This window comes from Mizuhopecten yessoensis, unplaced genomic scaffold (assembly GCF_002113885.1).
Source record: "Mizuhopecten yessoensis strain PY_sf001 unplaced genomic scaffold, ASM211388v2 scaffold83, whole genome shotgun sequence".
Classification (NCBI taxonomy): domain Eukaryota; kingdom Metazoa; phylum Mollusca; class Bivalvia; order Pectinida; family Pectinidae; genus Mizuhopecten; species Mizuhopecten yessoensis.
The window spans coordinates 590,724-662,812 of record NW_018403369.1 but is presented as its reverse complement, the minus strand read 5'-3'; the positions used below and the strand labels follow the sequence as shown (position 1 = coordinate 662,812).

The window sequence follows — 72,089 nt, the reverse complement described above, 5'->3', positions numbered from 1 at the left end:
TACTTTTTTCACAGGAATACAAAAAAAAGTTTGTATGATTATCCAGGGAATTTTGTAAGAGTTGAATACCATTGATATTTAGTCCTGTTGCAATGTCTTTAAAAAGAGTTATTATTGCAAACGACACGAGTTTGTAAAATGTATTGCACCTATCAAGTGCCCCTAATCCTTTTACAAGACTGAGTGGCCCCATCCTTCACTACATTCTTACATGGTTAAATGTTATTGTGGCTATTTCTTGAGAATTTTAGAATATTCTGTAATTATTCTATATTTTCCCAAAAAATGCTAAGCCCCATGGTTTTTATTTAGTTAAATACCATCATTATGAGTATTTTTTATGAAATATCAGAAATATGAATTGTGTTAAGTATACATCTACACGGGAGTTGGCTTACGCCACCTGAAGTGTTCTTATGAAGTTAGTGCTTTTCTATTACGCAAAGACCACTAGGACCTTAAACAGCTTTGTTCCTCGATATGAGAGGAAGAGCAATACGAGTTAATCTATCGAGGTACCCCTAACTGACTATACACTCCACTGTAACCTATTGGGAAACCCCTAACTGACTATCCACTCCACTGTAACCTATTGGGAAACCCCTAACTGCCTATGCACTCCACTGTAACCTATTGGGGTACCCCTAACTGACTTCACACCCCACTGTAACCTATTGGGGTACCCCTAACTGACTTTACACTCCACTGTAACCTATTGGGGTACGCCTAACTGACTATACACTCCACTGTAACCTATTGGGGTACCTCTAACTGACTATACACTCCACTGTAACCTATTGGGGTACCTCTAACTGACTATACACTCCCCTGTAACCTATTGGGGTACCCCTAACTGACTATACACTCAACTGTACCCTATTGGGAAACCCCTAACTGACTATCCACTCCACTGTAACCTATTGAGGTACCCCTAACTGACTTCACACTCCACTGTAACCTATTGGGGTCCCCCTAACTGACTATACACTCCACTGTAACCTATTGGGGAACCCCTAACTGACTATACACTCCACTGTAACCTATTTGGGTACCCCTAACTGACTATACACTCCACTGTACCCTATTGGGGTACCCCTAACTGACTATACACTCAACTGTACCCTATTGGGAAACCCCTAACTGACTATCCACTCCACTGTAACCTATTGGGAAACCCCTAACTGACTATCCACTCCACTGTAACCTATTGAGGTACCCCTAACTGACTATACACTCCACTGTAAACTATTGGGGTACCTCTAACTGACTATACACTCCACTGTAACCTATTGGGGTACCTCTAACTGACTATACACTCCACTGTAACCTATTGGGAACCCCCTAACTGACTATACACTCCACTGTAACCTATTGGGGTACCTCTAACTGACTATACACTCCACTGTAACCTATTGGGCTACCCCTAACTGACTATACACTCCACTGTAACCTATTGGGGTACCTCTAACTGACTATACACTCCACTGTAACCTATTGAGGTACCCCTAACTGACTATACACTCCACTGTAAACTATTGGGGTACCTCTAACTGACTATACACTCCACTGTAACCTATTGGGGGACCTCTAACTGACTTTACACTCCACTGTAACCTATTGGGGGACCCCTAACTGACTATACACTCCACTGTAACCTATTTGGGTACCCCTAACTGACTATACACTCCACTGTAAACTATTGGGGTACCTCTAACTGACTATACACTCCACTGTAACCTATTGGGAACCCCCTAACTGACTATACACTCCACTGTAACCTATTGGGGTACCTCTAACTGACTTCACACTCCACTGTAACCTATTGGGGTCCCCCTAACTGACTATACACTCCACTGTAACCTATTGGGGCACCCCTAACTGACTATACACTCCACTGTAACCTATCGGGGTACCCCTAACTGACTATACACTCCACTGTAACCTATTGGGGTATCTCTAACTGACTTCACACTCCGCTGTAACCTATTGGGGTACCTCTAACTGACTTAACACTCCACTGTAACATAATTGGGGTACCGCTAACTGATTTCACACTCCACTGTAACTTATTGGGGTACCCCTAACTGACTTCACACTCCACTGTGATACAGGGGTGTTAGTTTGTTGTTATACTTAATTGTGCTTTGCTTGAAATCCAGCGATATAATATCGTATGATATACTACGTATAAACTAATCTTTATAGTGCTACATATATATGTAATGACCGCCCTGAGGTATTGTGGTGAATTATATCTTATCTCAGGTAAACAAACTTGTAACTACACTGATCACTTGTCCTGAAAATAGTGTGATGAGGTAAAATGTTTTGGTAATAATGCGATTACACTGTACAGCATAAACATCAGGCATTACTGCTGTAAGTGAATAGCTATCGGGTTATGCTGTGACTTTACACCACTATCAAAGCCTTTTACTTGATTTAATTTTAAATTGTAATGTCAGAATGAAGACCATGACATTGGGTTGTGGAATAAGACAATGGACTAAGGGTTTCCTCTACTTTGAGGTTAAGGCAAAGAAATCTCAATTTCAGGGGTGATATTTGGTTGTCTAACCTGAGGTTTGGTTCAAACCGAAGGTTAGACATTCAAAAATCTCACTCTGAAGTTTGAATTTCTGTCCAGAATACCCTCAACATATGAGGGATAATTATTTTTCTCCCATCCTAACGATACAATTTTTAAAAAGCAATGTAGGTTAATTATCAGAATTTGTAATCTGCGTTTTATCCTGAAATTGCAGTTGACCTCTACTGTTGAAAACTGACCATGACATCATAATGTATTGTTTCCCTGATGTCATTGTATTGTTTCTTTACATGTGTCATCTGTCATACCATTTAGTGAACCGGTAAAAAGGGAGACAATTCAATGAAAAGTAAGGAGAAATGGAAGTCTGATGTGGAAGTGTTGACTAGGGAAGGTTGTATTCTCACAGCTTCATTCCTAGTGATGAGATATAAAGGATATGTAATTTGTCTAAGTTTGTTTAAGTTTTATTTATCTCATTTAAAATGAAAGCTCATTTAGTGGCCTACCACTTATACATTACAAACAATCTCTTTTAGTCATAAACTGGTGACATATTACTGCAAATACTCGCCTGTGATTCATTTGTCTAGCAATTTGGTATAGAATTACACTAATCAAGTTTAGCCTTATAGTTCCTTGTGGCCTTTAATTGGTAGCAACGCCCACCCCTGCTATAGTGTACATGCAATGTAAATGGTAAAGACAGTAATAATATAATTCTAATAAACATATTCTTGTGAACAAATGTTATTTAGATGGAAAACGTATTATTTATCTGATGTGTGATTTTTTATTATTATTTTTTTATTGATATTTTTGTTTGGGGGGGGTGGGTATCCAATGACTGATACATTTATACAATTATGAAACAAAGATGCTTTTTTTACCTCCTTACTAAGTAGTACTAAGGCCGATTAAAGACCAGAGTTATACTAAATGTCATCATGGGTATAGGTCATCTAGAGATTTTAAGATCGTAATCTATCGGATCATTAATACGAGTACATAATTATATATTTTATCCCTCATTTGTATATACAGCAAAAGTAGTGATCACATTCCTTTTTATAAGTTATTTATTACCACGTGAAATCAAAATTAGATGTCATATTCATAATCTGAACCTCAGAATCATGTCAAAGTACACCCTCCTTTGTACTGTACACGATACAAAGTAAATATACAGGAATTCATTTGAAGATTGAAAATATTTTCGTTTAACCTTTTCAACATCTCCATATATGTTAATCATTTAAGTATTTACCTAGAATTCTGTTCGTTTGGTACAGATCACAGATTCTAACTAGTGGTATTGTGTGCAATCTTTAATAGTATAATTGGTTTGTTTTATTAAACAATATTTGGTCCTAATTTTAAAGTCTAGACAAAAAGTACATGTCATTTTATTTTTGATCAATTTTGTTTTCGGAAAAATGCCAGAAAATGGATAATCACTATATAAAAACTACATAATTATGGAGGAAAATGGTTCTTGTTCTGCACGCATTCGGTTTCATTTGTGTTCTCCTTAGATACATAATGTGTCCCTTGTACTGTCCATTCCTCATTAACATATTGTCAGAAGATGTTACCAAAGGGATTCCATGGTACAAATACCCTGGTAATTGTTGAAGTCTTGCCATTCAGAAGTATTCCCAGGTGGAACTGTTCCACATTAGCCCTCGGAGATCTTCTCATCACAGCACTAACCTAATGGTTGGTTGAGAGGTATTGTTCTCTGCTGGATAACTGTAATACTTGGTAATGAAGTGGAAATAAAGCCAAACAAACCTGTTAAGTCATGTTTATTGGCTGTCCTGGAATCAGGTAAAAGTCTGATGATGATAAAAATTTCCCTATTTAAATTGGGAACAATTTACCCACAAATTGCAATAAAACATCTGCAAGCTGGTTGTTACTGCTACTGTGATATGTAAATTAATTGTTAACAGTGAGCAGAGCAGATATCTTTGCTATTTTTTATGATGTGTGGAGAGATTCAATAATCATAGATATAAAAAAAAAATCAAACCATGTCTTATTTCTCCTAAATAATTACCATTTGTCTGTTTTTGCTTTAAAATGTCAAATGTATGCAAATTTTGAAGTTTTTTTATGTCCCTTTCTTATTTTTTTTTATTCCATTCCAGAAAATATCAATATCATATAAAAAAAATCATGTTTGGTGATGGCCAACAAGTAACAATAATAGCTACATGGGTCATTGTGGACATATTTATTGTATATTTAATAGGAATAAGCTATACATAGTGCTATTGGATGCACAGTTTTTATTGGTTTACTTGACATCCATTGTTATGTTTTACATAGTATACACAGTACTATACACAATACTTTCTGGTATACACAATACAAACACAATATTTTCTGGTATACACAATACTTTCTGGTATACACAATACTTTCTGGTATACACAATATTTACTGGTATACACAATACTTTTTGGTATACACAATATTTACTGGTATACACACTACTTTCTGGTATACACAATATTTACTGGTATACACAGTATTTACTGGTATACACACTACTTTCTGATATACACACTACTTTCTGGTATACACACTACTTTCTGGTATACATAATACATTGGTAAACATGATATGTATAGGTATACATGGTAGGTAAAAGTGTGTACTGTATTGATATACTTCACTGTTGATACACAGTTATATGGAATTTTATCATCAAGCAGTAGGACACTTGCATTATCAGCACAGATATTTTTTGAAAACTTAGCTGAAATGTTTGGTTAAAAAAACAAGTGGCATGTCTACACTTGAAATGTTCATGAGTTGATAGTGAAGGAAAGTGCAGCTACAGTAGACAGTTCAAAAAATGTATGTTTTCTATACCATCTTTGATTAAATAACACTTTTCATTGGTAAATGTGGTAGAATAGATATAATCAACATATGTGTGCATATTATGGTAGAATACATCTGACAGAATTCGTAAAATGTTGGAAAAATAATTTGAATGAGTGTGCAAACATAGAAGAGAGATTTCAAGTTGCTTGACAAATATATGTTAACATTTTATTTAATAAATCTAAAATCATGTAACAGGATTTGTTCGGTAAATCATAACAAAATCATAACACCCATCATTTTATCAGATCTTAGCCCTTTCATTACACTATCCTTTATTTTGGTACATGTAACTTCAGTCATTTCTTTTTCTTGACTGGTGTTTTACAGTCATTTCTTTTTCTTGACTAGTGTTTTACAGTCCTTTAATGTATTCTGTAATGTATTTTGTTTTGTATAGAATTATAATAAATCTAAAGGCTGTCATTTTCCTGTAATTGACACATAAAATATTGTTATCTTTTATTGCCCCATAGTTTAAGTGAAATGTTTTTTGTTATTGCTAATATGTCTGCAGTGTTAATACTAGCTTGCAAGTTTGAATGAATATTGGATGTAAGTTGTTGCTGAAGAATCAACTTTCATGAGAACCTGGTAGCTAGCAAGGATAATACATTGTTTAAAACCTCTCAAGTTGATATTTAATATTTAGTCTGGTTTTGGATCCAAAGTATGTATGGTAATTTTACCAAAAAAAAACATTTTATTTGATTGATACTAAATGAATATTTACATTGTAAGTACTTGTAGTTGTTAAATGGTAAATAAACTTGGTTTATGCTCTTTACCATGTTTAATTGTTCTTGATTGGTTTTCTGTAATTCAGGATATTGATGATGGTGGGCTATTCAAGTCACCCTGCGTTCGTGGTCTGTCCGTCATTCCGTCACATGGTCCTTAAACAATTCTTGTAAGCGCCATTTCTCATAAGTACTGGAGAGATCTTTCCTAAATTTCACATGAAGGTTCCCCATGGTCCAATGTTATGCCTATCAATTTTCAGGACTGATCACAAAACCAAGATGTCCGACTGGCAGTCGTGTTGAATTTTGAGAGTTTGTTAGCACTATTTCTCAGATCTTACTTGAAGGATCTTTCTGGAATTTAACATGAAGGTTCTCCATGGTCCCTAGTTATGCATATCAAATTTTTGGGATGATTGGAAAATCAAGATGGCCGACATCATTGGAGTGTCAAGTACACGATCGTGGTTAAGTTTTGTTATTTTGTGCGGGTGCAAATTTGACATGTATTGAGATCTTCAGCAAGTTCTAATGACTCAATTTAACTAAAACATGACAGGGATAATCAACTGATGCTCCTGTTAATGTGTTGTTATATTTTCGGGTTATTCTGAACTGAACTATTGGGACCAGACAGCTATCTTTGACTTTCTTTTTGGAAACGCGAGGTCCTTTCAACTTTTACTTGACTGATTTTGCAAGCTCTTTCAGGTTAATTGTAAATGGTGTATAAGAAGTAACAACTTCATTATTGTTTTGTATCTTTTATTTCAAAAATGAAACACAACTTGGCAATACATTAAATTCGATACAACTTACAAAACACTTGAACTGAATAATGATAAAATGATGCATCGAACATCACATAACCAGCATCTACTTTTAATATGAACTCAGAGAACGAACAATAATGCCGCTACGACTGTTAATGTCAGTACGTGTAGCTGATTGATACATTTACCAGATAACGAACAATAATGCCCGCTACGACTGTTTATGTCAGTACGTGTAGCTGATTGACACATTTACCAGATAACGAACAATAATGTCCGCTATGACTGTTTATGTCAGTACGTGTAGCTGATTGACACATTTACCAGATAACGAACAATAATGCCCGCTACGACTGTCTATGTCAGTACGTGTAGCTGATTGACACATTTACCAGATAACGAACAATAATGCTCCCTACGACTGTTTATGTCAGTACGTGTAGCTGATTGACACATTTACATAAAATGATCTGTTTGATTCAGATTTCCTGCTTACTTGTACATCAAACCATTATAATGACGGCACTGCTGACCAGACTCGGACCTCTGTACTGTGACATATGTAGGCTGTTGCACCATTACAATGACGGCACTGCTGACGAGACTCGGACCTCTATACTGTGAAATATGTAGGCTATTGCACCATTATGATGACGGCACTGCTGACTAGACTCGGACCTCTATACGGTGACATATGTAGTCTATTGCACCAGTATAATGACGGCACTGCTGACTGGACTCGGACCTCTATACTGTGTCATATGTAGGCTATTGCACCATTATGATGACGGCACTGCTGACTAGACTCTGACCTCTATACTGTGACATATGAAGGCTGTTGCACCATTACAATGAAGGCACTGCTGACCAGACTCGGCCCTCTAAACTGTGACATATGTAGGCTGTCGCACCATTACAATGACGGCACTGTTGACCAGACTCGGACCTCTATACGGTGACATATGTAGGCTATTGTACCGTTATAATGACGGCAGTGCTGACTAGACTCGGACCTCTATACCGTGACATATGTAGGCTGTTGCAACATTATAATGACGGCACTGCTGACTGGACTCGGACCTCTATACTGTGGTATATGTAGGCTGTTGCACCATTATACTGACGGCACTGCTGCCTAGTCTCGGACCTCTATACTGTGACATATGTAGGCTACTGCACCATTATAATGACGACACTGCTGACTAGACTCGGACCTCTATACGGTGACATATGTAGGCTATTGTACCGTTATAATGACGGCAGTGCTGACTAGACTCGGACCTCTATACGGTGACATATGTAGGCTATTGTACCGTTATAATGACGGCAGTGCTGACTAGACTCGGACCTCTATACTGTGAAATATGTAGGCTATTGCACCATTATGATGACGGCACTGCTGACTAGACTCGGACCTTTATACTGTGACATATGTAGGCTCTTGCACCATTATAATGACGGCACTGCTGAACAGACTCGGACCTCTATACTGTCACATATGTAGGCTATTGCACCATTATTATGACGGCACTGCTGACCAGACTCGGACCTTTATACTGTGACATATGTAGGCTGTCGCACCATTACAATGACGGCACTGCTGACGAGACTCGGACCTCTATACTGTGGTATATGTAGGCTGTTGCACCATTATAATGATGGCACTGCTGACTATACTCGGACCTCTATACTGTGAAATATGTAGGCTATTGCACCATTATTATGACGGCACTGCTGACCAGACGCGGACCTCTATACTGTGACATATGAAGGCTGTTGCACCATTACAATGACGGCACTGCTGACCAGACTCGGCCCTCTATTCAGTACGTGTAGCTGATTGATACATTTACATAAAATGATCTGTTTGATTCAGATTTCCTGCTTACTTGTACATCAAACCAATATAATGACGGCACTGCTGACTGGACTCGGACCTCTATACTGTGGCATATGTAGGCTGTTGCACCATTACTGCAATATAGATATGTATTATAATGACGGCACTGCTGAACAGACTCGGACCTCTATACTGTCACATATGTAGGCTATTGCACCATTATTATGACGGCACTGCTGACCAGACGCGGACCTCTATACTGTGACATATTTAGGCTATTGCACCATTATAATGACGGCACTGCTGACCAGACTCGGCCCTCTATACTGTGACATATGTAGGCTGTTGCACCATTACTGCAATATAGATATGTAGGTTTGTTCATGGCTTTGCGTCCACACAATGGCTAAGGTTGATGTGGACTTCATATAGTAAGAAGACCATGTCTGCAGATAGACTAGGCCACGTATCGAAACAAAAAGGATATTTCTTTGGGTACATCTAATGAGAATTTGGTAAAACAACTTACTTTTATTAAATTTGAGGATGCTGAATCTGTTGAATGGGGTAAATGATGAAATTTGAGAGAGAAAACAATTTATACTTTTCCTAAATATGGGTACACTTTTTTCCCTGAAAACAACAGCTTTATCATATGGTTGTATGATTGGACATAATGAGTCATCAAAAGCTACAAAAGTAATTTTCTGAGGAATACATGTATTTGGAAATTTGAATTATTTAAAATAGTCTGATGCAAAACCTTGTATTCTTATATAACTTGAAATCCTAACAATTAAACTGATTTCAGACTACAAATTTAGCTGTTAAGTTAAAAATAGTGTTAAGTATGTAGATGTATCAAAACATTTTATTCCTGGAATAATTTGACTATTTTCAACTTTTGAATTTGGAGAAAATACTGGAATTTCAGGCAAATCAATACAAAATTGTCATACAAAATCATAGAAGATAACCAAACTAACTTTTTGAGAAGACACTTTTTTTGTTAACTGGTGTGCGTGTGGTTTTTTTCTTTTTAATAGCTGGTATATTGTCACTTGCCATCCTTGATAAAATTACTACATTTCAACTAGTTTCAGACTAAATATTTGGTCATTATATAAGGAAAGTTAAAATTTGAAGATTTATCTGAATATTTAGTTTCTGAAGGAATTTGACAATTTTTACCTTAGGAAATTGGGAAAAATGTGTATTTTTTTAAGGAAAATCATTATTTTTCCAAAATACTTTTTCTTCCTCTAAAAATACTTAATATTTACAGTATTCGCTGTCCTATAGTGGTACATGACTAAAATAACTTTGAATGAAACATTTTAATTTCATTAATATTTATATAGTGTAGTATATTATCACGGATTGAAGTCCTGATATTATGTATATTTATATATATGTCACTTATGCAAAGATCAGTAAGGTTCATGTACACAAGATTATTTTTTTTAAATAACCACCTGCCATACACAAGACTTGTGAGCGTATACACTTAAAAACACACACAAAAAACATGCTCATCCTTTACCTTCACGAAGCTGTAATTTTCAACATTTTGCTGTAACATTGCTTCTTATAAAAGCAAACAGATGCACAACGATATCTCGGCCATGACGACAACATTCAGTTGCGTCAACTAGAGACGTATATATATTACATACTTCTCTGCGTCAACCTAGTTTTCCATGTGATGTTTACTTTACGATACTGCGAATTTCAAAAACCAATACTGAAATATATCACTTATACAAATGATTTTTCAGCTTAAATTGAAAGGATATTATGACAACCCGGTAATACTACAGAAATGCCGTTTTCAAACATTACGGTATCCTAACAACCATGCATCCTCTTACTCGGCAATTTGGAACCCCTAGCAACAACGAATTATAATTTGTAATAATAAGTAACAAAACACGTTTTCTGAAGTGTATATACTGATATACATTGATAAATTAAGTCAATAATCCATTCAATTAGTTTTATTGTTGACCAAAACGTACATAATCGTTTTTAGTCCTATCCGGATTCGCACAATCGCCTATACACAATTACTATCGCCACATGAAAACTTTCCGGAATCTGCCACCCGGCATACCGATTTTTGCCTAAATAGCGTCAATAGTCAATCCTTAAAAATAAAAACATAGCTTCCTTTCCATTTTTCCTTTAACTTGTGTTTCTTCATGACCAAAGGCCATTGGGTCTTGATATTTTGGAAGTAGGTTGTTCATGTGAATGGATTTAAGTTTTGGTCAAGGTCACACAAATCAAATTTGCTCAAATGAAATGTTTGTATGGGGAGTCGGACAAGGATATCTTTCCTTGCTTTATTTGTTTAGAGTTTACGATATAAAATAATGTAATATTCCTTCATATTTTGTTTAATGAATGGACAATAGGCAAACTAAAATAATAACTAGAACTGTAAGCCAAAGGTAACTTATGCCGCCCTCCATGTCCTATATAACCCAGAACTGTAAACTAAAGGTTTACTAAGGCAAAGCATTGCAAAGCAATCCATAGTCTCCCACCAGTAATTATTTAAGTATATAGGTCACTGACATACTTCCTGTACTTCATCCCCATGCCAAAACATACTTGCATACCAAATATTGTAAGCCAAGATGCACCAGATTTTGCTGAAATTGTCCTAGTAGTGAAGGAAAAGTTAGTAAGATGAAGATTTGTAACAAAGGGTCATAACTCCTTAGAAAGGTTCGAAATAAAAAAAAAAAAAACTTCCCTGATGCACGACATCAGGGGGTTATTACCATATCTGTAAACTATCATTGAAATCGGCCCAGTTGTTTATGAGGCAAACAAAGTTTTTTTCAGTAAAGGGCCATTACTCCGTAAAAAGGGTAGGATTAAAAAATAATACATTGATGCACAACAGCAGGTGGTAGTTATCATATTTGAAAAGTGTCGTTGAAATTGCCCCCTTAGTTTTGGAAGACATGTCCGGACAATGATTTTTCAACAAAGGGCCATCGATTTGTAAAATAAGGGTCAGAATGAAAAAGTAATACCTTGATGCACAATTTCAGGTGGTATTTATCATATTTGGGAACTTTTGTTGAAATTGGTCTATTACTTTGGAAGGAGTTGTTCGGACAAACTTTTTCTACGTACGGACGGACGGACGGACAAGCTGATTCCAGTATACCCCTCTAAATTTGCTGCAGGGTATAATGAAATGTATGATAGTTTTACTTTTACGATTATTTAATTATTTTTATGTAATTGCATATCTTTGTCTATAACACAATCTCAACCTTAAGTAGTTCTCCAGAGGAAAGATTACTCTGTCAGAATACAAATCCATGAGTTATTATTGCTGCTCATAGCATTAAAACATGCGTTATATAATAGAGTGTTTTGGTATGATACAAAAACAGAAAATGTATCAGTATTAACCATAATAAACATAGATAATCAAATCTTCATGATTATGTGAAATTAGCCTTTGATCATGGTTGGCATGCTAAAATAGTTTTGATATTACATAAAAATGATTCTGTGGACAGAGTATGTATATGGAAAGTTTTTTTAAAGAAGTTTAAAATGTAGACTACTATTGTAACTATATATAGGCAAATTGACAATGTTAGTTTTATTTTTGTAAAAATTTTGTATGCTTTTCTAATTAAAAGTATAACTACGCTTAATTCATGTATACCAATATGATACATTTAGTACCAAAATAACAGTTATTTGAAACACTGTACACTATCATAATTCATTTTCAAAAAACATTCGCCTGTGCCATTTATCTGTCACTTTGTTAGGATACCCCCGTCACTCAACCTGGTGTTATGCAATGAGGTCCACTACGGTTATCAGTAGTAATTATGAATAATCATGTATACAGTTATTGATCATTTTTACGTATCTACATATGGCAAAAGAATAAAAGAAATCAAAGTGAGGGCCAAATTTTGACCCCACCTTTCGACGTGTTCATATGTTTAGGACAACTGTCTTCGACATCTACAATAATTCACATTATGCGATAGTTTTGTTCTTGTGTGCCGATTTTGAATTTCGATTTGCTTCGAATGAATTTGTGTTATTACCAATTCACTGTACTGACATCAGCAATTCAACTTAAATATATAACCGATTCTGATAAAACCACAAAATCATTAATCATAGTGATATTTGCTCACAGATATAAAAAAAAAAAAAGTATAACGGTGTCATGGGTGGTGTTGCAAAGTTTTACTTTTTATTTCATTAAATTGGAGACGTCATTATAAAGCGTCGCCCTTTGTTAGTGGCATCACTATAGCGATTTACAACTGTAGTAAATTTCAGCGGTATTAGTATTTCCATTGACGATATCACCAATTCATTATAGTGATACACTAAAATAGAATAAAAACTTAGAGTAGATGTAATGCCAGGAAACCCTGGAGATAGAATAGACAGCGTTAAAATGTCCAATAATGTTTGTTCAACCGGATACAATTCTAAAATTACTATCTATTATAATACAACAAACACAAGTAATATACAATGCCGTATTTTTCAAGGTAAGCTAACTGATATGACAATCTTGGTTCGGACATAACATGAATTACGACAGAAATCATGAAACAAAGACAGGTATTTTACAGGAGTACTGTACATGTTTCTTATTTTTGTCTAATCTGTCATTATTACAATGTTATCATGGACGGGCAGACTACAGAGGGGAAGACATACAGACCAAGGACAAAGGAACGAGGTTCTGAACCACAGAGGGACAGATCTACAGACCGAGGACAAAGGAACGAGGTTCTGAACCACAGAGGAACAGATTTCCAGAATGAGGACAAAGGAATGAGGTTCTGAATCACAGAGGGACAGATCTACAGACCAAGGACAAAGGAACGAGGTTCTGAACCACAGAGGGACAGATCTACAGACCGAGGACAAAGGAACGAGGTTCTGAACCACAGAGGGACAGATTTCCAGAATGAGGACCAAGGAACGAGGTTCTGAATCACAGAGGGACAGATCTACAGACCGCGGACAACGGAACGAGGTTCCGAACCACAGAGGGACAGATTTCCAGAATGAGGACAAAGGAACGAGGTTCTGAATCACAGAGGGACATATCTACAGACCGAGGACGAAGGAACGAGGTTCTGAACCACAGAGGGACAGATCTACAGACTAAGGACAAAGAAACGAGGTTCTGAACCACAAAGGGACAGATCTACAGACTAAGGACAAAGGAACGAGGTTCCGAACCACAGAGGGACAGATCTACAGAATGAGGACAAATGACGAGGTTCTGAACCACAGAGGGACAGATCTACAGAATGAGGACAAATGACGAGGTTCTGAACCACAGAGGGACAGATCTACAGATTAAGGACAAAGGAACGAGGTTCCGAACCACAGAGGGACAGATCTACAGACTAAGGACAAAGAAACGAGGTTCTGAACCACAAAGGGACAGATCTACAGACAAAGGACAAAGGAACGAGGTTCCGGACCACAGAGGGACAGATCTACGGCATGAGGCCAAATGACGAGGTTCTGAACCACAGGGGGACAGATCTACAGACTAAGGACAAAGGACCGAGGTTCCGAACCACAGAGGGACAGATTTACAGACCAAGGACAAAGTAACGAGGTTCTGAACCACAGAGGAACAGATTTACAGAATGAGGACAAATGACGAGGTTCTGAACCACAGAGCGACAGATCTACAGACTAAGGACAAAGGATCGAGGTTCCGAACCACAGAGGGACAGATCTGTAGACTAAGGACAAAGGAACGAGGTTCTGAAACAAAGAGGGACAGAACCTCGTTCCTTTGTCCTTGGTCTATAGATATGTCCCTCTGTGGTTCAAAACCTCGTTCATTTGTCCTTAGTCTACAGATTTGTCCATCTGTGGTTCAGAACCTCGTTCCTTGGTCCTCATTCTGTAGATCTGTCACTCTGTGGTTCAAAACCTCGTTCCTTTGTCCTTAGTCTGCAGATCTGTCCCTCTGTGGTTCAGAACCACAGAGGGACAGATCTGTAGACTAAGGACAAAGGAACGAGGTTTTGAACCACAGAGGGACATATCTATAGACCGAGGACAAAGGAACGAGGTTCTGAAACAAAGAGGGACAGAGGGACATAACTACAGACTTAGGACAAAGGAACGTTATTCTGAACCACAGAAGGACATATGTACAGACTTAGGACAAAGTAACGAGATTCTGAACCACAGAGGGACAGATCTACAGATTAAGGACAAAGGAACGAGATTCTGAACCACAGAGGGACAGATCTACAGACCAAGGACAAAGGAACGAGGTTCCGAACCACAGAGGGACAGTTCTACAGACCAAGGACAAAGGAACGAGGTTCTGAACCACAGAGAGACAGATCTACAGACCAAGGACAAAGGAACGAGGTTCTGAACCACAGAGGGACAGATCTGTAGACTAAGGACAAAGGAACGAGGTTCCGAACCACAGAGGGACAGTTCTACAGACCAAGGACAAAGGAACGAGGTTCTGAACCACAGAGGGACAGATCTACAGACCAAGGACAAAGGAACGAGGGTCTGAACCACAGAGGGACAGATCTAAAGAATGAGGACAAAGGAACGAGGTTCTGAACCACACAGAGACAGATCTACCGACCAAGGACAAAGGAACGAGGTTGTGAACCACAGAGGGACAGATCTACAGAATGAGGACAAATGACGAGGTTCTGAACCACAGAGGGACAGATCTACAGACCGAGGACAAAGTAACGAGGTTCTGAACCACAGAGGGACAGATCTACAGAGAAAAGACAATCCTAGCTGTAGAACTACTGAGGGGAACGATATTCTGTTATAATCGTTTAGACCTTGCTGTAAAACTACTGAGGGGAACGATATTATGTTATAATCGTTTAGACCTAGCTGTAAAACTACTGACGGGAACGCGATTATGTTATAATCGTTTAGACCTTGCTGTAAAACTACTGTGGGGAACGATATTCTGTTATAATCGTTGAGACCATGCTGTAAAACTACTGAGGGGAACGATATTCTGTTATAATCGTTTAGACCTAGCTGTAAAACTACTGACGGGAACGAGATTATGTTATAATCGTTTAGACCTTGCTGTAAAACTACTGAGGGGAACGATATTATGTTATAATCGTTTAGACCTAGCTGTAAAACTACTGACGGGAACGAAATTCTGTTATAATCTATTAGACCTAGCTGTAAAACTACTGGGGGGAACGATATTCTGTTATAATCGTTTAGACCTTGCTGTAAAACTACTGACGGGAACGAAATTCTGTTATAATCTTTTAGACCTAGCTGTAAAACTACTGAGGGGAACGATATTCTGTTATAATCATTGAGACCTTGCTGTAAAACTACTGAGGGGAACGATATTCTGTTATAATCGTTGAGACCTTGCTGTAAAATTACTGAGGGGACCGATATTCTGTTATAATCGTTTAGACCTTGCTGTAAAACTACTGAAGGGAACGATATTCTGTTATAATAGTTTAGACCTAGCTGTAAAACTACTGAGGGGAACGATATTCTGTTATAATCGTTGAGACCTTGCTGTAAAACTACTGACGGGAACGAGATTCTGTTATAATCGTTGAGACCTTGCTGTAAAACTACTGAGGGGAACGATATTCTGTTATAATCGTTTAGACCTTGCTGTAAAACTACTGAGGGACAGATCTACAGAGAAAGTACAGAGGGACAGATTTTACAAGACAGGACAAAGGAACAAGTACATTTGACATACAGGTATGTACGTATCATTGTCAATGTTGAAATGTTTTAAATGAATCTTTATTCTCATCTAAAGTAATACATTCTTGGTTGGATCCGAGGACGAGTGATCAAAGATTCTATGATAATGATGGGGGCAATGTGATCAGGAAAACACACAGATCACAGACGCTTGGTCTCTTGTACCATAATTCTATGTTAATTCGGGATCGGCATCCACGATTGTCTTTTCGAAACCACTTCCTTGCAGACAAACGTTCATTTGGCAGTACCTTCTTTACATCACGCATAACAGTACGTCTACCTGACAATTATGTGTACGCGGAAGCACTGTCTACAAGGCAACGATGTCTTTTATGTGCTGACTTTGTAACTGAACTTTCATCTCGATTACACAATACATAATCAATGCTAGCACGAGCACCACGCCCAGCACATACACCTTGGTCTGAACGCACAGGAAGTGACTGTAACCAAAGGAAATGGCACATCCGGTAGCATAGAACATCCGGTACGAGGAAAAGGCTGCCTCTTGTCTGTCGAGGAAAAGTACGCCGTATAGAGCTGAAATGATGAAATAAAAACACTATGAATGCTGCAATTATTATTTAGCTACCGGTTGTTGCGTTTTAGAGTACAGAGTATATAGAAATACCAGCAGAATTGATTATATGACGTCATCAATGACGCAAACGGTTAATGTGTAACATATAGTCTCTTATTTGAAATCGATCGGACAATGAAAGAGTACAAAATACCAAACTTATCCGACATCTGCAGGAGATGTGGATGAATTCTGGGGAGCTTAATGTAGTTTCAATAGGGTTTCCGATGGCGTGCAGTCATCTAGCCCAATGTGTTTGTATTGTTTTTACATCAAGTAATGGATGTTAATTTGGTGCCATCACTTTATTTTGTTATGTTTATAACCAAATAACAGCGCAATTTAGTCAATTTTTCTTAAACAATGCAAGAGTTGCGTCTCTTTCATGAAACATCAATGTCAACCTGGTAGCCTTTTCCGTGAAAAAACCCATGCAAGAGTTATGTCCCTTCCCCTTTACCAGCAATAACATGATACGCACTCATGGCTTCTGCATGAACAAGCAATTGGTGTGGCCATCCTACATTATACAATTATGGACTTCAGGTGAGGTCTATCCCTGATTTACGAACCTGGTCTGAACAATATTCACAGAGGCCGAAGGCCGAGGTGAATATTGTTCAGACCAGGTCCGTAAATCAGGGATAGACCGAAATATTATGGCATGGTAATACTATACACATAAGGCAGGCGTTAGACATCTAGTGTGACATGTATCTAGCATGGCAGCCAATCGCTGGATAATGTTAAATGTGTAAATATCACAATGATTAAAAGTGAAATAACACTCCCTTGAGGTTCTCTCCAACAGCTAGGTAGCAATTGTGTGAGATTAATGTCAGAAAATGATCAACGACACCCGAGTGTATTCGCTCCTCATATTTTATTAACGTGAAATATAAATTGAATAACCCTTTGTAATGGTCTCTGTAGAAAATTTCAGCTGGTTTTTCAGAAATTAATTGATTCTTCGCGAGTGTTCTATTTCGAATAAATCATTTTATAATATAACTGAAATGGAAATGCTATCCGCAACAGTGCCGACATTTTACCCTAAATCCTGAACGTGAACGACTGTCAGGTGTAATGCATTATACAATAACACACTGGCCGACGTGCTATATGGATGTTAGTGCTATGCGGATGTTGGTGATATGGTCAATAACATTACTTATTTTTTGTCGTCCTTCTGATTTACATAGACTTAAAACATATTGCCTAAAAAATTTCCACGAAACAGTTATGACTTTGCTAACAAGATATTGCTTTGGTATGTTAAGATTAGAAAATAGGCAATATTTGTGTACATATCAGTAAAATGATAGTTATCAAACGTTTCAACATATTTGCCCAAATTGATATTGGAAGTCAAGATAATTCATGAAGCAATTAATCTGTTAGCCCTTAAGTTCATCCCGGCATGCTGCTGGCCAAATATCATGATAGATCTTCTGATTTTTGAGAAAAAGTTGTTAAACGATTAAATATATCTGATCCCATTAGAAAAAATCTGAAAGTCTTTCATCCCAGAATTCTACTGGCCACATCTATCGTCATCTTGTGTCTCGTTGCTTTAAAGCAAAAAGTTGACGCCGGACGGACGGACGTACGACGGACGCAGCACCACGGCATACGTAATTAATCTTGCCCGAACTGATCAGCTAAATACTATTATTATAGACGCTATAGAATATAAAAAGACGCCAAGGTGGACTGGGAGAAGATTAAATTAGACAAATGAGAAAAGAAAACCATCACATATAATAGTAATGTACGTACTGTAGGTCTGAGTCTGCCATATGGCGTCGCACAGACCCAAACATCCGGCCACCACAAAGAAGTTTGGGATGTCGTTCGGGCTTGGTTTCCACAGCCACAATACTATCAGCAGCCCTACATTAAATGTGGCCCCGGCAGAGATGAATGCGAACCGCTTGATATGCTTGCTGGCGAAGTAACCAATCATAACACAGCTTACAGCGCTCACGGCTCCGAAACATATCATCACCGGCCCGATACTAGTGACACCTAGCGTACAGGAAATGTAGGCCTGCAAAATAAAATAAGAAGGTTTCAAAGTCAAGTTATTACTAGTTCATGAACAAAATACATTTCCAACAAAACCTGTATGCACAGTAAGAGTCCGACATCATTGGAAAAATACTTCTAAATCTACATTGTCCATATTTGCAGGTACTGGTCGGGAATGACCACATTTCGCTAATTTGCGGGATCGAAAAAATTTATGATATAGAATCATTGGGAATGGTATTTTCACCATTGGTTGGGTGCATTTTTACCGTTTTATAGCATCAACGGAGATGACATGTTTACCGAGATTTGAACTAAACCCCTAAAAGATTGAACTTACTCTGAACACCTCAGTTTAGATCCAAACTTAGATATATTTGTATACTGTTATTATTCCCATGTCCTTATTGTAATGCTAACTGTGTTATGCGGCCCAATCACGAAAAAAAATCGATAAAAGGTACCGCCTTGGGCCCCACATTAGTCGCCTCTTACGATCATGCAGTGGGATACAGCAAGCTTATTCTTTCCCCGAACCTGGAGGAGTTTGGGGGTTCAAGGTCAGATGTCTTATTACACATGTAATAATAAGCCTTGGCGCATATACATTTTTCATCCCAAATTTGATCAGTTGAAGAATATAGAAACATCACGATACCAAGAAAAATATGTAGACCGCTCCTACCCTCTTTTAAATTTCTAAATCTCTCCCGATGGTAACTGCAATTGCGGGATGATATTCAAATCAAATCTGTGGCAAAATATAAACCTTCTTTATTATCCTCGTTTATCGGCGTTTTATAAACACAGCATGATTTGTGCATCATACACACACGAAAAAATCCTTTGAAGAAAACAACAAATTGAGAGAGAGTCGCGGTGGGGTAGGATTTATGGATTGACTACTGATGTACCAGCAGTGCGCTCACCTTTGATCTACAATTACATACAACAGACATCGTAAATACACCAAACAAACCTTGTAAATGTAAATAGAACGCGCTTGGTATGTGACGTCTATCATACTAATCTAATATATATATATATGTATGGATGTGACTGGATCTGATTCCTCGCTTTAAAGCGGTGGTGGTGTTACCGACGTGGAGGAGGAATCGTGCCCTGTTGTATGATGGGTTTTCATTGTTGGTCATGTTTCCAATACTTATTGATTTTTTTTTGTTTCAAATATTAAGATGTTGTGTCAACACATAATTGACAAAATAACGAAATTATCGCTTAAAGTTGTGTGAAAATAGCATTGCAACCGTCTTTATATTCAATCGACTAATAACATTGCTTTGTTTGGGAAAAATACATGAAGAAATGAAAGTAAATGATAATAAATAGTTGTAACGCATACGATTTAGTCACCACGTCCGGAACGCTACCGGTACAAAAGGCAAGACATATCCGTAGAAAAAACTGTTTATGAAATAACCATTGTGTCCAACAATATACGCGTATCAATTACCGATATAAATTGTAATCAAGTGGCAATTTCAGTGTCCGCTGGTGGTTTAACTAAGGAATCGGGGTCTGAGATAGCAGCTCTAGACTTATACATAATGTGCTGGCGCAGTCAAGCTTGATGGAGAAGTGTTTCGTTTGGTGCAGGCTAGCCTGATTGACAATGGTATATTTTGGCGCGGGCTAGCTTAATGGAAAAGGGTTTAACTTGGCATGGGCTAGCCAGGTGGACAGGGGTTTCGTTTGGCGCGTGCTAACCTGGTTGACATGGGTTGTGTTCGGCACGGGCTAGCCTGATGACCAACTTCTCATGGGTTTTGTTTAGTGTTGCCTAGCCAAATGAACAAGACTTTCGCTCGGTGCGAGCTAGTCTGATGGACAAAGCTTCGGTTGGGTCTTTTGTGTTTGATTACATTAAGCTACATTAAGTACGACAGGTTCCAAATTGTTTATCGACTGTAAACGCAAAGTTGATTAATTGGTCTCGGCCGGAAGCCAATGGACGTTTCCGGAAGTTAATTGACGCAGCCGGAAGTCAATGTAGCAGCCAATGTTGTTTTCCCGCCGAAATCGGAGACGATCTTGTCGGCAACATATAATTGGACACAATATTAGTCTGTCACGCTCTGCCTTCAGTTGGAGCCTACACTCATCTTCATACAATTACAACGTACAATTGGCATACCTTTGAAGATTAATTTGATTTTGGACAAAACGGTAACACGGTGCGCTGCCCTCTATCTAGAAGCAGGGATTTACCTCCAGCCGGACTGAGTATACAAACGTCCATATCCACTCAGAGGGACAACAAGTGTTGCTCTTAACTCATGGTGGGAAAAGGAGTGTATGCAACCCTCAGCTACGAGGGTCAATATGTCAATCGCCACCCGGAAGGTCTATAAGTTGTATATCTTCCATCCGGACAGACCGTAGATATTCCTCGGATCCATGGGGTGAAAGGGCGGTATCCGGTCCTCTCCATCAAGAAAGATTATCCAAAAACACGGTGACACAGAATACGAAATTAACACGAACCACATTTTGTTCATTTCAGAAAAAACGCTGTAGACAAGCATGTTACACGAATAGTTCGTCTCCAAGAGTACAAAGTTACCTATGTAATTGAATACTACTGTAACTATATGGGATAATTCTATTATATTCAAAGATATAATTAATTCAAACATGAATATATATCTATTTCACATAAAGATTTTGATATTTTTTGCGAACCATTTATGGCGTTTGAATGTTACCCAGCTGGCTTGCCATATTATTATGCCTGCAGACAATATAGATGTACAAATGAAGAAAAGCAACGAAACATACTTTCTCGATGCAATCGATAGTGTTTACGATTGCGTGAGAAGAAATACAATTGGATGAATGTAATGTATTGCCCAGTAGACCGATGGCTGAAGGAAAAAGGTCAACAATCGACTGAGTTGTAGCAACGTCGAAAATCTTGTAACCATTAGCAGCGAATTGGTTAGTATAGAATGATATATTATTTCCATCTTAAATCAAGCTCTTTTTATGGAATTGTGATAGAACTTAATGAAACCGTAATTTGAAACAAATGTAGACAAGGAATTGGCCATGAGATTATTGGTTTTGTGTTCAACACAGCTCACAAATCTTCAGTCTGTACCGGCACACATATCGATGGGAGTTTAGTGTATGTACAGGTCTTGTTTTCCTACTCTGAATTTGTCGTTTATTTCTATCGGTTCTAGAAGTGCCCAGCGTTCTCTTGACCTCTGTTTGACTACCGTCCGCACTGGGGAGTGTTCAATGGCCAGCGTCCGTCTCTCAAACTGCATTGTAAGCTGTAGCACTGTATTGTAGCTATAGGCTGTGCTATGTATCACTGTATTGTAGGCTGTGCTATGTATCACTGTATTGTAGCTAGAGACTGTGCTATGTATCAGTGTATTGTAGCTATAGGCTGTGTTCTGTATCACTGAATTGTAGCTATAGGCTGTGCTCTGTATCATTGTATTGTAGCTATAGGCTGTGTTCTGTATCACTGAATTGTAGCTATAGGCTGTGCTCTGTATCATTGTATTGTAGCTAGAGACTGTGCTATGTATCACTGAATTGTAGCTATAGGCTGTGCTATGTATCATTGTATTGTAGCTATAGGCTGTGCTCTGTATCACTGTATTGTAGCTATAGGCTGTGCTCTGTATTACTGTATTGTAGCTATAGGCTGTGCTCTGTATCACTAAATTGTAGCTATAGGCTGTGCTCTGTATTACTGTATCGTAGCTATAGGCTGTGCTCTGTATCACTGTACTGCAGCTATACGCTGTGCTCTGTATCACTGTATTGTAGCTATACGCTGTGCTCTGTATCACTGTATTGTAGCTATAGTCTGTGCTCTGTATCACTGTATCGTAGCTATAGGCTGTGCTCTGTATCACTGTATTGAGCTATAGGCTGTGCTCTGTATCACTGTATTGTAGCTATATACTGTGCTCTGTATCACTGTATTGTAGCTATAGGCTGTGCTCTGTATCACTGTATTGTAGCTATACGCTGTGCTCTGTATCACTGTATTGTAGCTGTAGTCTGTGCTCTGTATCACTGTATTGTAGCTATAGGCTGTGCTCTGTATCACTGTATTGTAGCTATATGCTGTGCTCTGTATCACTGTATTGTAGCTATAGACTGTGCTCTGTATCACTGTATTGTAAGCTGTGCTCTGTATCACTGTATTGTAGCTGTAGTCTGTGCTCTGTATCACTGTATTGTAGCTATATGCTGTGCTCTGTATCACTGTATTGTAGCTATAGACTGTGCTCTGTATCACTGTATTGTAGCTATAGGCTGTGCTCTGTATCACTGTACTGCAGCTATACGCTGTGCTCTGTATCACTGTATTGTAGCTTTAGACAGTGATCTGTATCACTGTATTGTAGCTATAGACTTTGCTCTGTATCACTGTATTGTAAGCTGTGATCTGTATCACTGTATTGTAGCTATAGACTGTGCTCTGTTTCACTGTATTGTAGCTATAGACAGTGCTCTGTATCACTGTATTGTAGGCTGTGCTCTGTATTACTGTATTGTAGCTGTAGGCTGTGCTCTTTGTCATTGTAATGTGAGGTGTGCAAAGTATCACTGTTTTGGTTAGTATCGATATCACTGTATTATAAGCTTTGCTCAGTATCACAATGTAAGCTTTGCTAAGTATTATTATATTGTCAGCTTAAGTATCATTGTATTGTCAGCTGTGCTCTGTATATATAGTAACCTGTACTAAGCATTACTGTATTGTAACCTGTTCTAATCATCACTGTATTTTAACCTGTCCTAAGCATTACTGTATTGTAACCTGTACTAAGCATTACTGTATTGTAACCTGTCCTACGCATTACTGGATTGTAACCTGTCCTACGTATTACTGTATTGTAACCCGTGCTACGTACTACTGTTTTTTAACTTGTACCAAGCATTACTGTATTGTAACCTGTACTAAGTATTACTGTATTGTAACCCGTGCTACGTACTACTGTATTGTAACCTGTACTAAGCATTACTGTATTGTAACCTGTGCTAAGCATTACTGTATTTTAACCTGTACTAAGCATTACTGTATTGTAACCTGTCCTACGCATTACTGCATTGTGACATGTCCTAAGCTTATGTATTGTAAGCTATGCTAAGTATCGCTGTATTAACAATATACAATAATAATATGCATTTGATTTGGCACCCTATCTAGCTAGCATAAGCCACTCTAAAGCGCTTTACAGTACAGAGATATACAATTAATTCAATTAGCATATACATTAATCAATACATTTTTTGAGGAATTCGCAGGAGCTGCCTTATCAGGCGCTAACTACTAGTCCTATGCCACCTGGCTAATATCTCCCTATGTATTGAGTTCTGTTTTGTAGTGGGACCATGCTTCCAAAGGCATCATTTATAGTGCCCCCTCACTTGAATGCTACAGCACAGATACCGCAACATCCACCGCAGACCATTTTATACTCCACCTGGTTTGTTGGAGTTGTGTGGGCAGGAGAAAAACACCTTCTCTGATATTCCATGCGTGCTTCGACTTCGAGGATCGAACCCCGGCCGCCTGCGTGGAAGGCCGAAGTGTTAAACACTCGACCAATCCGCCCATAATTGTAGGCTGTGCTAAGCATCACTGTACAGTAAGGTCTGCTCTGTATTACTGTATTGTTATCTAAGCTTCGTATCACTGCGTTATAATCTTTGATCGGTATCACATTGTAAGTTGTTCTCTGTATTGCTGTAGCTGTACAAAGTATGATACATGTATAGTTAGCTGTGCGTTGTATACTGTATTATAAACTGTGCGTTGTATGACATTGTAAACTACGCTTAATATCACAGTAGTGTACCTGTGCTCAGGATTTCCTTTCATGTGTGCATGTTTGTGCTTAGGCTGTTTCTATAAATATACATTTCCACATAAACATTTACCTTACTCAGTTAGCAAGGACAACAAATTACACAATATGGGGCAAACGTAACTTGTAGGATATGATAATAGATCGTTGAAGTCTCTGGTGTGATACGGGACGTTATGCTGCAAAACGCATTATATCTTATCGCGTTCAATACATTATCAATTCGTGGTGTTGAGCAGACTTTTCGTCTTTAAACATTTACATCTCACCAACGTAAATAGCGATAAAAAGACGGAAATAATGGAAGCGTTATATAACCGGACGAAAGTGTCATTCACAAAGATTTTATCATGTCTGTCAAATCATAATACTGATATCGTTCTTCACAGCAAACATAAAATGAACAAATGTATATAGGCAACAATAAATAATGAATATTTATCGATAAGAATGTCGGCATACCCATAGAGATGTCTGTATAAGGTAACGCACTGTCTCTCCCACAAAGGTAGATAAGGAAATGGATATAGCTTGTGAAATATAATCGTATAACTTCAATGGAATTTTATGTACAGTGTGACGCCTTGCCATACTTTTGAGTTTGTATCGAAGAAAATAATCGGTGAGTTACAACTTTAAAATATGATTTAATGTATGTCCTTAAACCCTTCCCCTCCGCGAGGCGTCATCAATGAAACCTGGCTATCGGAGAGTATAGCTATTACAGTTATGAAGGTGTAAAACCGCTACCAAGTTTTTACGTTGCATTATGGGAGTCGGAACACGGAACATACAGTTTTTCGTACAAGAATGACATTGAAACGCCCTTTGTCTGTTGTTTGTACGTAGCACTTCCTCTGCTAGCGAGCATCTAGGTAACATTATATTTACACAGATCTATCATGTTTTGACTTAGGAATGAGTAATGAATTATTGATCTTACATGTATGTACTATACCTGTAAGGGTTTGTTATTCAAATTTTTGTTGTCACATTCAAAACATACAAAAATATGTTATATCAGTAAGAATAATAAAAGGCCACTGTACGTATGTTATCTATATCTTTGAACAGAACTTGCATCTATAAAAATTAACTACAACAAATACAAAATTAATATAAAAATTCATACTGCTACATACTGTACCTATACGTTAGTAGTGACTGGTGTTCGTTTATCTTCAGTTATATTAAGACGTTTCTACGTACGGAGACCCCAATGTAACACGAGTAGGAGGGGTATATATGGATATCACAACTGTAGCAATTGGGTAGCTTCAATTTTTGTCCCAGGTCCATTGCACTTTCCCCTATGGAATCGGCCTTCATACAGATTAGACATTAATTAAGAATGAAAAAATATAATGCTTAGAGGGTGATTGCTCATCTGCACCTTCTGTACTCGAATCTAATTTACGGTGTTTAGTATTTTTACATATAAAGATAACAGTCAGGGCACACAACAGTTTTTAGAAGGCTAGAACCGATTTAGCGGGAAGGGGTGCTTAATCTGACATCAGTAACAGAAGTAATGAAATAGTCATAAGCTTTCAAATACACACATCCGACGGGACACATCAATCATTTCATCTTCGGGAGTAATCAACTTATTAACACAATCACTGTACACGTGAAAAGCTTTGGTACAATATCTTTACCTTTTTCTATACGCAAGCGTTGGTAAATTTTGAAAAAAAGATATTCGTAGGATATTTTTTTAAGGTTACGATTCTGTTTGGTATGTTTTTGATTGAAAGCAAATGTCCAAATTCACGCTTAGAAATTGTACAATGCTTCCCCAAATACACATTTACCTTAGACAACATGATATCCTACAGGATGGAATCCTTTACACCTGACAATTGTGATACACATAGCTATATTTACAGCTTGCTTTTTTGTGTGTCTTTCACACTCGACAATTGTGATACACATAGCTATATTTACAGCTTGCTTTTTTGTGTGTCTTTCACACTCGACAGTTGTGATACACATAGCTATATTTACAGCTTGCTTTTTTTTGTGTCATTCACACTCGACAATTGTGATACACATAGCTATATTTACAGCTTGTTTTTTTTTTTGTCTTTTACACTCGACAATTGTAATACACATAGCTATATTTACAGCTTGCTTTTTTTTTGTCTTTCACACTCGACAAGTGTGATACACATAACTTTATTTACAGCTTGTTTTTTTGTCTTTCACACTCGACAGTTGTAATACACATAGCTTTATTTACAGCTTGCTTTTTTTGTCTTTTACACTTGACAGTTGTGATACACATAACGTTATTTACAGCCTGTTTTTTATGTCTTTTACACTCGACAATTGTGTGCACTGGAACATTTGCGCAGCTTGTTTTTTGGTATTTTTTCTAGACAATACACTGTCTTAATGATAAACCATCAATATGTATTAACTGTATTTAGCCGTTAAAGACGGGTATCAAGTATTATATTTACTACTTTTAGTGCCAAAGACAATTTTTGATTTTTAATAATAAAAAAAACCCCACTACCGATAGGAAGTTCCAAGGTTTGTACCGAAATATAGAAAAAATGTTCAGACATAGTTTCAGCCCCTCATGAGTAGCTCAGTCGAATAGCTACCAGCTCTCCAGTCGTCTCTGCGGCTGAATAGTCAAAGAAAAGACATACGGTGTGATCATTGATGCAATATTGACTGTTAACTTCTAGGCAAGGTAAGGACCTCGGAGTTCTTTATTTGGGAATAGAGCCGACCTGTACATGTATACCTGAACCACAGATAAAACCCAAGCGTTGCTGCCGTCAGCTTACAGTCTGTCGTTTGAGTAAGTTTTGGAAATGTATTAAAATGGAATTATGTTGATTCATGATATCATACTGGCCGTGTGTTTTGTATCAGTTTTAATACCTTACAACAAGAAACGAAATGTCAATAATGCTTAAACATACATATACCGAAAGTCGCAGGGAGCCAATCCCTAACAGCATTCGCCAATATTTATTGTACGGCTGTCTCTGCCTCTGTATATATCTAGCTCTATGCACGTCATGTTGAATATGAATCGTTTTATTAACCACAATTTGGGAGGCATTGTGATCGTCTGAGATCACGCAGATTAGTTCTGATTTTACCAGAAGCTGGTTCATATCGAATCTACGTGGACTGCCACAGACCTGTCAGCCATGATATGCCTCAAACATACGTTTGTCCCCGCTGATTACATTAATTTTACATCCTTAAGCGAACGCTGTTAAACTGTATTGCCATTTCACGTATTGAGCGGGTCACCCAGTGTTCTGAATCGTCAGTCATAGTGGATGAGTAGTTTGTCTGTAGATGATGGCACGTGACCTGTCATAAAAGCTGTCATTTGCATGCACAGAATGTCTTCGACAGGGTTAGGAAACGGAAATGAATTGATGAACACAATTAGATAAACCGAGAAGTAATTTACCAATCTACTTGTACAATGCACAAATTCACTGTAACTGAGCACGTACGTGTAGACGTTCAGCTGTTTTATGTACTTAAAGTAATAAGCTCTCAGTACTTGCGTGTCTGTGATGTTTGAAAATGAAAGGTTTAAGTTTTGGAACTATTTGTCGTCCGTGGTTTATTTTATAATATTTCAATTCCTCCTCAAGTTGGACTCGACACAACTACCAAATGTAACCCGTTTCATTTGCCGATGAAAGAAGATGTACCACTTGATGAGATTTTACATTTTTGTTGAAGCTACACAAGAACTTTTTCAAACAACCAAAAACGATCAATCAGCAAAATATTATCAGCTCATGGTTGCTAGCGGTAGTGACAAAGTCATGTACTGCCCTAGAAATTCTCCCTCCACTCCAGCTAACTTACCCATTCTATCAAACCCTGGTACAAATCGAAAACAACGTAGATCCACATGGTTCTTTACAAATGTCTGAAATACACATACTGTATCATGCTATTACTGATAGGGGTCACAGCACAAATACTGGTATGTTATGTGTGCTGTGACCCATATCAGTAAATGCATGTGTATATCAGACATTTTTAACGAACACCTGTTGTAGATCAATGCGGTCCCGTCTTATATGAAATACAGTCGAACAGACAAATGCCATATTAAATGTTTCGTTCTTTCAAGCCACGTCTGGTTTCCTGTCTAATTCCACATTCAATTACTGCAGCTTCACATTCCAGAAGATTTAGAACCTCGAAATGTAGCGGCCGTAGACTTGCAGCTGAGCCTGTGCACCGCGGGTAGACATTATTCTTCCGCGATGACACATCAGAAAATTTGATATCTTATAAATTCATCAACAAAAATTAAATATGACATTTAAAATATGGTTTTGTGTTTTGTTTCTACATGATTTGGCTGTATTGAACTATCAGCGTACACCATCATATTGTATGATGGTCCTTCAATGACGGACTATATTTTTTACATTACGTCAATACGTGGACTTGCACAAGCTCCAGAACCTGGGAGCAATTATTGAGAAAAAACCCACAATGATTGAAATATAAGGATTGAATCTTGCTTTGGTCGATCTCATTGGGTGATGAATTGAGTTGGTCTTGAAACAAATTTAATGAACTGCGAAGCAAGAGAAGTAACGGACGTGTTTGATGCGTCTGATTTCGGGATGATACGGTAACATGAAAAGCGCAAGATAGCTGATTCCATGAAAGATACAATATTCCGACTGCACCAGGAATTAATCACATTTAAACATCCTCTAATGCGTTACCAACCTCTCACGCCTACTTCACCTCTTATAATTCCATCACGCATAAGCAATCCCTCACGCGTAAACATCTACTCACACGTAAACATCCCCTCACGTGTAAACAACCCCTCACGCGTAAACAACCCCTCACGCGTAAACATCCCCTCTCGCGTAAACAACCCCTCACGCGTTAACATCTCCTCACGCGTAAACATCCCCTCACGCGTAAACAACCCCTCACGCGTTAACATCTCCTCACGCGTAAACAACCCCTCATACGTAAACATCCCCTCACGCGTAAACAACCCTACATGCGTAAAAAAGTCCCTCACGCGTAAACAACCCTTCACGCGTAAAAAAATTCCCTCACGCGTAAACAACCCTTCACGCGTAAAAATCCGTCACGCGTTAACAACCTCTATGGCAGAGAGAATTTCTTACCACTTAACAATCTCTCACACAAAAACAAATTCCTCACGCGTAAACAACCTCTATGGCAGAGAAATTTTCTCACCACTTAACAATCTCTCAAACAAAAACAAATCCCTCACACGTTAACAACCTCTATGGCAGAGAGAATTTCTCACCACTTAACAACCTCTATGGCAGAGAGAATTTCTCACCACTTAACAATCTCTCACACGAAAACAAATCCCTCACGCGTTAACAACCTCTATGGCAGAGAGAATTTCTCACCACTTAACAATCTCTCACACGAAAACAAACCCCTCACGCGTTAACAACTTCTATGGCAGAGATAATTTCTCACCACTTAACAACCTCTCACACGAAAACAAATCCCTCACACGTTAACAACCTCTATGGCAGAGAGAATGTCTCACCACTTAACAATCTCTCACACGAAAACAAATCCCTCACGCGTTAACAACCTCTATGGCAGAGATAATTTCTCACCACTTAACAACCTCTCACACGAAAACAAACCCCTCACGCGTTAACAACTTCTATGGCAGAGAGAATTTCTCACCACTTAGCAACCTCTCACACGAAAACAAATCCCTCACGCGTTAACAATCCCTAATGCGTTAAACACTTACGAGAAAACCATCCTTCACGAGTAAACATTCCCTCACGTTTTTACGAGTCCTTCACGCCTAACAACCTATCTGGATCAAAAACAAGTATATAAAAACTGCATGTCGGTGATCACGGAAATTAGTTCCACATGAAGAAAGCTCATAAAATAGTCATCCCTTAAAGGGAATCGATAATTACATGATGCAATAGTGACATCAGAACATATGCAACTGTTTAATTTTATTCTTAAACACACTTACAATTGTGAGATTGGTTTTGTTTGTATTTAACGTTCGATAAATAGATATGGTCAATTAAGAACGAACCACGTTTTGATGGTAAAGGGAGAAACGTGTACGAAATCTCTGTGGTGAATTCGAAGCAGTCCACAGAACCCTATTCCATCACCGCAAGAGATCAGTAGGTTACGACACTTGACATTCCCTTCTGCCTAAATTAAGCTAATTGCCTCTTAAAAGCTAGTAAAATACCGATAAGCGCCGGAGCTAAAAGCTTGTAACGGAAAGCAATGTGGTATTTCGTATGCTGTATAGCTTAACTTTTCAAGCATACGTTTTCTTTTTTCAAAGGAGCAAGTACAATGTGATCATATATGTGTCAGACATAATGCTAAAATTAAACGTGATGAAGGTTTTATATACATACGTGATTTCTTTTTACCATATATAAATGTTATAAATGTACGTGCTTTTCTAAGTATGAGATATATATTATTCCGTAATTATTATAGATAAACGTTTTTCAGGAGTTTCTGACATAAGTAGGGCCATTTATCCTTTCTGTTTGTGTTTCAGTTTTGGACTGAGAACACAGTTCTTCAGACGGTACTCCCCCTCACCGTCAAAGAGGTGCACTCTTCCCCTGGTATTATACGGGTTAATATACGTTTTTATCTATCCAACAAGGTTGATATTAATTAGTCCAAATGTTAATATTACCCTTCAAGGGTTAATAAATATCACAAAAAAGTGTATAAGTGCATTTCAGATTTTATATGTTGCCAAATCAATGATCGAATAATGACAGAAAGCGATAATTTGAAAGGATGTTGCTAATGACAAAAAATAATGATAAATACTATTTGAAAAAAAACAGTATATCTCAATTTTTTGCTGGGACTCGTTTCTGGCGTTCAAAGGGTGTATAATAACATATTCGGCTGATAAAAAGGGTAATGAGTCAATAACAATCCAGGAGATTTAATAGTCATAACACTATACAATTAATGGCAAACGATGACTTATTTACCCATGAAGTCAATAATTGTATATTTGTGTTACTGTTACATAATCAACGTGGTCAGCTACACCACTTTGTCTGGTGCCAGTCATGCGCTCGCACGGGATTGCTCCTTGAGAAATAATACGGAAGCGTCTATGATTCCCGCCAAATCGGACGGTAATTCCCGCTCAACCTGATGAAGTCCTCGCGCAGACACATCAAGTCTCGCGTGGACACTGATACAATTATCCCGGGCCATTACGTTCCCATACCAAATAGGGCTTGGCTGAGATTTATTTTCATTGCACCATCCCACACTGGCAATCACACGTCGCGGAGGATTGGCGAACATTGACAGATAAACAGCCTTAGACCAATGAGCTGTATTGGTCCAGCGTGGCTGGTATGACAATTTAAGGATCAGATTTGCTTCAGACGATTTATCTTTTGATCGAATTTAACAATGGCTGATAATGTCCGGGCTTCCGTGTGCTCGTAGTTATGCCGTGTTAACAACCTACTCGGTGCCGATTTACTCCTGACTTCTCACCAATCTGTGACATACTGTTGTGGGACCGCACAACGCACCAAAAATAGCGTGCGCACACCGTGCATACATCGTTCACACACCGTCCGCACATCGTCCACACATGGTGCGCACAACTGTACTGCGATTTAGCAATCGTTCGCCCCGTTGTGCGCTTCCGATTTGGTATCATTTGTATATCCATATTACGGAATGACAAAAATACGGAAGGCTCGTATGCGAAAATGTACACTGTGTATATATCTGTAATTTCTCATCACAATAATCAAGATTGTACAATTTCACAATGCGTGTTACACAGTATTACAGCGACCGTTAGGCTGTCAAGAATGGGTTTGGCACCAAGGTAACAGAACAGGTAAATAACAATTTTATGAGTGTCCGGAGTTTTACCTGGCCAGTGCCTGACACACAGAGCTGATATGCGATACCGTTTGACCGTAATGAATAGTATTTGTTAGTTGCATTCGTTTACCTAGCTCCCCTTCACCTGGATGTTCACACCCCGGCCTTACCAGACGAGTTACGTAAGTGCCCCAGGCGGGGAGAAAACTACGGCCAGGTACATGTACATGTACAAAGTGGTTATGTTTACCTGTATACGGGATTGTGTTGTAATTTTACATGTGTCGATTAAGTTTGTTTAAAAACACAGAAAACACAATTTCTAAATATAAGAATGTATAAACAGAAAGATAAGTGTATGGATGTTGCTAGAATATAGAAACATACGTAAACATCAAATTTATATGTTTAAACACGAAACCGTATGAATTGTTAAGGCATTCCTCAATTTACACCAACCACGATTGTTATCGCACAACGTCTGTCCATCGTGTGCACAGATGTGCGCAAGCAATGATCGTCCAGCTTTTTATCGTTCGCCCATCGTGCACACACCGTTCACACACCGTGCACACACCGTTCACACACCGTGCACACATCGTGCGCACACCGCACATCGTGTAACGTTGTGCGATTCCACAACTGTAAGTCTATGGACAGTCCATGTACATAATATTTGCTCCTTAACTACAACAGTCTATGGACGTAGTGTTTTCTCCTTAACTACAACAGTCTATGGACGTAGTGTTTTCTCCTTCACTAAAACAGTTTATGGAGGAAGTGTTTTCTTCCTCACAACAAAACAATCTATGGACGCATTTTTTTCTACTGCACAAAATATGTACAAGGGCAAGCCACTGTGCATGTATCAGCTTCTACCAATATCCTCAACCGTGAAACATTAACTAGTTTTATTAAGCGATCCGGCTACATCTTTTACAGCCACCAGGATGCACTGCAGTTTATATATACAGAGGAGCGACACCCGTCTTCAAATCCTGTTAATTTTAACTTAACGCTGCCGCAGGATTATGTTGATGTACATCAAAGGTTAAACTAACGTTTTGTATCCAAGGTGGCGCTCACTGAGCCTTCGATTTTGCCATAACATATTCTCAGTGCGTAGAGAGCGCAAGTGAGCGTAACCCCTGGAGTATCGAAGAAAAGTCTTAAATAGGTTCATTTATTTATTTATGTTTCGACTTGACATGTTTCCTTACTGAACATACATTTGTCTATAAGGTTTGGTCGCTACAAGGTTCCATACATGACAGCGTATGTAGGGGGTTTGCCGCACTTTACTCCCGGCGGAATAGTTGGTATATATGATCTGAGTGTATAAGTTGTTGTTTATGGGGGAAGTGGAAACGTTTTTCGGTTGATTAATGACCCCGACACGATTCCGTAGACAAAAGATACATTTTATGAATCATAATCCGGGGTAAATGAGCTTTACCGACAAGTTCCCTGGAGAATCTGACAGAGGATTTTAACTTAACACAGGCCGGGCCCTGTCAGTATACAAATACACTACAGCGTTTAGTGTGTAGCTGTTTTAGTGCATCGGCCTGCTGTGGAGAACATTAATATTAAATCATGGAAATTAATCGAAACATTACAGCGTTTAATGTTAAGCGATTAATACTAAGTGGTACCATGTGGCTAATAGCAACAATAGGATTGAAACCTAAATGAACATTCTGGATCAAGTTGAATCAATAATGCGGTAACTATGGCTACACCATTGCAGGTGTTTGAAATTAATAAGTATAAAAGGACATCAAGGAAATCTAAATACAGAGAAAAAAAACCAAAAAACATTCCAAATATAACTGTACTTTGAGCTTTTTTTCAATTTCAATTAAAACAATTGAAGACAAGTTAGAGATTGAACATGAGAAATTCTGCTTTCAAAGATAGCGTTGTCGTCATAAGAGCTCCCTCGTCTCGGTCCAACGACATATATGAATATAAGAGGGAAGTACGTAATACACATACAGAGGGGGTTTCACCTTTAACATTTTGTAATAGATAAAGTATGCTAAAAATGAATCGCACTACATCATAAAACTGGTTCATCCTTCTATGACTCATCTATAATGCTAGGGGCTAAACCACTGTTAAAATCGAGGGACAGGTGCGTACAACCCCTACAGTTAATTAGACGAGTACTGATTACAAACTTAATATGGCCATACTCCAGTACTGGATATACAGCTATAAAGCATTAACATTATCGTGTCATTAGGACAATTTAAGTGCTATACTTACTTCATGTACCTTTTCGTCGGAACACTATACGATATAGGACTTAACATGGGAATGTTTTACCTTCGGCAGCTGATTTGAGCATTTTTTTTAAAAAAAAAATTGTCCTGATAGGGGGCACTGTTAAGCTTTTCATCCTCGTCCTATGGAGTAAGATTGCTTGTTTGACGTTTAACCTCCTTGCAAAAGCCGGGATCATACTAGGACGGGTGTCTAAGGATATGAAATAAAGTAGATAGGAAACCTAAAAGTGTTACAATTCGGCCAGGAGAAACTCACGTGGTCGGGTAGGGCTCCCCATACCCTTTCACGTTCGATCGGGCAATCGAACTGCCTTGGTGAAAGGCGAGTGCGCTATCAACTGTACCACCCAAGCATAAGACAAGGGAAACCACCCCCGATGCTAGAGGTGGTTTGGTGTAATGATTGAAGTTTAAAAAACCACCTGAATGTTTCAATCCTAATACACTGTCTCTCTAGGAGTCAACATAAACATGTAAACACCGACGTTTACACTATGATTATCAGCAAAAGAATTACATTTGGTTACTAGTTACTCTTTATTACTAGAAAATGAAATAAGGAAGCTCCTGTTTGAAAATATACGACTAACAAGTGCATCGCAATTCCAAAACAATAAACGTAAGACATACCCATGGGACCGCACCTGTTAAAGTCTAGTACATATACAGCATGTCAAAATGAATTACACTGCACTATGCAGGTGTTTCGTCCTGCTGATGCTTTGGACTGAAAAGTTGGGAATCCACATTGGTCTAAACTATAGTTGAAACAGAATGGCAGGCGCGTAAAACCCCTTAGTTGTCAGGATTTTATAAATGAGAGGAGTATTTGTAATTTAACAATCACAAGTGTGTATGAGATAACTGTGGCCATCCAGGATAAAGCTCGAGAACTAAGACATACCGCGGCAGAGTCTACCATCAACGTCCCTGTTGTTTATACCCTAACTACAAAGCGTTATCTACAAAAAAGATAAGAAAAGAAATAAAACAAGCGTTCTTTAGAGCCGAAATCATCTTATTTTGGCAAACACGGCTGAATAACAGTCGCAAATTATGATGGAGTTCTTTTCCTGACAATTTTCACTTGGATTGTATGTGCGTATCTGTTGTCTCCGATAAAAAAAATAGAAACTAAAAAATAAACCAATGGAAACTTTGACATGCTTTCAAGCGCCACATCAATTTTCATTTAGATTGAGTGATTTATAAGTTATTCGACAATACGGAGACATACTGGTACGAACTATGAACGTAGGGATACGGCCGGGACATCTGAGCGTCAAACCCGGTATATCGGCATGTTTTCCCTCTTTATTAGTTGATAAAGATACGGATCAATGGTGTAGTTTTAGTGACACATGCTAGTGTACTTAATCAACATGTAAATACCAAGTTTCAATGTAGTATTCAATGCCAAATGCAACTTCTGTTATGAGAGGTGACAATATCTTTGTTGCGTTCGGCGGCAAGAATTTCCACCAGGTTGTAGGCATTTCCACGGGAACAGAACAAGCTGTGCCCCCATCTGGCCGATTTGCATTATTTTTCACATGAAGCAGAATCAGGACTGGTAACAAAAACCTAACCAAATTCTTCAATTCACATTCAGATAAAATAGCGATGTGCTGTCATGTCCATGACTTTCCGATCGGGATCTTTTCCTTGATAGCAACATCCCTGCTTCCCTCACCTACGGTGTTTACCACCTACAGTGTTTACATGTGGCAGTTGATTCGTTACTCAATAGCTTGATCCGAATATTACAACTTTCGTGATGGATGTCAACTGTTGCTGGAAAAAACAAGTTTTATGGTCGTCATCAGGATCTCGCAGAGCAAGATGCTAGTTATTTGTGTGTTATGAACGTCGATATTTTTCATTGTGCTCATTAGAGTGCATTGTAGTTTTGCTGCCACTAACCGAGTTCTCGATGTGAGGACGTGACATTACCTGTATTCGACTTATGACGGGTGTCATTGGTGAAGCAGAAGAAGCTTACCATCCCGTAACACTAGGGCCCGTATTCATGATAACGTTTTCATGCTCAGGCATTGCCTTTGTGCTCAGACCAACTTTCTTGTAATTAACTTAAAACATGTCAAACAATCCAAAAGTCAAATGTAAACATTGAAAACATTATTTGGCTTAAAGTCTCTCCAACATTTTTTCCAAATCATTGACCAAATAAGATTGCATTATTAATCTATAAACAGAACAAGAAATTAGGCTCGAGCACAAAATCCATGCTTGAGCAGACGGTCTTAATCTCCAGGTAAAGATGGACAGTTTCATGGTAGCAACAGGATTAAGAATGAAATAGCTTTTTTAGAATATCTAAACATTTTTTGTTCGTTTCCCTATTCGTAACACATAACCGTCTGTTTGTTTAGGAAATGGAATCCCTTGATCACGCTGACAAATGCTGGTACTGTCCTGAGGATTGGACGATCACGAATAGGCCGTTTTTTATAATGTTGAACGACACGAGGGGAACACAATGACTACAGACTTCTTGTTTATGATGACCATATTGGGAATTGGACGTATCTAACAAAGACATAATGACACCGGCATAATTGCAGTTGGCAATGCAGGATTATTGATTGACAATAGCGACAAGCGGAGATGAACTATGCCAGTGGAAACAGTGGGTAAAGAATCAGTTAACGCAACGGAATGCTTCACGGAAGTAACATTATTCTAGAGGAAATTTCGGCCTTTTGACCAGCTTCACCGTGTTTTATTCAGTGTCGTTAAAATATATTAAAGGAGACTGCCATAGACATTGGCAAATCTAATAAATGTATTCCAACGTGTCGAATGTTATAGAAATGAACTGTAGAAATAATCTTATATATGATATATCAAAGTTTTACTTTCTACACGAACAATGTACGAAATAAACGTGTCGCCACGTTACAACACGTCGCGACACGTTTAATACATACATTGTTTGTGCAGAAAGTAAAACTTTGATATCACATATTTCCAAACTGATGAATCTTATTGAAACTCCCATATATGTCACTGTATCGGCATTCCTAAAACATGTCCATTGGCTTACATGTGTAACCAGATATAGTTCCATCACCACGTTCCTGACCTCAGATACATAGCGACCCCGTTAGTATCATATTGTCATCCAACTTATCATTGTTATACAAGCAATGTACTATACTGACAAATATTCGATACCCTTTTTAGTTCTCTGTTCTATCTACTGCGAAAGGTATAGTAGTATTTATTTGGTTTTAGTAAGGTGGGGAGATGGAATACCTTTTGGTTCAGAGAAGTCAGTAATGGCGCGAGGGAAGTGTGTCAAAAGATTGTAGATCGGACAGGCATTTGTTGAGTTGTCTGAAGGCCAAAGCACTGTAAACGACTCAACACCATTAGTGTCAGATCGAAACGACTGGCCACCAGGAGGCGAGGTGATAGGTAGCACGTGCAGACTGACGGCACGACTAACCGGCTGTTCCGTCTGCTACCTCTAGACACCGACAAACGTGTTCTGTTTCCGTTAGGTTGATGTAGACTTCCCGTCAAATACACAATTATACAGAAATAGAGTAAAGCAACGTGTCACCTGTTGCCTATATCTTCATTAGCAATACGAAAATAACAATGAGGATCAACTAATAGCAACGGACTCGTTTTATTTGAATACGAAACTAAATTAAGCTAACGACAATTAATCGTCGGAAGATATAAATGATATAACTCAAAATTAGTGTTTGTAAATCAGTTGTTTATTCTGTTAGCCTTGCAGCTTATAAGATAAATACACTTAGTATATATATAGAACATAAAATGTATATCTGAATAAATACTGATTACAGCACAGTTTAAACTGAAAGGATTCAAACAAACAAGTGGCCTTTTTGGGGGGCGGGGCGGTTTGTTTTCCTCGAGAGGGTAGTGTTCTAAGGTAAACACAGATAATAACAAGTAAGATTTGTGGACACAATGACCATATAACAGTTCTCTACACGAATACAGTTAATTCTACATGCCGTATGTAATCTTAATTGATATTCATGTATTCCAATATTACGTTTCGTTTTATTTGAGTGCTTGCAAATTGTGGCAATGTAGAAAACACTATTTGAACGACAGAAAACTATAGGGTTGTTTGTCAAGCATTTTAAAATTTCTAAACACTCATTGATTTCAAATTTTCAGACAAGTGCAACAACATAGCTTTCTGCAATTACAAATAAAGATTGAGCACGTGGTAATGGTATCGCAACATTTAACGGTCACGCTATTACAATCACCTGGCTGATCATCCCATTGCTGTTACGAAACACGGACATAGTTCAATTGTCTTGTTGGTACATATTTGTCAAGGGTGGAATTAGGAATAGGTTTGGAAACGTGTCTTGTCTTGGGATGTCATAGCACGCGGGTTAGCACGTCACTTTTCTAGCGCGTCGACCACAGCCCGTACTTTTATTTTTATTTTTGATATTTTTTCAATCATATTTTTGTCTATTTTGTTTTCCTATGAAACAACAGAAACAATACTCTTTGTGTTGAAAACGTTCCTCCGATGAAGTCGCTCGCTTTGTTTCTTACAGAAAACTGAGAGTTGCTGGATGGATAGGTTTACAGAACACAATATAAGAGGAATACACTTAGATTGTCACGGGGACCCGATAACTGTTACAGCAGCATAAGTCCACACACAGCTGTCGTACCAAAGTCCCGGATACCTGCGTTCTGGCTGTGTTATATGGTAATAACGAAACTCTAATTAAACTCCGCCTACCGCACGCGACACACTAGTAATGCGAACGTAATCAGATTATATATGTACATGGTATTCTATATACTGTGGAATTATTAATTTTCGACGGATTCTTAATTTTGTTGATTTCATGGGTACTCTTAGTCTTTGACTTTTTATATCCACGAAGTAATTACGGATTTGTCAGGAAGGTATATTCCGTATTAGTAATACTGCCAGAGTAACCAACGAGTTCATGAACAACTGTCTTTTGTTTCTTGGAATGTGGGCACGAAAATAGAGCCCCATGAAATATCTTATTTAACAGTTTCATATACCCTCGGGCTTATGTGTGGACATCGTGTCGAGACACACTGTTAGTATTTACTATTACTTATGGTGTCGTTTTGCATATTCAGTGCTACTTGGCGTAGATATGTCTCAGCCCGATACATACCTGTCCAGCATCGCCGTATCTGCACTGCTTGTGCCATTTTAAAGTTTAACAACTGTCAACGATATTTTTTATCATCAAAAAATACATTTTATCATAGGTTAAGAGAACCAAATTTGATAAGAATGATCTAAAATATTTCAAAGGAAGCAGGCAGAAGGTTTATATGAATTAAAATCTGTATATATTTTCAATGAAAGTTATGTTGAATTGAGGAAATAATGAAAGTAACCGCCATTATGTTAAAATGCTAGTCTTTGTAATATACTAGTACTTAAACCAAGACCATTAACAGTTACTATAAATATCTAAATAACTGATATATAATCTAGAAAACAGTACACATGCCCCCAAGTAAGAAACACCTGCACATCATGACAATGAATGTTCGCTGATAATTAATATACTGCCTATTTATCGTTTATGTTTCCCTATAAATGTGCGTTTGAGCACGCGATGAATGTCTCTCCTATATAAATACACATACACGTGTAGCTATCGTGAGATTTATTACTCTTACAAAATCTGAACTGCGCTGTGTAGATCATGTAACCACTTCACTGTCTGCCGCTGGTTCACGTGCGCTACAACTTAGGCAATGATATAAAATTAAGTTGGTTGTTTTTTCATCTCTATAAAACGTTTCCTTTTATTAGAAACCTGTTTCACCTTGGATAGGAAAATGCTTCAGATGCGATCTATACACACGTCACTGCGACAAGCATTTTGGGTCTTGTGTGGTTAGAACCGAACATGATATTAAAGAGAAGTGTACATAAATAGGGATCGAACGGCGTTTTTTTCATTTTCATGTCGGTATGAACGCGAATCTGTCACATCCATATTGCATGAAGCCCGCTAAGCATGGGTTTTCTCCATGTTATCCAAAGCAAAGCGACAAGACACTCATTGGACAAGGTTAATCTATGGCGTCATATACAAGTAAACCACGTGTTACGTCACGAGAGTATTTGCTTTCATATAGGAATTGAACGGCTTTTTTATTTCATGCCGGTATGAACACGAATCGGTTACATCCATATTGCATGAAGCCCGCTTAGCATGGGTTTCTCCATGTTATCCAAAGTGAAGCGACAAGACACTCATTGGACAAGGTTAATAGATGGCGTCATATACAAGTAAACCACGTGTTACGTCACGAGAGTATTTGCTTTCATATAGGGATTGAACGGCGTTTTTTTGTTTTTTTTTCATTTTCATGTCGGTATGAACGCGAATCGGTTACATCCATATTGCATGAAGCCCGCTAAGCATGGGTTTTCTCCATGTTATCCAAAGCGAAGCGAAAAGACACTCATTGGACAAGGTTAATCTATTGCGTCATATAAAAGTAAACCACGTGTTACGTCACGAGAGTATTTGCTTTCATATAGGAATTAAACGGCGTTTTTCTTTTTCCTTTTCTTTTCATGCTGGTATGAACGCGATTCGGTTACATCCATATTTCATGAAGCCCGCTAGGAATAACACCCAGATCGGTTCACTCTCAGTATATCCATGTACGTTGGAATTCTTATCCGATCTTACACATATAATAATACAGCACGATGTATCTGTTTAAACTGTTTAATTTAAAGACATGGAAGAGTTCTATCTATTCCCAGTGGCCTTTTGAGATAATACTACGACATCGAAAGATACAGCATAAAAAAGTCTAAATGCTGATTTGACCCCCGTTAGGGATAACACTTGGGGTTCGACAACACTTCAAGAACACGTGCATTAATCGGGGAACGACGAAATTCACTCAGCACGACTTCGATGGTAAGAATAGACAAGTCATAAAAACTGTTTTAATTTGATAAGAAAAAGGACAGAAATCGCAGCGTTAAATTCCATTAGCATGGAGTGGGTGTATTCTGATGTTGTGTGTGAACAATAATTGTCAAGAATAAAACCACAATAATTCCCTCCCTGTAAACAGTAGAAAGGTTCACTGTAAGACGCTAAAAATAGTCATTAATAATGATTTTTTGCAAATCGGAGGCTTTCTTCTGTATGTTCTGGTTAGAGAACACTGAATAATCCACAACTGATGTGCTGCCCTCATCACAATACAATGGGATCTATTTGTTCTCACTTTCCTACAAATTCCTTATGATGGTGGCTCCCTAGGCATTCCAGAATACACCGAGCTACACAGTGTCTTCATTCTCTACAGAGAATATCGTATGCTATGCTATGCTAGTTTAAGTTTCGTATCTGATGCCAAACGCACGTGCTATACCAATTTATGTTGACGACGGGTGAGATGACAAAATACCTTGTACAATGTAAGTGTAAATTACATATTTGCGAACATTGCAAATACACAACATTTATTGATGTCAATTTGACATGAAAAAATCTAACCTGAACTGACCTGCAATTTTATGTTAAAGTCATGTCAATTTCACATAAACATCCTTCATGTCAAGTCAAATTGTCGTCAATTTTTACATGAAATTGACCTGATTTTGAAATGAAGAAAGTGTTCCTGTGTATATAATATATATGTTATGTCATCAGCCCTTCACGTCAGACCTTCAAAGCAGGATATTTCTAGAAGTTTGGATTGAAGTGTTTTGTATATAATAATTTTAGACTGTTGTAAAGTTTCGTTCTATTTTAGAGTATTTCAATTCCCTTTTACCCTCCACTTTTGTTACTTGAGTATCGCCCACTTCTTCATCTCCATTACGGATTTATAGAATCATCTCAATCTTTTAATGGAAACGAGCCTTGTCGTGTTATGCGCATAACACTTTCAAATTTGCACAAAATTACAATACAGAAACGCTTCATTCAATATATATTACAAACAATATAAGAACGTGTCTTCATGAAAATTATCGTTATATCCTGTTATCAAAGTTGTTATGGATGAAAAATGTTACCTTATCAAAATGATGCAGCAGTATCAAGTAATCTGTACTGTAACCTGTATTTATCATGTAACATTTACTGTAACCTGCATTTATTACGTAACATTTACTGTAACCTGCATTTATCACGTAACATTTACTGTAACCTGCATTTGTTACTTTAGCCATATTTGTTACTTTAATCTGTATTTGTTACTTTAATCTGTATATGTTACTTTAATCTGTATTTGTTACTTTAATCTGTATTTGCTACTGTCACATGTATCTGTAACTGTAATCTGCATGTATTGCTATAACCTGTATCTGTTACTAAAACCTGTATATGTTACTGTATTTGTTACTATAACATGTGTTTGTTAATGTTGTCGGTATTTGTTACTTTAATCTGTATTTGTTACTGTAACTTGTATTTGTTACTTTATGTTTGAGTCTTCAATGAATTTGACTTTGTAAACAAAGAAACGTGGAGACAAGAGCTTCACGTTTACTGGGGACACAGCACGTAAGGTTACTATGATACAACTTGTTTACCTCTTTTACAACAAACCCGGCCACATCGTTTATCATGACCTCCGTTTAAGCAATCAATATTCTGTAGAAATTATGAAACAATTTCCGACAGGAGAATCCAAATCCAGTTGCTTTTAATTAGATATAATTATCGGTAGTTGTAGTATTGCATGGCGTTATTAACAAAACCGCATGATTGGTTGTCTCAAAGAAGCTCATTTTACACAAACATCCGGGCAATTCGGTTCTGCCCTAACAATTTTACTTTGTTATACTTTCATTGTAATTGTTTAATTATTATTACTTCTACAGCCTGCTCCTAATGGGTAAATGGCACACTATAATGTATTAAATACCTGCAACAATTTCCTTTTGATAATTGTCATAATTAGTTTAAGGTTCGAAAACATACAGTGACCTAGTTTGTAAAATCATTCACGTCTCTGTTTGTGAGGTTTGCAGAACTTTATTTAAAATGTAAACATTACCTCATCAACAAAAGTTCTTAAACCCGACAAACACTGACATATAACGTACAATATGATCATATTTTCTCTTCATATTGGAATTGAATTACTCATTGAAAGACGGGTTGACCACAACAATGACGGAAGTCACTTCCCTATATTTTCTAGTTTGGCTTTTCCCTTGGATTTTAGATACTTCATTAATGGATTACTAAAAGTGGAAACGAAATAAGCGAAACGAAACGGAATGGAAATTTATTTCATTTTCTTTTCTTTTTCTTTTCTACTTCTAGTGATGCCGCTAATGATCCACCTGCTACTCTCATTTCGGTAACACTATTGGAATTCATCGGATCCCTGGCTTACTTGATTTGATTAATCAGGCTTGATGAATATTCTTACCTTCACGAACAAACGCCTGTTTCAGTCAAACCCGTGAGGACGGTTTGATTAATCAGACTAAGGGAGGTTGCAAACAGTACCCCCTGTTACACAGCCATGTGGCAATCTATTTGGTTTGTAGGTCATGGTGAAGACTTATACACCAATGAATCGTTTGATCCACCACAAGTATTACTCTATTGTACACAGCATTGCAAGAACATATTTTATTTGACCCTTGCACTTGTTGAAACCTTTGACTTAAGAACATTGTGACAAGTTTGTTAAGTAATTAATCTACTCGCGAAAACTGATTTTCTCCAGATGTGATTTGATCCAAAATGTGATTTGAGCCAAAATCATTCAGAAAAAGGGGAAAAATTTCGTCAAGAAGAACCCCTGAGCTTTAATAGTGACTAAAGGTCCACCATAATTGATTTCCATAATTATACATCTTTTATGGCTTTTGTATCACATACGAACGCGAAAAGGTATACCTTAAGCTGAAACCTCTGAAACCTCTGAATCAAAAAGACAACGAAGCTGTGTAACGCTACCACCTTGGTTACTACGGATTCAATCATTAGTGCATACTACCCTCCTCACAAAAGCGACCTCGTGGAAAAGGAAAAAGACACTTACCTTGGTGAAGTCGCCGAACATAAAACCTTGCTCTAGACCCACGAAGACGACCATGAGGGCCAGCAGCTGACATTTGGAATCCTTCAACATCTCAAGTGTAGCCAAGCATAACTCCTTGGACGTTAGGTTCTCGCTGTCGTCCTTGTTCTGGTCGCACTGGTCCATCAGCGAGATGAGAATGACCACACCCATCACCCCACACCCAAGATATATACTCAGCAGCATAATCCGGGTACTCTCTGGAATCATTGTTATAGTATCGGCGGAATAACGGGCCTGGTCTTCCATCCCTTCCTCTATTAGACAATAGGTTGAACCACACGTAAAGTTTGTTGACGTGTTATAATACTGAAATGTGTTGGGGAACGTCTTGTTCTGTGACATGACTAGCGTAGTTATGAGATTTCCCCATATATTGCTTGTCCTGTACAGACCACAAAATATCCCCATGAATTTGTTTATTACTATATCCTGGTCCTGAATGTGGGAATGCTCAGCGTACGCAAGCGCAATGGTGGTAATGGAAGTTGCTTGTGCACTCCACATTGGGCCGGCCAAACAGCCGAGCACAATCCCTAATGGGAGCAACATGTAATGCTCAGGATGAAAATTCCCTGCGAAATATCCAGTGAAGAAAATGAACGACATGACCATTGTCCACTTGGTCGTTAGTTTCTTGATGATAAATGGCGCAACGATACACGAAAGGATGGTGGTAAGGTACATGCTACTAAGGGAGACCACTCCTACACCACCTTCCCAATTCATGGTGCTCTGTAGTCCCTGTAAGGAAATGAAGGCTGTAAATATAAACATGAAAGCAAAGCCGAGGACAATGACGTTTTTAAGGGCCTTGGTTTCGCTCATGTCTCTGACGGCCTTCATGGTGGCGGGGTCGTGGGGGAGAGTATGGTAGCTTGTCAGAGTGTATGAGTGGATCGTGCTCCTCCTCCTCCCCTTGTTGTACTCCGCCCCGCCACCCCCCATCAGTGAAATTACGTTCGTGTGCCCGTGGGCCAGGGGATCTACAATCATCTTCTCCCTTGTTATCTCTGTGTCCGACGCCATTTTGGTAATGGTAGATATACTAATCAATGCTGATGTACGCTGATACACGCTAATATATACGTCCACAATTGTCAACAAATAACGGGGTATATCATTGAGTATTTGACGTCTCCCCTCGCCAAGTCGTACTAAAGTAAAAACAATCTTTCCTCTTCCACGAATTTATCTTAGAAAATAAAATAGGATTGATGAATATCAAACTATTTTCACCTATTTAAATATCGAGGGTAAATCGACACAATTGTTCTATAATTAGTAGTCTTTTACATTCTATTTGACGCCACCCCGCGGAGTTCTTTGCGAAAGTGTAAATCAGCGCTGTCTAAATGATGCCATATTAAACACACATCGGTAAGACCTCACCATGATTATGTCGTCGGTAAAAACAATAGCATCAATCCGCAAATCAGCTCCATGTGATGAATGGCGTTGTTAAAGACGCGTGCGTGCTGTGAGAGCGCTGACGATTACTGATTTATCGTCCAACTTAAGCTTTAGAGGGACGAATATTCAGTGATGTAGAATTGTTCGGACTTACTAGAAGCCACCAGAACAAGCTTAGCGTCTAACGACAACTGTTATTACAGAGTATTACGTCCAAACAGATAAGGCTTCGTTTTTGCAAACTCGTGTGTTAAATTCCGTAGCTGTATTCAACAGGAGGTGGCAATAGAGGTAAACTTGATCTGGATCCCAAACACGCGAGGGACGCAGATTTAGCACTCGGTTTATATCGACAAAACAATGATGATATCTCTTTAAAAGATAAGGATGAAGAGACAGACGTTTACTCTACATAAAACAGGTTATGTCTATTAACTTAGTGATAACACATTGTGTCCGATTGTAAAACTTTCATCATGGGATAAATACTTTGATCACAGAAGTCCTGTCTGTCTCCCTGGTAGAATTATCGCATATATCAATACAAGTACAGCCTTTGGGTTCCAGCTGATGTATGACCTTTGACCTTTAACGTGTTCACTTATTTTGATACCGGGTACCAATATATTTGACTCCTGTGCAATTCTCGTTTCTATCGAAAGTATTCCACATAAAGTATCACATGAAAACAAGCTTAATTAAGTAAATTATAAAAGAAGTAAAATGGAATGTTTTATATTCGGACGTAAATCACTGTCAGTTACAAACACTCATACGAGTATGATAAATAATGGAAATGTTTGACAAATCGCATCACTGATGTTACCGGAACGTAGATTCGTTCCTATTACGTACTATCCAGAAAAGTATGGAACAAACTTTTCGGTGTCAAAAATTACAATTCCTCAATCATGGCGGACGTAACATTTCCTGTTGATAGTTCTCCTTAGCCACTAGTGTTTTGATTACTGACGGAGGGTCCACGCTAATTAAGTTAGTCCATCATTAGCCGGGTACGGATATCCATCTCATAACAATTGGGTTTCCCGTACTCTTGATCATTAAGAAGAATGACGGATGAGTAAGTCATCGCTTATAGATATGGCACCAGCCCTTCGTTTTCAAACCCGATTGAATAGTACAATCTGATATTATTTTGGTGAATACTTTTATATCGCCAATCAGTATGTATATACTAGTTAGAAGAGTTTTACAGGAGTTCCGTAATGACAGCACCAGACCCACGTGCGGCAGCACTTGTACGAGGATTGTGTAATTGGTGGTTTGTCTATTTACTGTAATCGGCACACATGGCGGTCTGACACCTCTGCTACGGCACTAACAAATCGTAGTCCCCCCTGAAAAGTATGCTGTATCGAACGCTGTTTGGGCAACGCTCCAACTAAAGGATGGTATCAAACGCATCGAACGCCAAGAGGTGGCGAGACAAGAAAGTCCAATACAAGTGTGGTATTTCTCTGCGTCAGTTCGCCGGTGGTATGGTATCCAGAAGCGCTCTCTGAAATATTGCAAAACAATACACAAGGTAAAATAGCCATAAAAAATGATAAAATAATTTGATTGGTCATTCATGTTACACTACATCAATGCGGACATCCGGTACTACTGTCATATATCATAAACCAGCTTCGAATCGAGAGCTCTATGAGTATAACATAGATACTTCATTGCGTTTACAGTCACGAATCATGTTATTCCTCGAATGTATTACATCGTTATTGTATTATAGAATTCAACACAGAAGCAAGTGTTCAAACATTATGATTTTTAAATAGAACTAATCATCAAACAAAAAACCTTCCCGATTGTAAATACAAACATGAGACTGTTTACATAAGTTTGATATTTTATATTTGAATATCCGTCATAACATCTTATGTAAGATTACTACGTAAATAGTTCCTAGAGACATTGTTTCCCTATAACCTTATAACGAAACATTTTAATAGATGCATTGTAATTGTATTAGTTATGTAGTACAGATATATAACTTATATATGGTACTCTTATCACATATGTTGTATATGTTATACATGTGAATAAAAAGGACAAAACAAACCATACACATCTATAAAATAAAAATATTATTTACGCATGCTTCACTGTTTTGGAATTATCGATTCAATTATTGTATTCTCGAATCAAATTTTAAATTAATGACCCTACCAACAACCTCCGTCATGTTTTCCAGTATTAGGTAAATTAACTGGGGAGTAATTGAGAAACTGTAATACGAGGTCACTTACACTTTGAAAGACAGATAGTTTAATTACAATCATCAACGTGTGAAACACACATAAATCTGATCAAATTATTCCTGATGTAACAATGGTTCAAATATCTGGACCCTCAACAATAAACCTTTATCGTCCCCTTAGTAATAAATCGTGATCTTTTTGTGTTGTATCTGTTATATCTGTTGCTCGGTTCTGTATGTTGCGTGTTAAATGCGACAACAAAATTCCTCAAATCCTAGAAACAACAGATAGCCGTCAAATTTAAAGGATTTATTTCATTTTTAAAATTCAATTAACACAATCAATCCTTCGAATTTGTTTTCGGGTTTAATTAGTATTAGTAATCTACGGGGACCATGCTTTAATTAAAAGCACACATGCATTGCATGTTTGAGAACGGATCATAATTGCTCCTAACGAATTGTTAAACCCTCATCTGTTATCGAGGAATTCATGTGTTTCGAGCCCTTATGTAAAGGTATGAAATATTCCACTATTTATTGTGACACAACGTTTTGAGCAGATCCACCGGTTGGTGTGCATTTACTCAGTTAGTTGGTTAAATACACCTGGAAGTCAGTTTGGCGTACTTTGCACGATCTCCTTGCGTGAGTTCCTACTGTGATCGGAACCGTCTAGAAAGATTTCCTTCTCGTGTAATAAATCATGCTTACTAAACTATTGTATTTGCACGCGAAAACGTTGTATTGTGGCACATGGCTTATGAGTCATACATGTCTTCTATATATACATACCCTTCAGTACTGAGGGACCGTCTGCTAATCCGTGTCTTTAGTCGTGACGTTTATTTCCTATTATTCTTCGTTCTTATAGAATTATGTAACTCCCGTTATTGTTAGTTGTGGGTTTTTTCTTTGTCAATGATAAGGCCATGCATTGGAGTTGTGGGGTTAGACATGAACACAATACAACAGAGAACACATGTCAGAAGCGTAACTATCCCTTCTTAATCAGCATTACTTGACAGGGTTTATCTCACATTGGTTAGTGTATTATTTTGATATATTGTATAGTAGTTGTATATATAACCATAGTGATGTGGAGATGACCAAGTCAGTGTTGATTTCTGATTGAACATCTAAGGACGTAGCGTTCGGTATAGACGTCATTTATACAATAAAACAAATCCCAGAAATGTTCCCATTGCTTGGAAGTGTATCTTATCTAAACTCCAAATCCATGCGACAGAAAAAAACCATTTTCTTCATGTTATATGTTTTTACCTTTAAAATTATGTGACAAGAGAACTTCAATTAAAATTCCAATTTGGTTTTTGGCTACAAGCGTTATCTAAACACATATTAGTGGAAGAATGATAGCAATTAATTATTATGATCCTTAACATTTGTTTTGTCTCTCGTTAGATTTTAATCTTTTTATTTTCTATCCGCTGTGAGTTCCGATGACGTCATTGCACGTATTTGTTACGGTATAATTGAATGTCAGATAAATAAACAGACTGTACTCATGTGCACCAAAAAGCATTAACCTAAGCATCACTACCATTTGATTGGCTCATGCTCCATAATCAGCCACAATTATAATTCGAACTTGATATTTTGAAGATGATAATTTTTGTTTGCACATCGGTTGCATTCCCAGCGAGACGTTTAATGACGTCATCAGAGGCTTTAATTTGTATAACAGACACGTGCATACCAATCCGAGTGTTTTGTTAACGTTCACGTACGTAAACGTGTGAAATAGTCCATACAAAACCAGTCTCTTCAGGTCTCTCTTATTCTCCCTTCCTTTTACCTGTGTTTTATAGGAATGAGATGTTCCATTAGGACTAAAGGATTACTATCACTACTGAAAGGCACGAAAATATAAAGTAGTACATAGCTCAGTGAAGAAAACAACCTGCCAACGAGATGATTTACTGTTACCCGTATGTCATTATTCAAGGATTAGTTGTCTATTTTGGTCAGGTTATAAGGTGATTACTCCAGTGACCACGTGTAATGATTTTACTCGACCAAAATAGAAAATCATTTCTTATGCTTACAGTATTTTGCTGTGAATGGTTAGTGACTATTTTAGCCTTTAGTTTGATCACCAATATTTTTTACTGTCTTAACGGGTCGTCTTTTCAATAAAAGTAAAGGGTGTCTATAAGGCCCTTTTTTGGGCCCCGGTATATTCGGATTTTCACCTCCTTATTTTGTTCAAAGATGTCCTATTGTATGACATGCGGAAAAACTAAGGTAAAACCTTGACCGAAAGTGGGTTTCTGTGGGTACCAAAAGGGGTATGGTAAATCACAAATATAGTTTGCTGTTTTCAAAATGAGCGTAAAAACCGAAATAATACCATTTCATACCGTTTCTGTTTTTGAAAACATGTATAAATTAGACAAGCATATGTAACAGAATGAAAAATGTCAGAAATTCAATTGTCACTTAAAGGTTGTTTATATAAAACAAAGGATTACGTCAGGGGTCTTTTTTGGTCATTTTCAATTGAAAAGTAATTTGTTTTCTCAATAATTTCCTTTCTAATTAATATTTTGACTTGAAATTTACAACTTCACTCATTTAAGTAGACTTACATAAATTGCATATTGACTACATACTTTCCTTTTGTTTTATACTGAGTTATGGCTTCTGGACACATCTCAAACTTGGCTTATTCAACTATCTCTCAGTTTTAAGTGAATTAAAAGGTGCTTGACACCCTTTATATGCTATAAATATAAAATTTGCTCAACACAGTGGGTTCCAGGTCCTGATTTGGTGTTTTTACTTATCAAAGTTAACTTACAAATCAAACATGGCATTTGCCACCACAACTACTGTAAAATGATTGATTTAATATATGAAGTTTGATTTGCTGGTAATTTTAAGTCTCCTAGCCATGGTACGGTACCCTATCGTGTACGTGGGGGTTTTGTTTTAAAGTACAGCGGCTCTGCAATAGAAAGGCCCCACGGAGAGTATACAGCCGTTTGAGACATGTTGCTTACATTGATTGTTTACATTTATGTTTATGACATGCTCATATATGATAAAAGTAAATGTGTGGCTGTTCAAGAGACTGAACTAAAATCTTACTAATGACAAAGATTGTATCATCATCTTTGGAACAGTAAAGCTTAAAATGCAATACGGTTTTAACCTTTCAATGCCATGTATTGGTAAATGATTGTACTAAATAGTTTTACGTCATTCTTATCATATTTTTTTTTAACTCTGAACACTGAATAAACATACAGCTAGGCCACTAAGTAATTACACTGATACGTTTGTTACAGCGCGTGATAGTTCGGGTACTCTCATTTACATATTTGCATTATCTACCGGAAGCTGCAGCTTGTTTTCCCTATCGATTTGGTCCACCTACACATTTTAAGTTTGACCATGTAGTCGTCCATTTACACATTTTTGTTACATGTAGCTTTTGTCAAATGCAACTATGTGATCATGCCCGCATAGACAAGTGTTGTCACTTGATCTCAACATATTGTGATTTTTGATCACGTCTACCTATATAGCTCTGGTAACGTAATCATGTGTACCTAGACACCACTGGTAAGCTTATAGTTAATGGGGCTAATAGAATATCCCTTACCTTGATGGTATGACAATCTCTAACAGTCATGGTGTTTTTTTCATTGTCTAATCTGATGTTCTTTCGAGAACTCCAAATAACCACGATGTGGATGGAGATTTCTTTGTAACATTCTCAAGATAGGGGATGATTATTTTCTCCCTTCACTTTGTTAAAAACAACATTGTTCAGTACTTGCAATCCATATTAGTGGATGGTTAGTTTAGGCGATCAGACACCTAAACCATTCGGCCACCGCAATCCATACTGGAGGGTTAGTTTTTACGATAAGACACCTAAACACTCAGCCGCTGCAATCCATATTGGAGGAGGGTTAGTTTTTACGATAAGACACCTAAACCACTCGGCCACTGCAATCCATATTAGTGGAGGGTTAGTTTAGACGATCAGACACCTAAACCATTCGGCCACCGCAATCCATATTGGTGGAGGGTTAGTTTTTACGATAAGACACCTAAACACTCAGCCGCAATCCATATTGGAGGAGGGTTAGTTTTTACGATAAGACACCTAAACCACTCGGCCACCGCAATCCATATTGGTGGAGGGTTAGTTTAGACGATCAGACACCTAGACCATTCGGCCACCGCAATCTATATTGGTGGAGGGTTAGTTTTTACGATAAGACACCTAAACCACTCGGCCACCGTAATCCATATTGGCGGAGGGTTAGTTTAAACGATAAGGCACCTAAACCACTCGGCCACCGCAATCCATATTGGTCGTGAGTTAGTTTTTACGATAAGACACCCAAACACGTTTGATGTTGATAATAACCAAGCTTACGCCACGTTTGATGTTGATATTAACCAAGCTTACACTCGTTTGATGTTGATATTAACCAAACTTTCGACACGTTTGATGTTGAAATTAACCAAGCTTACACTCGTTTGATGTTGATATTAACTAAGCTTACACTCGTTTGATGTTGATATTAACCAAGCTTACACTAGATTGATGTTGATATTAACCAAGTTTACGCCACCTTTGATGTTGATATTAACCAAGCTTACACCACGTTTGATGTTGATATTAACCAGGCTTACGCTCGTTTGATGTTGATATTAACCAAGCTTACACTCGTTTGATGTTGATATTAACCAAGCTTACACCACGTTTGATGTTGATATTAACCAAGCTTGCACCACGTTTGATGTTGATATTAACCAAGCTTACACCACGTTTGATGTTGATATTAACCAAGCTTACGCCACGTTTGATGTTGATATTAACCAAGCTTACACCTCGTTTGATGTTAATATTAACCAAGCTAACACTCGTTTGATGTTGATATTAACCAAGCTTACGCCTCGTTTGATGTCGATATTAACCAAGCTTGCACTCGTTTGATGTTGATATTAACTAAGCTTACGCCACGTTTGATGTTGATATTAAACAAGCTTACGCCACGTTCGATGTTGATATTAACCAAGCTTACACTCGTTTGATGTTGATATTAACCCAGCTTACGCCTCGTTTGATGTTGATATTAACCAAGCTTACACCACGTTTGATGTTGATATAACCAAGCTTACGCCTCGTTTGATGTTGATACTAACCAAGCTTACACTCGTTTGATGTTGATATTAACCAATCTTACGCCTCGTTTGATGTTGATATTAACCAAGCTTAAACTCGTTTGATGTTGATATTAACCAAGCTTACGCCTCGTTTGATGTTGATATTAACCAAGCTTAAACCACGTTTGATGTGGATATTAACCAAGCTTACACTCGTTTTATGTTGATATTAACCAAGCTTACACCACGTTTGATGTTGATATTAACCAAGCTTACGCCTCGTTTGATGTTGATACTAACCAAGCTTACACTCGTTTGATGTTGATATTAACCAAGCTTACGCCTCGTTTGATGTTGATATTAACCAAGCTTACACCACGTTTGATGTTGATATTAACCAAGCTTACACCACGTTTGATGTTGATATTAACCAAGCTTACACCACGTTTGATGTTGATATTAACCAAGCTTACACCACGTTTGATGTTGATATTAACCAAGCTTACACCACGTTTGATGTTGATATTAACCAAGCTTACACCACGTTTGATGTTGATATTAACCAAGCTTACACCACGTTTGATGTTGATATTAACCAAGCTTACACCACGTTTGATGTTGATATTAACCAAGCTTACACCACGTTTGATGTTGATATTAACCAAGCTTACACCACGTTTGATGTTGATATTAACCAAGCTTACACCACGTTTGATGTTGATATTAACCAAGCTTACACCACGTTTGATGTTGATATTAACCAAGCTTACACCACGTTTGATGTTGATATTAACCAAGCTTACACCACGTTTGATGTTGATATTAACCAAGCTTACACCACGTTTGATGTTGATATTAACCAAGCTTACACTCCGTTTGATGTTGATATTAACCAAGCTTACACCACGTTTGATGTTGATATTAACCAAGCTTACACCACGTTTGATGTTGATATTAACCAAGCTTACACCACGTTTGATGTTGATATTAACCAAGCTTACACCACGTTTGATGTTGATATTAACCAAGCTTACACCACGTTTGATGTTGATATTAACCAAGCTTACACCACGTTTGATGTTGATATTAACCAAGCTTACACCACGTTTGATGTTGATATTAACCAAGCTTACACCACGTTTGATGTTGATATTAACCAAGCTTACACCACGTTTGATGTTGATATTAACCAAGCTTACACCACGTTTGATGTTGATATTAACCAAGCTTACACCACGTTTGATGTTGATATTAACCAAGCTTACACCACGTTTGATGTTGATATTAACCAAGCTTACACCACGTTTGATGTTGATATTAACCAAGCTTACACCACGTTTGATGTTGATATTAACCAAGCTTACACCACGTTTGATGTTGATATTAACCAAGCTTACACCACGTTTGATGTTGATATTAACCAAGCTTACACCACGTTTGATGTTGATATTAACCAAGCTTACACCACGTTTGATGTTGATATTAACCAAGCTTACACCACGTTTGATGTTGATATTAACCAAGCTTACACCACGTTTGATGTTGATATTAACCAAGCTTACACCACGTTTGATGTTGATATTAACCAAGCTTACACCACGTTTGATGTTGATATTAACCAAGCTTACACCACGTTTGATGTTGATAATAACCAAGCTTACACCACGTTTGATGTTGATATTAACCAAGCTTACGCCACCTTTGATGTTGATATTAACCAAGCTTACACTCGTTTGATGTTGATATTAACCAAGCTTACGCCACGTTTGATGTGGATATTAACCAAGCTTACACCACGTTTGATGTTGATATTAACCAAGCGTACACTCGTTTGATGTTGATATTAACCAAGCTTACACTCGTTTGATGTTGATATTAACCAAGCTTACGCCACGTTTGATGTTGATATTAACCAAGCTTACTTCTCGTTTGATGTTGATATTAACCAAGCTTACACTCGTTTGATGTTGATATTAACCAAGCTTACGCCACCTTTGATGTTGATATTAACCAAGCTTACTCCACGTTTGATGTTGATATTAACCAAGCTTACGCCACGTTTGGCGGTACATTGTAGTTGCTCTACCGTACACTATGTAACAGATCACACTGGGTACGCGGAACCCTGGTGGGTGTTTTACTGCTAGTATATATTATAGCTAAGGTATGTGATAAGTACGCCACTTTGCTACACGTGCTTTATCAGCTGTAAAATCTCGGGACGTCGTATTACCTGCTATCTATTCCAGTATGATAAATCATTTCCCCAGAGCGTGTTTGATTGCAATAATTCATCACCCCTGAATTATACAACATGTACACATTTCTTCAGTTTGTGTTTGGTTACTGTAATTGTGTTACATACATGCATGTGTTTAACTCAACATAATACCCTATTCATGTTGAAAGGAAAATACAATCGATATTTGTTTATTTTTTTATGAGAAGGAAATTGATCAGAAAAAAATATGCATTACATTGAAACTGTAAATGAAAACATGCCATGCTCGAAACTGTTTCCGGCAAGGTGGAATAACAATGCAAACAGGGGGAAATCCATAATTTAACTGTCAGTAAAATTAGAATGAATCCGGATCGTAGTTCTGCTCAACCGCTATATATTGTTACAGTTTGCTTCGCATTCTACAAGATTTCCCTGGAGACAGATTTTACCGAAAAAAGTATGGAAGGGAACATGCAGCATGGTTTGGCATAGAGCTATTCTTCAACGTGACCAATAATTGAATTGTATGTTGATGCAGTGGGAAACACCAAAACAGTTAGCTTTGATCATCCCTGCATTGGCCTGCTCCATGCCACTATATGATCATTAAATGCGTCTAGTGTGGTGACCCTCTACGGAATCAAAGGTCTTCTTCAGTGTCGCCTTTAAACGGACATAGACGAGACCAACCCGAATAGTATGCGAATATTCAATACCAGGGGGTCTGTTACTATTCCACTGTTATTGTTTTGATTCTGTATAACTGGTATGGCATCGTATATCCAACAAAGAAGCAGCAGTAACACATGTTGTACCTGTGCACATTCTGGGAAATAAACTACCTATTGTATCGCAACTAACGAGTCAACTAATTTTGACGACCCCGAAAAGTATATGGTTTTCTTTTGTGTTTCTGCGAATGGGACGTTGGAGAAATTAAAACTGATCAGACGCTTCATTTGTTGCACTTTAGACTTCTATCTTTGATTTTCCTCCTCTCCCTGTTTTTTTTTGCTGCGGTTCCCCCCTAAATGCCCCGGGTAGGCTCGTTGTCAGAATTATGTGACCAGATATAGTGTCATGTTAATGTGTCCACATAATTACACTTAATTGCAATCGCAACATAGAAAGTCTTTTATGTTTTCTGTAAGTATCTTTTGGAATCAAAATTTCACGTATTACACGTTGTTTTGAGATAGCGGTTATCAAGGCACAAGTCCTTGTACTACGTGTTCTATAGTAAAACGTGTATGTTAGAAAGCTTTCACTAAGTACATGGTCATGGTAATGCAAACAACTATAAAGGAATTTACAAAAAAAACACCATTCTAACATGTGGCTTGCCTTAGTAAACAATGGCAGTCATAGTACTTTGCATAAGAGAATATATAGAGAATAATACATGCCTTTTTCCGTATCACACCCAGTAGCAATTCCAGACTGCAATATCAGCACCAAGGCCGAAGGCCCTAGGGCTGTTATTGGTCGAGGGTTGATACTGGGTGTGATATAGAAAAAGGCATGTTTTATTCTGTTTATTACATACTTACTAATAAAAGCTACTACCTTATAATCTATTTTTCGTTTGAAATATTGAAACGGATTTTGGGGTGTGATACGGGTTTTGCGGGGTGATATGGGTTTTGGGATGTGATACGGCGGGGGCTGATATGGGTAAGAGCAATTGTGTCGTATCGCATATACCAAAAAACCCGTATTTATTAGTAAGTATGTAATAAATGGTAATAATTGGGGAGAAGGAACACATCGACTTGTATCAATACTAGGAACCTAATTAAATAAATGAATATATCATTGACGAATACGCGCAATTAATATGGCCATTATTTACATTATTATACTTCGATTTCTATGTGTAAACGTTGTATACAATATCTTACATATAGTAGTTAGCTTTACGTAATGGTATATATTGTTTCATAAATTATTATTAATAACAATTAAGAGCATTGAATGGTTTAATCAACCCTTTAACCAACGGCATTATGATTTAAAACATTGGAAGTTACAAATGCAAAAAGATTCATTTCATTTATTTATATAATGTTATTGGAAATATATATCGTATTTTTTTCAGAACCAAATTAAGGCATTAAGTATCCATGTTTCACTGCTAAATACTGTACTTACACATTTGAAATGGATTTTTCAGGCCAGACTATAATTTGTATAAATCATTTCTGTAAAGAAAAGCATACCTGGCAAGAATTGCTTATAAATAAAAATAATAATAGAGCTGTAATCGACAGTAGTGTTCTAAGTATCAAAATACCTAGAGTAGGATTCGAACCCTGGACTGCAGATTGTTATACTATCGCCCCAGCTGACTGAGCTTTCTGGTCATTGGAAGTATCCAGACCCAACCTTGCTGCAGATATATCCAAAACGCAATTAAGTGGAGGTTACTGTATTTACGAAAAACTACAGTGCATAGGGACAGTGATCCTTAAACTATTATATGGAATAAATCCAGTCAACAAGGCTAGAGCCTCTTACAGGATCTAACTTTTGGATACAATAAATAATTTACAAAGAAAGGAAGTGCATGTTTGAAATGTTTTTCTTGATACAGAAATTCAAATAAGTATACATTTGTATTGCTCCATATGGCGTACATTTTGCGTACATTTCGGACTCGACGTTAGCCCTTAAGATCAAAAGAGTGATTTTGATAAGCGATATTCTCAAACATGATTTCCCCATATATTTTTAGGCAAAATGATATAACTAAGTTGTATGTTCATACCGTTGTTAAGACTTGAGCATAACTTGTAGAAATCTAGACCAGTGTTGACAAAGACAGACATCGACTAACAACTACGTGCACCGTTACTGCGTTGATTCGCCAATGTTGACAAATATGTTTTGACGATCTAAAACGGTTGTTGCTGTTACCGAATATAACAGCCATTCATCTACAGAAAAACATTTTTTTGACTTCAACATGCTCAATCACAATTACAAATATGGATATAATATGAACCAAATATGCACAATCAGCCAAACCGCCAACACAAGAACCAGACATTGTCGCTGTAATAGTAAATCTATATGTATCCTCGTAAACAAAGATGGACACAGTCGTAAACACTGTCGCAATAAACAGCAAATCATAATAAATTTGATAAATCTTCTAATTGTATTGACAATATTTTATTGACTTCAAAGCGACACTAGTTATAAAGCTTCGCTATTCGCCAACAGCATCGCAGGCTTACGATTAATGACCCAAATCCATTAAATATCTAGGGATTCGAGGTAATATAACGGAACCAGACACGGCGGTTAAAGCATTGTCGTCTTCTTTCATCTCAAAACGTACTTTTCGTTGGGAGGTTCTTCAATAAAATATCAAAATTAACTGATATTTTCTATGATTTCTTATATCAAATGTCGATTTTTAATCTCAAAACGAGTTACTTGGCTGTAGCAAGATTGCTTTAAACGCATGTTAATACGAATGTTAAATTTTTGTTAAAAGCTAACCTGATTAGACTAGGGAAAAAACTGGATAAGTGTTATTAGGGACGATTCCGGAACAATTCCGATTGGCATGTGTTAGCGAGAAGGCTGATAGCCTCGAATACAATATGGAGAGGTGAATTAACAGACGTGACAATAACCTGGCCCCATTATTGATGGAACCGAAGTCACGTGTTTATATAAGACGATGTACGAAATATGATCATTCTAAAACCTGCAAGATTTATAACTATGTACATTTTGTATACATATTATACATTGGTTTAAACTATTTATCATTGTTTGAACATTTTCAGATTGATAGTGAAATAATAACGCTTCTACTTGGTATAAAACATATATCTCATATATAACATTTTTGCTATTTTTCATCGAAAATTGACCAATAGGAGAGCACTATTTATTGGGAAAGCTGCGATATTGATTGCAGGGTTGTTATGTGCTGTCAGTTTAGCAATAAGGTGTCTATTGGAAATATAATACAGTGTTATTTGGAACTCCTTGTTGATTAAAGACCACCGATCACATTAATGCACTAATTACTTGTTAGCAGGTCCGTGATGGGTTGTATTAAGTTCAGCTTATGTTGTGTGTTGTTTCTGTAAGGAACAAAACGGTATGTATATCCGAATATCAATACAGCTTATAACAGCATTCAGAAAAACAAAATACAGAACATCAGTCCCTCTCTCAAGTATCACAATGGTTATCCGTGTTCAAACAATGTATCATATTAGGGAAACGAGTTACAGTAGCGAGTCGGTGTTTAAATAACATACATTTATGGGGTTTTTTTCAAATATTCTTTGTAACAGTTTTCAAATGCAACCATCTGTGTTAACTATACTATCGATGACATGTAATGGTCTCCCTTTATTGCGATCAATGTTCATTGCAGAAACGAGGATTCAGTCACAGCCACACTGATTGCTGCAGGAGTAATTGTCGGTTATGCAACCCTAATTGGTATAGGAGAACTTCGTCGTTGTGAATGCACCCCCGTTTTCATTATCGCCATTCTCCCGAACAATTATATCGGTTTCCCGTCCTCGTTTGACAAATACGTCCGGCTTAGTGTTCAGATAATAATTATTAAAGGATTGGCACATGTCAAAGAATCGAATTTGTCAACCACTAGAGTTACTCCATCACTAGTATCACCTGGTAAAGTTTGTAGAACATAATGGTCAAAGTTCTGAATCCTAGATGCTATATATATTTGAAACAATTATAATGAAAAAAATTAAAAAAATCCACTTTACTTCTAATATGTAATTAACCTGATGACGTCTGACACAAAACCTGATGACGCCTGGCACAAAACCAGATGACGCCTGACACAATACTTGATGACGCCTGGCACAATAATTGATGACGCATAACACAATAATGCCTGCCACGACACCTGATAACTAAGATACCTATGAGTGAAACAGATGTCAGATAACTTGTGTTGAACACCCAATTATTACCACTACCATCAGGAAGGACACTTGTGTAGTTGACCCAGCTGTCTAAAATGTGTAACGCGACCTATCGGGACCTGTCAAAGTCAGCCAAGGTCTAATCTTGGTCCGGAAGTGAATAGCAGCTGGAACGACACTGTATCATTATCTCCTCAAACACAGTGCAACGTGTACGAAGCCTATGTTAACAACCCATAATCATGTAACTAAGTATGATAATTTCAGACTTCAAATGAAATACTGGTTCTGTTCTTTATTTATGGTATAAGGGTATTCAAACTAATATATAGAGGATAACAGATTGAATTAGTATACAATTACTGATAATCAGATTGAATGGTTATTTAATATACTCTTGATAAATAGCTCTACAATAATCCTAATTTTGTGAAATTCGTGAATAATGGGGAAGTATTGATGAGTAGAACCTATTGATGAAAAGGCCGAGTTGATAACAGGTAGGTGTCTTCCTTACCGAATGCAGCTTCGGTAATCCAGTCGCATTCATTTCCAGGAAAAAAATGTAATGTTGGACTGTAATATTATTTTGGCCAGTTTGATAAAAAAAAAAAAAAAATCAATTTTCCCACTAAAACGTTAGCTGGACATTAACAAAACAGATACGTTGCGAGGCTGTCCTTGATACATATATGTACCGCGAAAAAAGCGAATAACGACACCATTTGCAGAAAAAAAAATCGCCAATACGAAGAAAACAAATGACATATTTTCTCCCAAATGCTGCTTTATTTTTTGGCGCTTTTTACATTTTCAGTATTTTGCTTCTGAGTTTATTCGTCTTTTCGTTATTATTTTGTTTAGTTGGTCTGTGTTCGTTGTTGACAAAGCGAAAACACGAAATGCCATGTTTAACCCACCGTTTATTATTGATATATTTGTTTAAAATGGAAACAGTATCGTTTTATCCGCCATCTCCAGACACATGTAGAGTAACATGCTTTGGTAGTCTAGGTTCACATGCTGACTCGCATTGGCAATAAAACACATGCATCATTCATTATCGACCTCCGATACGGAAAACATCTGTCCTGTACACAAACAGATGACGTCATCCCTGGTGGCATTAACCTGTTGACGATAACAGGACTATTTATTACGAAATCTGGAGTGAAAATGCATATCTTGTTTCTCGTTATTTATCACAAAAAGTCACAATCATATTGTGGGTTTGAATTTTCTGTGCAAGATTATGACATAGCTTCTGGTGTGTTTCCATACGGAATTCTGTAATTCCTGATAAGCGGAAATACTCTAAGATGTCAATTTAAGTTGACATAAGCGACTTCCTATCTCTCCATAGATAGACTGTATATATAGGAACATTAAAATGCGCCGCAAGAAGCTAACTGAAGCTTTCCATTGGTGTCGACAAGTATATCAACTATATCAACTAATAAAGTCCTCTTCAAATGCCTCCTAATGCAACCGGAAGTAAAGTGGATAGTATATATTAAGAAGCATCTCAAAAAGCGAATAGATGAACGAATATATACGTCTCTGTCATGATTTAGTGATCGTTTCATTTCTGATCATTATTTTGTGATTGTTTCATTTCTCATCATGATTTCGTGGTTGTTCTACTTTTTATGCATTCATGCCTGGTTCTTTTTGTAGTGCAGTCATGATCACCGTTTCCTAACAGGAGGAATGCGTTCTAGTGTATAAAGTTCTGTATTTTCAGTCATTCACATCAATGGACAGTAGTTGAAGCTAGCAGTGCGCGTACTTACTAAATCGGCAAGTAGAGCCCTATAACATGCTATACTAAATATGATTATCAATGAACTCGAGGCACCTATCAAAAATCGTGACGGCCATTATAAATTGATGCTATATTGTCTTTTGGGAATTGTCAATGCACAAGGACAAATCAATGAAAAACAAAGTCTATACTTCACGACAACAGCACGAACCGTTTATTGGAATCAATACAACACAGGGAAACAGGCCAAGAGTTTCATGGAGGGTTTGCAAATACGATAACAAGGCCTGCTTGCAAAGAAGATCTAGGCTTGCTTGATAGCCAAGGGATCCTACATATAATTTTTTTCAATTTTTCAAATCACAAACTACAAATTAATCACGATTCTGTATTACAATCCTTCCGAATAACAATTAATGATAAGGATACAGACCTGCCTCGTTTGTTTTGGATTCCAAAACTCACAGGAATCCTTGTGCACAACTTTTTATCTCTGACTGTTTTAATTTCTCTATCAAACCATTATCCAAACGTATTACTACCATTCCTAGAACGTTTAATTGGGGATGATAGCCATCACACTGTTCACTCCAGAGAGGGATTAATGGAATGCAGATTTCAAAAACAACGTATGGTCAATCATGAACATCATCTTCTTAAAAATGAAAAAAAAGAAGTATGTTATCTGTCAGACATTTTTGCCTTTTCCACTGTTTACCTTACCATACTTAATTGCAACTGAAGGAACGCATTTGGTCCCTTTTTCCGGTGATGTCTCTTACAAGAAAAGCGATCGGTGATAGAAAAAAGATGGTTCTATACTATTTTGGGGCATATCATTCGAAAAGCACAACAAAAGTCAAAATCACATACACTGAGGATAAAAGTGTGAGAATGGCAATATCTTAATTTTGGTGGCAAGATTTTCCAGCATAGAATAAGCCATCCTGTGGGAACAGGCTTTGCCCCTCTTCTGACCGACTAGTTGAACTCATTTAAAAGCTTATCAGGATGGTAACACAATTCTAGCCGATCCCTTTCATTTCCCATTCAAATATATGATAAATATACGACGCTGTGGTTTTATTCAATACAAAGACATCGATCGCATGAAATTGACTCTCGGTATTTTCATAAGGAGCTGTAATCACAATGCTTTGTTAATAGTGTTATGTCACTTTTGTTTCCTTTCTGCTATGATGATGTTATTTAGGTCAAGACATGTGTCTGTCTAACGTGCTCTTTTGTTATCTTTTTTTGGTCCATATATGTATAAAAAGTATCGTTTCCGTGGCTGTGGCCGTGCTGTTAGAGAACGGAGGGATATGTCAGCTGAACAGCACACAAAAGCTGATAGTTTGGCATCACGAAACACCGTACACTAGTAGCGCTATAGCACGACGTGTCACGACAAACAGATCACGATCTGTATATCTTGTATATGTGTCTCCCTGACAGAAGTACGGCTGTTACGGGGAAATATAGGGAACCTCGAACCGCCTACAGACAATTGCCATTTCACTCTTGACATCGTAGTATGGTATCGACATTGTACGAAATTCAATAGTGGTCTTTATGCCACAGTACGAAGCGTGATTTTTATAAACAGAAGGAGTTTCTTATTTGGCCGTAGGAGCAGGCATGCAACGTAACTGTGTATATTGATAATGTAGCCGTATACTCAGATAATGAGTCCATTTGTGCAAATAAATACCCGTATATATATATAACGTAACTGTTCATATAATTTGTGTAACCTTATGTTTCGGTAATGTAGCCGTATGTTAAGGAAATGTACCCGTATGTTGAGATAATGTACTCGTATGTTTAGGAAATGTACCCGTATGTTAAGGTAATGTACCCATAGGATTAGGTAATGTACGCGTATGTTGAGGTAATGTGCCCACCATATACATGTATTTAGATAATGTAACCGCATATACTAGAAACGGTAACTAATCCATGCGGGAATATCTTCTGCTTGCCATCTGTGATAGTTCGGCTTTTGTATTATAAAAGACACTTTTTATATTTAATTGTTTAATCAGAACTTTAAGGTCATGATATCCCCTTACACGAGGTTATCCAATCTATAGAATGCAGTCATACATTTTCACACGGAAATAATAACAGTCCATCAAAATATACAACCCAATCAGCACAATAAACTAAGACAAATCACATCATCAAAAAGGGGAAGTTGCTGTGAGACAGACATAGGAAATCAAATACGTAGTAAAACTCCCATTCAGTTGCAGGCAAAGGAAACCAAATGTCAGTTCGGATTTCTTTAATGTTCCACACGTAGAAACACTACTACTCTGATCGCACAAGAGACACAAATTCATCGTCTATCTCGATCAAGCAGGCGTTTCTATTTTCCATTACCTGAAGCTGACTCAGTCACGTATAAGGGTAAGTTCCATCAGATGAACATTAAAAGGAAGTACAGGAATGAATGATTTAGTGAAGTAGTCAGTATGTTATATAAATGACGGAATTTTGTACAAGTTGTTCAAGTTTTGCTTGTGTCTTGTAAAATGTTCAAAATATATATGTATCCTGGTACCAACCATGATACTTACCACGACAACTTAGCACGAGGTAAGATATACAATCCACCAGCTAAAAATAACTGTAATATTCTAATTGACACTCAAAAAAAGACTAACACCAACAAAACCATTGCAAAAAAGAATGCTGTATTTCCACACCACAATAAGAAAAAAACCGGAATAGTTTGGCGTCAAATGGCAATGCTCCTTTATTGTGATTAAATCTTGCCCTCTTGTTGATCAGGCTTTTTAGAAATAATCATGAAGTGTTCTTTATCACATTAAGAAAATACCAACTTTACCAACTGTAAAGTACAAGAAGGGAATGCCGAAATGTCAACAAAACCATAACCGTTTTCTGTTGTCAAATTCAACTCACGTCCTCACATGAAAAACTCGATTAACAAATTATATGTAACTGGTTAAATGATAATATGTGCGTGCATAACGGAATAAATGCTTAAATGTATAAACATGTTAAATGTTATCATTGAATGTGTGTTTTACATATTAAATGTTATTATTAGATGTGTGTTTTACATGTTAAATGTTATTATTAAATGTGTGTTTAACATGTTAAATGCTAGTATTGAATGTGTATTTAACATGTTAAATGCTAGTATTGAATGTGTATTTAACATGTTAAATGCTAGTATTGAATGTCTGTTTAACATGTTAAATGCTAGTATTGAATGTGTATAAAAAAGTGCGCGTTTGACTGATGTTACACGCTATTTGTCGTCTCGTGTTATGATAACATTATTGCACGTTTTATCTTTAAATTTACGAACACGTGAATTAATTCGAATAACACCTGTTATGGTTGCAGTAAGCATGTCACACATGGATTGGACACAGACGAGACTTGTCTCATCAAACGTGGGAATGTCACACTTCACCACAGAACAGTACAGTTTTGATAGCTGGTATATTTCCTTGGAATATTACACAACCACCAATCGAGCTATATAGGTGCATGCTACATATGAATACCGTTCACTCGGTCATGTCCTCAATGAACCCGTGCAGATATACATCGGTAGTATATTCCTAATGGACAGAAAGTCAGCGTATCTCTTTGTCTACATCATGTTTTATCAGAAACCCTTTAAACACACGACACCATGGCTTCCAGAGATGATCATATGATCAATGTTCGCATTATAATATCACGCATGTCGTATGTATGTAGTAGCAACAGAAATAACAACAGTGTGGGTATACCTCAGAATTACTGTAAAACACGGGCAGCTCGACATTCATTGTGATACATTAGACACGAAAAAGGTCTAAATATGAACCCTGACAAAATATATACAAGGCAATAAACGATTATGAGTGTACAAATTGATACTACTGTCATTTTCGACGTGGAAGCATACATGGCAAGATAGCCTAGCATTCGTCAGGTTATAATGTTCAGTCTTTCTTCCCTGTAATTATTTTTCTAATTGCAATCAAAACGGACAGGAAATGCGTGAATACGTAAGTAAAGCTATTTGCCAAACAAAAACAAAAATGATAACAATTCGGCGAGTTGAAACAAAATAAAAATTGTCATTACGATGACACATATTACTGATAAGATTGGGGTATATTTTATGTAGGACAATAAAACCGTTAGCTCAACAACGATTCCGGTTACGGGTATTCCTACATTCGTAATGAAAAGTGACAGGTAATTCGTAACTTGAAGTCAAACTGATAACAAAACAAAATTAAGAGAACATTTCGGCGAGTAGAACCAGAAATCAAATTTACACATTGCAATGACATAACACTGATAAGATTGAGGCATTGCTTATGTAAGACAATATAACCTTTAGTTTAACAATAATTTTGTTTGACGGTTGTTCCTATCTTCGTAGAACATTGAATTTTTGACGGATAAAAGCCTTCATTTAAGCGAGATTTTGACTTAATCACGAACCCGTTGTTACAAAGAACCTACAATGTTTATACTTATATTCGTAACCTAACAAAAACCTGACAAATGTATATGTAGAAAGCAAGGCACGTTATACTTACGTCTGTGGGAGTCGTTTGCAGCATCAGTAGCGCCACGTCTATCAGACAAACCGCTCCCGCCCAACCACTCACTATAACACACTGTACATCAACTGTCAGCCTCTGACACGAGGATATAGCATCCGGCTGTACGACAAGGTGTCAGACGGACAGGGTAGGTGTAATCACACCACCAAGATGCAGTACCCTATACACTACCTGTTAACCAACGACGCACAGCGAAGAGCTGACCGTCAAAGTGATTCTCAACATATAGCCAAACATTAACGTGACAGCTACGTGTCGACAATTCTTCAAGTATTGTTCACTACATTATCAACATGTTGTTAATAACAAAAGTGTTTCCAAAGAAAGGTGTCCATGTGTTCGTATGAGTATTTCGGTAATAGCTGGTTCAGTAATTGATTAAATCGTCTTTATATATGTCGCACCACGCCACTCAATTGCAAAGCTGTAGTCCGTTTGGGTAGCTATCAGAAATATAGTCCAGTGAAGTTGTTAGTGTACCTTTCACTTGTCATAACATTAACCAGTGTCAGTACCGGGGAGATGAGATCGAGTTAAGTTATCCTGAGAGAGCCAGTGTTCTTCGATGCGGTTAAAACGCTCACTTTTCTACACTAAGAGGCCCTTTTTACGCCATCAGTACACCACTCAATCCGTTTATCAAGGTCCCAAAGGTTACTGGAGTCCCGACTGGGAACGAAGTGCCTGTTTTGCTAACTGATGAAAACTGACTAATGGCATCCTAACCATGGCGTGAACGTGTATATTCCATTACAGCAAACCCATACTTGATTCCTGTGATAAAAACTGACAACTCTTGGCCTTTTCCACATCATCAGCTGAGCGCTGGAAACAGGACTATGTACATGGTGAGGAGAATTCCGGATACCAAGTCTCGTATCCATCCATTGTTTATGTGAATTGTGTGATACAGAGAGCAGATGATGCTTGCAGTGACGTCACAGTGGCTGAGATAGATGACTTATATGTAATTAGGAATAACAAACAATATTTAACTGAAAGTCGACAGTGGTGTACATTAGACTCCCACAATAATCAATGACAAGCACCGTATATGCACGTTACGTTGTAAAATCGCGGAGGGCCGCGAACCCAGGCTGCCTGTTGATATAGATCTCGTGCTGCCGGTCGTACACACACATAACACACTATTTGTTCATGCCATATTTTATTGCCTGATTTTGTATTCTAGTAGAGAGATGAAAACAAACAGACAGGGTAAGAAAAGTGTTTTAATCACAAAGGCAATGAATTAAATGTACACTGATTCAAAAACATGTTTTGAACTATACAAATAACAAATTGAAATAGATAACGTAAAAAGAATCAGTGTTATCGTAGTTTTATGATTATTTATTAACAAAGTTTTCAGTTAACTTGTGTAATTGATATTTCAGTCCCTACATCCATATACTGTACACCGGGGAATTTTTACCGCCGTTTAATTTTCGCCTTTTTCACCGTTCATAATTAAAGCGAATGATCACCAATATTAGTACACAACATACCAAACATAATGATTTATATTGTAGGGAAAAAAATACTAGTCGAATGTGGATCGGTGAAGGGCGAACATTCCCTGATTTACAGTGTTTCAGGGTTGTACCTTTGTGTAAGTGTATATCTAACCTATGGCGTGATATGGCATATTGACCCGTTGCTACAATGTAACCGTATGCAAACAACGTTACACACAGCGACAGAAGAAAGTTTCTAGTAATCGCTGTAGTGAAATCTTTATCGGGGTCGAGAGGTCGATATATAACCCGGTCACAATCTAGACTACTTAACTTCTAATTGATATCACTTTTGTCTGTAAATTATTTATTTTAATCGGATATTAAGATCACCCCTCCTGACACTATATATATCATCAACAGTGAATGTGTGTCATAGCGTTTGTTACTCAGACTACTGACTAGACAGGTCAACTAGAGTGTCGAGATCAATTAGGTCTAAAATGACGGATGGAATATCCGAACAACTCCTAGATTACCCTTCACTGTAGTGCGAAATTCTAATATTTGTGAGCTACATGTATGTACCATCGTTCACTAATTATCAATTAACACAATTTACATAGTTACACACGCTAGGGAGGTTTGCGTTGATAGTTTAACTGAAGTTTGATTTGTGTGTTAAGAACAAATCCTTAAGAAATGCTATTCTGTGTGACATTGCACAGGTTAGAGAAACTAGGCATGTTTTTGTTTATGTTTAAAAACAAATTACTATGCCATACTTTGTGTGATTATCCATCCAATTGATTCCAGATAAAACGGTGCTGGTTGTTTTGGAATCGGCGAACAGTTAAACACCATAGCGTCATTAAGAATCAAAGACAATGTTTCGTAAAAGTTATCTTTTTGTTACAAAATCTGTATTGATTTACCAATTCCGACAGGCGACATTAGCAAGGAAATAACAAATATCGAATATAGGATAGCTGAAATGAACATTCTGTGTAATTATCCCGTGGCTTTTAGGCATTGGTCATTAACTGCTTCACAAAAACGTGACTGAACACATTTGTATTCATATAAAGTGCATTACTTTTTTCAATATCTATGTGAAAAAATTGTTAATTAAATATTAGTGTACCATAGTATGTCAATATGAGTATGTTATTCAACTTTAATTTGAGGTCATGTGATAATTAGGAAAGCTCGATGAACTATTTATCTAAGCCAAACGCAGAACTGAGTTGATAATGACAGTTCCTATGTTTCTTATGTGGTTGAATTATAATGGACGCAGTATTTATGATGGAACTACTATTAGTAGCGGTAGCGTTATTTTTATGAAACAGTATATTGATTAATTTATATATTTTCTGTTTTGAAATATGTACAGGAGAATATCGCGGTGTCAGGAAAAACGATAGATACAAACAAAGGAAATACTTCAAAGGGGCCTATGAAAACGTATCGGGATAATTGACCAGGTGTTTCGGAGGGGTAAGCGTCTTCTGCTTAATCGACCACCCCCGCCATGTCAATCTCGATCAATCCAAAGTAATGTTACGTCCTCACACAAAGAACTCCTGTAGTCACAATAAAACCACAAAGGTACACTAATGGGTATAATCGATACTGACGACATTCATGTCACATAAAGAAATAACACATTTCTCTATAAGATCATGACGGCGACCATGAAACGTGCCCATAGTGTTCATCGACCTACATTTCTGGAAACCATGTGTTGTAAGTTTGTGTGTCAGCAGTCGACATCTATCACGGAAACCCTGCGTTGTAAGTTTGTCCGTCAACAGTCGACATCTATCACGGAAACCCTGTGATGTAATTTTGTCCGTCAGCAGTCGACATCTATCACGGAAACCCTGTGATGTAAGTTTGTCCGTCAGCAGTCGACATATATCACGGAAACCCTGTGTTGTACGTTTGTCCTTCAGCAGTCGACTATGGCAAGCCAAGTTGTCATTTATTCATGGAGCAATGTTGATCCAGTACTTAACCAAATTATATAAGATATCTCATATATTATATAAGATATCTTATATATTATATAAGATATCTTATAAACATATAAGATATCTTATAAACATAAAAGATATCTTATTTTAAGTTTCTGAGATATCTTATATCTTTTATAAGATATCTTATATACTTTATAAGATATCTTGTAAAAGATATAAGATATCTTATAAAAGATATAAGATATCTCATAAACTTTTCTTTATAAGATATCTTATATCTTTTATAAGATATCTTATATAATATATAAGATATCTTATATCTTTTATAAGATATCTCAATTAATTTTCTTTATAAGATATCTTATATATTATATAAGATATCTCATAAAAGATATAAGATATCTTATAAAGAAAAGTTTATGAGATATCTTATAAAGAACGAGACTCTCGCGAGACCGACAAAGAAGAAATGTTTGAAAATGACTGCTCCCGTTGTACTTAGATCACGAGTCCGATAAACGGGAGCTGTGTAAAACTAGCTTATTTTTCAACAGGAAGTATAACTAACACCAATATAGAATTTTAGTTGATATATTCAAATATTAATTATTATATTTACGCATACATTTTAAAATATTAGTGTTAGGAATCACACATTAATATATTCTAAAATGGCTGGAATAATCCAGAGTTATAAACTTTTCCGAAAGAAACTCGAGTGTTCTAAAGAGCCATTGAGAACTTAGAAAATGTCTGTGAAGTTGCTACATGTTTATTTATTCAAATGACAATTTAGTTTCGTTGGCCTAAAATCCAAAGGTTTAGATATAGTTCTTATTAGTGAGAATCACTGTCATTTATTAATCTGTTGTACGTCATTTTCAACCAGAATGAGACAAATGAAAGTAGTTTGCTGAGGATTTATTTAGTGACGGTGTTATGATGCCAAACTCGGTAAGAGCGCAGAAATATTGTCATAATCAGTCGCCACATA

The 72,089-nt window shown here is 37.4% G+C and overlaps 2 protein-coding genes across 4 annotated transcripts in view; one reads left to right on the top strand and one right to left on the bottom strand.

The window, feature by feature from the left end:
- The window catches only part of LOC110454081 (ADP-ribose pyrophosphatase, mitochondrial-like), a 21,470-nt gene extending 15,242 nt beyond the window's left edge, over nt 1-6,228 (top strand). For both annotated transcript variants that reach the window (XM_021503540.1, XM_021503468.1), the window contains one exon: nt 1-6,228. This exon is cut by the window's left edge and continues 619 nt beyond it. The gene's annotated coding sequence lies outside the window, so the exon portion shown is untranslated.
- A 10,379-nt stretch (nt 6,229-16,607) lies between these two features.
- Nucleotides 16,608-68,688, bottom strand: LOC110453966 (protein unc-93 homolog A-like). 2 transcript variants are annotated; one of them, XM_021503260.1, is made up of 4 exons: nt 67,630-68,688; nt 45,309-48,279; nt 18,947-19,217; nt 16,608-17,127 (listed from the first exon to the last, which is right to left on the bottom strand). In XM_021503260.1, exons 2-4 carry the CDS (start codon nt 46,374-46,376, stop codon nt 16,898-16,900), a joined length of 1,569 nt encoding a protein of 522 aa, XP_021358935.1. In that variant the 5' UTR covers nt 46,377-48,279; nt 67,630-68,688; the 3' UTR covers nt 16,608-16,897. The 2 variants fall into 2 exon arrangements, with proteins under 2 accessions (XP_021358935.1, XP_021359024.1); XM_021503349.1 differs by lacking the exon at nt 67,630-68,688 and adding an exon at nt 49,774-49,817.
- Between the last annotated feature and the right edge of the window lie 3,401 nt (nt 68,689-72,089).

Coding starts and splice junctions, on each gene's coding strand:
- LOC110453966 (XM_021503260.1), bottom strand. CDS start 46,376: ATGGCGTCGGACACAGAGATAACAAGGGAGAAGATGATTGTAGATCCC. Junction 19,218..45,308: donor TGTTCGGCGACTTCACCAAG/GTAAGTGTCTTT, acceptor TTTATTTTGCAG/GCCTACATTTCCTGTACGCT. Junction 17,128..18,946: donor ATGGCAGACTCAGACCTACA/GTACGTACATTA, acceptor TCATCATTTCAG/CTCTATACGGCGTACTTTTC.